This window comes from Pinus tabuliformis, chromosome 6 (genome assembly GCF_031772625.1).
Source record: "Pinus tabuliformis cultivar Carrire ecotype Pingquan chromosome 6, CPIR1, whole genome shotgun sequence".
NCBI classification, from domain to species: Eukaryota; Viridiplantae; Streptophyta; class Pinopsida; order Pinales; family Pinaceae; genus Pinus; species Pinus tabuliformis.
The window spans coordinates 833,589,750-833,661,838 of NC_142292.1; the positions used below are offsets into that span (position 1 = coordinate 833,589,750).

General features: G+C 36.3%; 3 protein-coding genes and 1 pseudogene across 4 annotated transcripts; all 4 read left to right on the forward strand.

Moving 5' to 3' along the window:
• The first annotated feature begins 12,452 nt into the window (after window positions 1-12,452).
• On the forward strand, window positions 12,453-14,029 carry LOC149261438 (uncharacterized). Its single transcript, XM_089369217.1, has 2 exons — window positions 12,453-12,462; window positions 12,951-14,029. The coding sequence occupies exons 1-2, from the start codon at window positions 12,453-12,455 to the stop codon at window positions 14,027-14,029; spliced, it is 1,089 nt and encodes a 362-aa protein (XP_089225343.1).
• Window positions 14,030-14,080: 51 nt separating this feature from the next.
• On the forward strand, window positions 14,081-15,186 carry LOC149261439 (uncharacterized). The gene is made up of 3 exons (XM_089369222.1): window positions 14,081-14,242; window positions 14,363-14,743; window positions 15,136-15,186. The coding sequence occupies exons 1-3, from the start codon at window positions 14,081-14,083 to the stop codon at window positions 15,184-15,186; spliced, it is 594 nt and encodes a 197-aa protein (XP_089225348.1).
• A 4,121-nt stretch (window positions 15,187-19,307) lies between these two features.
• Window positions 19,308-24,450, forward strand: LOC149261440 (uncharacterized). Its single transcript, XM_089369232.1, has 4 exons — window positions 19,308-20,702; window positions 20,958-21,186; window positions 22,183-23,705; window positions 24,391-24,450. The coding sequence occupies exons 1-4, from the start codon at window positions 19,308-19,310 to the stop codon at window positions 24,448-24,450; spliced, it is 3,207 nt and encodes a 1,068-aa protein (XP_089225358.1).
• A 23,438-nt stretch (window positions 24,451-47,888) lies between these two features.
• Window positions 47,889-58,339, forward strand: LOC149261441 (beta-glucosidase 13-like; annotated as a pseudogene). The gene is made up of 14 exons (XR_016248451.1): window positions 47,889-48,301; window positions 48,384-48,450; window positions 48,572-48,630; window positions 48,736-48,811; window positions 48,914-48,994; window positions 49,163-49,250; window positions 49,363-49,615; window positions 49,720-49,835; window positions 50,184-50,210; window positions 56,365-56,570; window positions 56,745-56,776; window positions 57,561-57,663; window positions 57,759-57,867; window positions 57,968-58,339. The product of XR_016248451.1 is annotated as a beta-glucosidase 13-like (transcript).
• Window positions 58,340-72,089: the final 13,750 nt, after the last annotated feature.

Sequence of the window (72,089 nt, forward strand, 5' to 3'; positions counted from 1 at the left end):
GACATAAATTATTGACATAGATGGTCAAACGTTTATTTAACTCTCGTGTTGTAAACATCTTAAACGTACTTCTCTTTTACCTGGTGTTTACTTTTTTAAAGTTGGTATAAAATTATATTAAGTTATGAAGCCATCGAAATATTTTATTTATGACTAAGACTGTGTGGAAAATTATCATCCACATTGCGTTGTCATATCAACACCAAATTTAGTGACCGTTATTAATCATGCTTTTAATTAAAACTAACTAAACATGCATATTCATTTTTGTTTTTTGATTAGGCTTTTAATTAAAACTAACTAAACATGCATATTCATTTTTGTTTCTTGATCATGCTTTTAATTAAAACTAGCTAAACATGCATATTCCTTTTTGTTTTTCATGATATTGACATTGCTTTTCTATATAGAGAATATTTTAATTGTATTTTAATACCTGGACATGTATCAATTCCATGTTGCACATGGAGTGAATCACAAATCCCCCTCATACTGATTTGTCTAAAGTGCCTCTCAACTCAATCAAACATTGTTGTATATTGATGTGAACTTTATCTAATATGTCCATTATTGGACAATGCTCTTTGTTGTTCACTCATCATCTTTTTTCACATGCAACATATATTGTGAAATACATTGGGATTTTCTCTTTTCCATTGATACATGGAGCCTCTCATGAATTTATAAATGAAATTTTGGCAGCAATTAATGAAAGATGGGTAGGAGAAAATTTATGGCTTTGGGAATTCTTATAAGTGAGTAAATTTTCAATAGGTTCATTGTTTATGACTTTAAGTTGATTAGAAATATCAATTCCAACATTTGTGCTTTTGGTTGTCTCGGCTACTTAATTAGAAATATTCAAAAACAAATTAAATAATTTATAATATGAAATTATCATTAAATGTGTTATTCAAGTCATAGTGCATAATTTGTGTCTTGTAGGTTTTGGCTCTTAATTCGGTATATTTTTCAATCAAATTTTATATAAATCCAACAAGGATTTGTTGAATCACAAGTTTTAGTTATGTAGTCTACATAACCTAAGTGGCTCGAGCTTTTTTAGCTATGTAGTATAAGTTTAAAAAATGCATTTTAAACAATAAAAAGTCACAATCTTAAGAAAAATGGCATTGCTAGATTTTTCCTATAAAAATCCAAAACATGGGATAGTTAGAGTGTGCCAACTCACAGTCCATTGCAATTATGGAAAAATACATAAAAATTCGATTTGTCCTTCTATCTCAAATAATGATATTTGATTTTCCTATGAACGTTCATTTAGCATTTTCTTAACAAAATTTCATTTGATGATATACTAAAGTATTATAATTAACTAGAATTAAGTAATCTTAGTTATGTTCATCTACTACATTGTTACAATGAAATGGCTTGCAAACAATTTGTTGTGAATTGGGGTTCAAGACCTTACGAAAGGAATTCGAGGCATCGAACAATGTTTTCAAGGATACAAAATTATCTCTTATGTTGGACAATCACTAGAGCTATTTTTCGTACAAATACATTTCCAATGGTGCAATAAATTCCTGAATCAAAGTGTATGCAAAATTTATCACACCTAGAGGTTGACCTTTATGTTTTGACCACCATGATTTGATAGGATAACACATCAGCCCCCATCATCCATGGAAACGGGGCTAGGAATGTGATCATGATGAAGAAGAATCTAGAAGAGTGTATATTATAGCTATAGTTAAGAGTTGAAGGAGTCAAACTTACCATCTAGGAGGCTATCGAGTTGTGTTATAACTAGGACACTAGTAGGAAAGGAGATTCCATTCTATTTGAGTGCCTTTTGTTCCATAGATGAGTGGGGTAGCCAAGAGTTGATAGGGAGAGAACAAATAGAGATGGTTCGTGCACTATAGAAACACACAGGCCGATAGACCAAAGTTCCTTGTACTTTCATCCATTTGAATTCAAAGAAAGAGAGAGAAAAAACATCCACCACTTCTAGTTGTGTTTTCTCTCGAAAAGGTTTCCTCGGTAATATATTGTGCTATTATGGTTGTGAGTAATTTTACTTTCATATGTTCTCCATTTTCTACATTTTCAAACTTAATCAACCTATAATTCTAAGGAAAATAAACCTCATATTATAGATTTTAGATTTTGAGTGTAAATTTATCAAATCTGTTTGGACGAATTGTCTACTAGAGTATCCATGGAATTTTATGGATCAGGAGGGGTTGGAGGAGGATTGTAGTTCAAATGTCGTGCTCATGATTTCATGCCTTACAATTTGAGAGATCATGGATTTGGGATAAATTTCAATATATTAGTATAAAACTAAGATCTGCTTTATCTAGTCACTAAGTCAGGGAAGGAGCCATTAGGGGCTTCTTAGATTTGAATTAATGGTTCCTCTAAATTTGTACAAGTAGTATTAAAAGATTACAATCAAGTGGTCGAAAGGTGGAATGCAAATCTTCGTAAATAATATGCTTGTACAATGTTGGTGATAGGAAATTTTCATGGTCAATTGTGGAAGACCTTCAAGAAGCCAACGTATGATATCAAATACCATTATCCTCGGGCAGATGAGTGAAACAAGGTTCGTTTTAAGGGGTAATTAGAAATACAACATTGTATGGAAGCATCACAAGAAAAGCATGACTTCGTCCCGAGGGACACTCTCGCACCAATTCATCTCATTGAGTAATAGGCGAGATACAACTTACCAATAAAGGATCACAACCATCCCAATGTAAAGAAAGTTTTAGCCTTGTGAACATGACATTCCACTTATGATCCTCAGGGAATTTCTTCCTTTGACACCGTAACTCTTCGGGCCAATGTTTATTGACACTATGATTTTTTCATCTTAGGGATTATTCAATTAGGATAAATTGTCTTTTTTTCCTATTTTTAAAGGATTTTTGTAGATTAGTATAGTAGACATGTCTCTTCACATAGGAAGATATCACCATTATAGCCATTATTTGCCTATAATGTTTTCACTAATATATGATTGAAAGTATTGAAATTAGTTTTCAATATATCTTGTGTACATTTTGGAATATTATGGTGTCCTTCATCTCCTTATCAAACTAATGTGGAACAATGGTATCGAAACAATATGGTCTCTACTATTTTTTTATTGTTATTTTCTATGATGATGTTAGGGTATATACACCTAGGCCCTGAGACAAATGAGTCTTCAAAAGAAATTCTTCACCGGCTATATGGCCCCAGACAACAGGTGAAAAACAACATGTGAGGTGGGATATTTTATCAGTTTTTTCATCTAGGAATCCATCTAGACATAAGGTAGATGATGCATCATTTCATCGTGATCCTTCAACAACTCCTATAAATGATGGGATAATATTTTCTGAGCATTCCTTTAAGGGGAGTGAAAAATTTCAAGGTATATGTTAGTTCTAATACCCTTAAATTTGAAGAAAAAGTAGATGAAAACTATTTGAAAATATTGTTAGACGAAGAAAAGGGTTATTTTCCTTATTCGTAACATTTTCAATAGGGAAAATATTACATTTAAACTAATAAAGTGTCCTTCCCACGCCAATCACTATTTGGATTTTCACTCACTATATTCCACTTAGGTAATCTTTACCAAAATTTTAGATTTGGATTGTTGAATCGCCACCTTTATTGCATAAATGGATTGATCACCTTTGAAAACCCCCACTAAATGTGGATCATGAAATTTTAAGATTCGAAATTTTCAAAATCCAGAGTGATTATTTTCATAATTAAGGTGAAAATTAATTGTTTTGCTTCCGATTTTTCTAAGTTACTGAAAGTGGTGCAATTCGTATCACAACTAGACTACAAACGCACACACACACACACAAACACACATGTGCACGCATAAACACACACACGCACACACAAACACACAAACACACACAAAGTTTTACAAAGACTTATTATTTGCATTATAGACCCAAGGAAATGGAGAGAAACGTTTTTGCATTGGTTGATTTAGATACAAAATTTATAGTATAGTATAATATAATATAATATACATGCACACAAATATATATGCATTTCCAAGGAAATCATTGCAGGAGTTCCTCTTTGCCTTGGAATATGTGGATGGTGGGTAGCTCAACCACCATCCACAATAGTGGTTAGTAAGCTAGCCATACACAAGAACAAACTTGTTATCATAGTCTAATGAACCTCACTCAAGGGGACTCTAAGTGGGAACTTAATTATGTATGTATATATGTAATTCTCCAGTGATAATCTTAAAAGAAAACTCAAGTGATTCTTTCCAATATCTATGGATGACATCCCTTGTAAACATTATTAGTGTAGATAGTGAGCCTTCTTCAAGGGGATTTGAATGGGGAACATGATGTGTCACATACCTCCTTGACCCAATGTTAATAACCACCTACTATGCTCCCATCTCTATTATTTAACTTTGATTAAATTTATATTCAATAGTTGTCACATGCATCAGTATCCAATCATCTCATAAATAAAGATAACACATGAAATTATATTCATATGCTTAGAGATTCGACAACATAAAGAGTAAGGAGCCAACATACATAACATCCCATGCAATTGAATCAAACTGGAGTAGCTGAAAGAATGTCACTTGGAAAATCAAGCACCGCAACCCAACCTAGAACCGACTTCCTCTAGTTCACCGATGAGCCGAGAGTTCTTGCCATGGATAAATTGCCTCTTGTTGATCTCTTCAATGGGTATTTAGTACCCTCTTTCACGATATGGTTTCCTTTAGCGGCGTCCCGCTTTTATGGATCTTGTTATCCATTCACCCAGGCTTTTCCCATAAATTCTCGCCTTTCTCTCCCGCGAGGCTTTTCCTCATAAAAGCCTTCCTTTCTCTTCTGCAAGGCTTTTATGTTTTTCTTAAACTTAACATCTTTCTCCAGCTAAGTAACTTAATGGATCTTTATCTCCCAATCCATTAAGCTTATCTAGAATTGGATCTAGAAGTCTTATCATGAAAGGAATATCCATTCCCATTCACCAATGGGATTTCATTTGGCAAGGATCTCATCTCTTGGTGTCTTGTTTTCCAAGTGGTTAAATTATCTTTATTTATTTAATAAAAAAGTATTTATTTTCATTGTTACACCTCAGACCTAGCTTTTTTGTTACAACTCAGTCTTAGCTTAGGTCCGGCATGATAGCAACAGAGTGTTACATACAACGGAGGGGTGTTACATGATGGCACAAAGCTTGCCAATTTCCTGATGACATTGATAATAACTTGATGAGATTAATTGTTTGGATGTATGTATTTTCATGAATATGTTAAATTTGTTTTAGGATCCACGCACACATAAATGTATCAAGCCATACCCCATTTGTTCTTGCTTATAATGAGTAAGATGACTAAGGAGTGGGATTTCTCTCTCCAATACCTATTTGATTCTTTTTATGGAAATATAAGGGAATTTACATTTCCTTATAAAAATTAGGGAGAAAGATGTTGGTGCTGGTTACAGGTATGGAAAATAGATTCCCCTTTATAAAACTACATGTATTGTGGTTATTTCCAATAAATAAGTTCTAGACCCAGTATAATTTTCAGAGGCAATCTTTCTATGGACCTAGAATGTATATCTTATGTAATGATTGCTATTATTAAATTAAAAAAAAAATGTAGGTTTAATGATTATGTCTTCCTCTCCCTCCTCAATCTCTGTCTATCTCCTTCTTCTTCTTCCCCTATTCCCCTCTTTCTATTTCACCGTCCTCCTACAAGTTTTAAAATTTCCAAAGTTATGTAATGCATATAGATTCTTAGGAAAATAGAAATTAAATAATAGTGCACACACTCTAAGCACACTAAGAATCACTGTGGAAACCCTTTGCCGAGAATGCCAACAAAACATAAGGCCACACCTCTCTATTTTTCAATGTAGTAAATTCACCATTTTATTTGCAAAAGATCCATAAAAGGAGGATGAAACTAATTATATCATAGTGTCCCAAATCCCCATGAGGAAAAACTCAAAAAATAAAAAGAATTTAAGTATAAGAGCTAAGTTGGTGATGATATAATGGGCCACAGGGAGTGTAGTTGCCACATCAACTATCCAAGACCATAACTTTATCATGTGAAGTTTGTTTTTGGGTTCTATTTATCTTCACGGAGACATATTAATAATATCTATAGCAAGGGAGAACACAGACTAGACGATTCCTTCAAATTCTACCCCGATTGCAATGAAAATATTAGAATTGTTGTTTATGACTTGAAAGATGTGCCAAAAGTTCAAGGATGAAATTTATTTGTAAATATGGATATAAGGTAAAATATGATTTTGAGATGGTGGAAATATCAAATGATTATTCCTTAAACTCCTCTTGATTTTTTACTATTCCTCCTTCATATTATTTTCTTTCTACGCATCCTTCCTTCTCCTCTTCTATCTCTTGCTTTTCTACTCATCCTTTCTTGCCCTGTTCTTTTATTATCCCCCTCTTACTATTGGTTGTCCCCTCTTTCCTACTCCCTGCCATCATCTTTTTCTCTCCCCCCTCTTCCACTTCGTCACTTCTTCCTCTTCCTATTTTCCCCAAATTATCCTTCACTTTTTCTCGATTTCTCCTTACGCTTCATCTCCTTCTAATCCCTCCATTCCCTTTCTACTCATCTTCTTTTTTCTACTCCCATTTTGAGATTCCTCCTTGCTTCACTTATTTTTTGATATCCCGTTCTTCCTCTTCCTCTTCCCTCCTTTACCTTTCTTCCTCGTGTTCTTCCCCACCTTCTTCCCCCTTCTTCCTTCCTTTGATTTTGTCTTCCTCTTTCTCCTTCACTTCTACATTCTGTTCCCTCACTTTCCTCTTGTCTTGACCCCTCTACTATTTTTTCCCTCTTTCCTCCTTTCTCCGCGTCCTTGAGAATTGAATAAATCGCAAGGTTATGTTTTTCCACGTCATCCTATTTTCCCTTCTCTTCCTCTTCTCTTCCTCCTCAATTTATACTCAACCTATTTCGAGAGTCCTCTTTCCTCCTATTTTTCTTTGATCTCCACTCCTTTCTCCTCCTCTCCCCCTTCACCATCTTCTCATCCGTCCTTCCTTCTTTCTATGTTTCATATTCTTCTTTCTCCTTATGTTCCATATTACCTTCGTCACTTCCCTCTTGTATTCTCTTCTCCCCCCTCCATTTCATCTCCTCCCTCCTTTCCCAATTTCCTTGAGAATGGAATATTACCCAAGGCTATATCTCCTCCTACTCCTACCTTTCCATCTTACTTCCCCTTCGTTTACTCCTCCTTTTCTACCTCTCCTGTTTTTAGATTCCTCCTTCCTCCTCCTCTTCTACTTCTTATTCTCTTCTTTCTCCTTCTCCTCCCCTTCTCCCACCTCCTTCTCACTTCTTTAGGTTTTTCTTCCCCTTTCTCCTTCTCTTCCATATTCCATTCCCTCACTTCCCTCTTCTCTTCCATTCTTTCCTCACTTCCTTTAGAATTGCAGAACATCCAACGCTATGCCTTTTCATAAGGCTGAGTTATATTTTGAAGGTAATAATGTTGGAACAAAGATCTATCTTGAATATATTTGTGTATTGTGGATTGTGTTACTTGTTGTAGTTTATTTTGAATATTTCATTCCCAAGTCCCTAATTATGTACTTCATTCTTTGCCAAGTCCCTAATTATTTACTTCCATGGTTATAGATATGAATTCAAGTGGATTTGAATCTAGAGGTCGTGATAATGAAAACAAGAGAAAGGGTAGGGAAATATAATAAGGGAAAAGAATTTGTTGTAGACACCAAGGTAGGAAAAAAAAAAGGTGAATAATGATCACCTATGAGATATATTTTTTTATTCACAAGTGTGGAATCACTATAAATGAAAATCCTTCGAATTTACAATGAAGAATTAAAATATGCCTCCAAGAATGTTTATAAAACAATTATGGAATATTACAACCCTTGTATGAGGTGATCAAGTGTTTTCTAAAACTTGTATATACTTAGACTTAATCATATATTGATTGTGATATGAGTGAGAACGAGGGTTTATAAGGTGAGGAGGGAATTGGCACCAGTTCAACCAAGTTATGATGTTAGATTCATTTCTTTACTTTAAGTGTGTGTATATATATTTTTATTCAATGTTGTAGACGAAGTCAAAATTTCCCCTGTGGTGGTGGCTTACTAGTGGTAGGGTATTAGTTATTTACAAGTGTTAGATGGTTATTTTATTATTTGATAAAATATGTCTTCATTTTCAGTATGTATGTTTGGTTTTTTTTGGCTCACATCGTGTGAAATTGACGGTGGTGGCTTACTAGTGGTAGGGTTTTAGTTATTTACAAGTGTTACATGGTTATTTTATTATTTGATAAAATATGTCTTCATTTTCAGCATCTATGTTTGGTTTTTTTTGGTTCACATGGTGTGAAATTGATTGACTGTTAGTGTGTTCAAATTTCAAAATTGCATTTACGAATACATATTTTTTTTCTCTCATGGTAACGTGAGAAATCACTTACCAACTAGTCATATAATTGTGTGGGTATGCTAATTCATATATGAACCTTTAAAAGTAAATAACTAAGTTAGCATCAACAAAGTTAGATCCTTTATAAAATTTTACAATTTTGAATTAAAAAACTTTAGAAAGATCAAAGTTTGATGTCATATATTTTATATATATGATAAGGCCTCTATTTGCATAATATGAATATCATAACATAAATTTGGATCCTAAACCTATCTATTTGTTAAATATTAAGCGTTTTCCCGCAAATATCTCAAAGTTGGTCATTTTTGACATTTTACCACACACCATTTTGATTATTATAACAAATATCTATCTTTAATTTGTTACCCTTGAAAATTTTGAAATTTTCACTGAGATTTTACGATATTATTGTTCCCAAAGACACCTTTTACAATCAGTGGAGATGTGTAGTTCTTTCCATTCTCAACATTGAGTGGACAATTGGCTCTACAACTAGCATGGGGTAAACATGTTTACATGTCTGCTTAGTATGTTGAATTTATATTAATATATCCAATTAAATTGATAAACATTTACATCTGTTTAAATTAATATAAAGCCCAAGGGAGATGTTGTAGTATCCTTAAAAAGTTAAAAGTAATAAAAATAATAAAATTCAAATTTGTTACATTGTGATTTTGTTTTTATTAATAAAATTACTAATAACATTTTATATAAAAAATGGAAGAGGGTAGATGGCCTAAAGTTGTCTTTAATGACAGATTGTGCAACAGAAAAAAAATACTTATGCACCATAATAACAAATGGTTTAGTAAATGGGGTTGCTTGAGGCGTGTCCCATAAACACCAAAGAGATAAAACCTTTTGTTATGCAAAAGTTCCACAAGCTTACTTTGGATAAGGAGCTAGGAAGAAAGAAAAAGTACTATATTGAAGTGTTTAATCCCACTCATAGTAATCAACCAAAAGCATACATAGAGGCCAATATCTCTTGGAAAACCAAAATTCTTATTGCTAAGCTAAGGACTAATTCTCATCAACTCCGTTGTGAAAAAGTTCCACAAGCGTACTTTGGATAAGGAGCTAGGAAGAAAGAAAAAGTACGATATTGAAGTGTTTAATCCCACTCATAGTCATCAACCAAAAGCATACATAGAGGTCAATATCTCTTGGAGACCCAAAATTCTTATTGCTAAGTTAAGGACTAATTCTCATCAACTCCGTTGTGAAAAAGGGCGCTGGAAAAGGCTAAAATAAGTGTCGGAGGAAAGAGTATGCATTTTTTATTCTTTTGTAAAAGTGGAAACAGAGAAGCGTTTCATTTTAGAATTTGAGGCCTTCAAAGACAACCAGGAAAATTATGCAGATATGCTGACAGCTAGCTCTTGGGATAATCTATTTAGTGAGGGGTTTGTCGAGAAGTTGGGAGCATTTATTTTGAAGCTTTCACAGAAAAAGGGTGGAATACATCAAGCAGATGATGAAGAATTATGTCCCATAGGCTATCTTTAGCCTCCTTTCTTCTTTCTATCTATACATATTACATTAAAAGTAGAAGTAAAAACAATAAGTTAACATCTATTTTACCTTATAAAATATAATATTGATTATGTAACCATATTTAAAATTACACATAAACTTACAATATAACAGTATCTTTAACCATGGATATTCATGTCCACTTTGCCATAGATGTTATTAACTTTTAAATAGGCTTTGTTACAATAACATGGGCCAATACCATGGCTCATCAATACAATATGCTAAAAAACCATCTCTCAGTCACACTCAAAATATTTTATAAATGTTTTATTTGAATTTAATTTTAGAATATTTTTTTATTAAATTAAAAATATATATATTATAATTACTTTTGAGATATATCTACACCTCTATCAATGAAAATATATAAGATATAAATAGTAGCTATAAATTAAGATCTATTTCACCATATAAATTAAAATAATAATTTTGTAACCATATTTAAGTTTCATAAACAAGCACAAAAACACTTAATACTTTCAATATAACCAGATTTTTAACCTTGGATATTTACCACCGCTTTACCGTGGATATTTTAACCATACCGTACTGTGGACCAATAGGATGGCTCGTCCATACCACATGCCAGAAACCCATCCCTCATTTCACAATCAAAATAATACTTACAATTAACAAGAATTTTCACCATGAATACTCACCCCACTTTACCATGGATATTATTAACCACACCATACCATGGTCCATCAATACCACATGCCCAAAATGCATCTCTCATATCACAATCAAAATATTTTATAAATGAAAAGTTCAAATTAATTTTATTACGTTTTTGGGCCAAGAGACACTCTCCATCCTAGTATGGAAGTGTTGTTGTAATGTCCAATTATATTATGTTATGCTCGAATTAAATAACAATAAAAAACAAACTTATCAATTAAAATATTTTGACTTAGTGAAATTATATAAAAATTAAAATTAAACTAAAAAAATAAAATTAATAATTAAAACTATCTAGATCCATCTTAACTTCGGGAGGGGTCAAATTTTTGCAGTTGCAAACCTTTCTTCAAGTTTTGCACTGATCCCTCATCCAGATTTAAGATGGATCTAGAGTGGTACTAGATCATTGCATAATGAAGATATCATATTAATGTTTTTCATATGCACTAGTAGGACGCTTGGGAAACTAGACTAGTCGAATTGAAAAGATGATGATTTAGTCCACTGAAAATTTCTAAGTTTAAAATAAAAACGTATAAAAGAATGTTTGCTTCATCCCCTTAAGCCTAAATTATCTACTATAGGTGAATTCTTATCTATCTAGAATTCAAAAACATGAAAATCATATCAACATATGATGAAGAAAACAACTCCTCAATAGGGGAATCCAACTAAATTGTGGGAGGTGGATTGATGTCTTCCTTAGAGTCCAAGACCTCTAAATTTGCCAATTTCTTGGACAACTTTGTCACTTTAGTATCCGATTTCCTCTTGCTCCTCCAATATTTCCACAAGAACTTTCCCCATTATTTTCCTTAAATGGTAGTAGATGTCCATTATTTGCATGTATTCCTTGTATCTAAAATCAAATTTCCCACCTACTCCAAAACACCTTCATTGGAGAAGAATCTAGGTTTTATTCTAGTTGCTCTCTGTACATTTACTATCGTTTTGCATATCTGGAGCAACATTTCTATGATGGATTCTATTTGAATTCTTCGTTGCACTCTAAGCTTTGGAGCTAGAGGCTCTCAAGATGTTGTGTGTACCTCTCCTGTTTCAGAATCCTCTACCTTTTGTCATGGTGAAGGTCAAGATGAAGAGCAGCCCAAAGGATAAAACGAGTCCAACATAACGGAAGGAGGAAGAGAGAGTGGAAGGAAAACAAAGAAAGCCTTACCATGTCGAGTCTTTTGCTTCCAGAAGCAAAGTCTTGGAAAGATATGATCGATTCGAGAGGCTGAAATAAGACTTGAAAGGGAACTTGAGAGATGAAGGGGAAAAGGATACAAGAGAATGAAAAGGATCTACTTGTGTGGAACTGGGCCAACATAAGTAACGCTTATTGGATTCAATAAACACATATGATAGACACAACAAGGATTCAAAGAACCACCTTGAAGAAGGAGAGATTTAGAGGATCCATGAACAAAAGGCTGACACAAAACAAAACATAGCAAGGCCCAGGAAATTCCTTTGTGGTGCCATGATAGGGGCGGGGCAAGAGTGCTGAATGGAATCGATTGAAAAGGATAGCATGCGCAGATTTATAAAGACAAACTAAGTGACATGTTGAAAGGAAAGATTAAATCTAGAAGGAGAAATGAGAGAATGTAGCACAAGCATTCTTTCATAGACACATTGAGAAAGGGGACGACATCCTCATTATTACTGTGCGAGGTGAAGCTACAGTTCAGATCTTCTTTTTGGAGACAGATCTTATTAATGATAAGACCATATTAAAGGTGACAAATTTCTTTTGAAGTGTAAAATGTCCTTAGGTAACATATATTTTGAAAAAAATTTAGTTAAAAAAGCTACAATATTTTTGATGGGATTGAAATATCACATGATAAAAGCTTGATAACAAAAATAATTAAATATAAACAAGATTACTGTTAGGTACAGGTTTAACAGAACCCTTTAGGGTTTAACAGAAGCGGGAAAACCATTGACTGGGCGAACCGGTAGCAGGACCTATCAATCGGCAGATAGGTGTATTAATGAACCTCGGATTGGGGGCAGAGTGAATCTACGGAGGATTGTCCGCACGACATCACAAGTGACCGCCAAGGGCCTGAGGAGTGACCACGTGACTGAGTGTCCACGTCACCGAAGGGCTGGGCCATCAAAAGTGGTATCAGAGCAGGTTTTGAGTAAAAGAAAATGGAGGTTGGCAGAAGAGGAAGAGGAAGAGGAAGAGTCCGGAGGGTAGCAGAAGAGGGACTCCGTGAGGAGATCCGTGTCTTGCGAGAATGATTGGAAGCAGTAGAAGCTGGGGGAAGAAGAAACCCAGCAGATGACAGTGATGAAGATGTGGCAGAACCAGAGGATGAATTGGAGGGGGTGACACCAGAATTCAGACTGTTGAAGTCGGTTTTGCTGTCAAGTCATAAACCAAAACATGAGCTGTCAACTTATGACGGAAGTCTGTCCGCAGACGTGTTGTTGGATTGGCTAAGTGAAGTCAACAAATATTTCGAATTCGAGGAAACCAGTGAGGATAAACAGGTGAAGTTCGCCGCCACCAAGCTGAAAGGACATGCGTCCTTGTGGTGGGACAGCATTCAGGCGGAGAGGAGGAGGCTTAACAAACAGCCTATAAAGAAATGGTCCCGAATGGAGGCCAAACTGAAGGAAAAATTCCTGCCAAAGGATTACCAGATTATGCTGTACAGGCAGGTACAGAACTTGAAACAAAGGGGAATGACTGTTAAAGAATTTACAGAGGAGTTCTATAAGTTGAATTTACGAGCAGGATATGTGGAAGACACCCCGGAGAAAACAACGAGATTTGTGAATGGCTTGAGGGGGGAAATCTTGGATGAAATTGGTATCCTTTCACCCCGGACATTGGAAGAAGCCTATCAGTTTGCGCTGAAGGCAGAAGAAAAAATTAACCGGAAGCAGAATGCCAGGAGAGGAGGTGGAACTAGCAGGGGGAAGGGTAAAGTGTTTGGAAGAGGCCGAGGTACAGGTTCAAGTGAAGAAGGCAGCAGCTCTAAGTCTGCTGGAACAGCAGAAAAGGACAATAGCACCAGAGGAGGACGACCCCCTCAGCGTGGGCGAGGGAATGGTCGGGGCAGGGGAGCTGTACAGTGCTATCGCTGCCACAAATGGGGACACAAGTCGTATGAATGTCCTGAAGGTGAACCAGCAGGCGGAAGAGGAGCTTATGTTGCTCAGCTAGAGGAGGCTGAAGCAACACCTCAGGAAGCAGAAAATGCACCAGAGACAGGTGAAGCTTTGGTGTTGAATAAAGTGCTGTTGAAACCAACAAAGGAGGTTGCAGAACCAGGTCAACGAAAAGCTTTGTTCTGCACGGTCTGCAAGTCACAGGGTAAATGATGTAAACTGATCATTGACAGTGGGAGTACCGACAATTTAGTGGCTGTGGAAATGGTAGAAAAGCTGGGATTAAAAAAATTAAAGCACCCTACTCCTTACAAAGTGTCATGGCTGCAGAAAGGACGTCAGCTGTTAGTTGACGAACAATTTGAGGTGGAATTTCAGATTGGTAAGTACAAGGATAAGATCCTTTGTGATGTCATGCCAATGGATGTCTGTCACCTACTGTTGGGACGACCTTGGCAGTTTGATAGAAGTGCAGTTCATGACGGGAAAACGAATTGCTATAAGTTTGTTAAAGATGGGATCAAGCACACGCTTGTACCCATCAAGGAGGAAAATACAGCAGAAGCCAGTGGAGTGAAGGCATTGCTGTTGGGCGGAAAGGAGTTTGTGAAACAGATTGAGGACAGCGAAATCAATTTTGCTGTCATAAGGAGACCAAAGACAGTGGTATTACATACGCAGATATCAGATTTGCCTGAAGAAGTTCAGAAGTTGCTGCAAGAATTTGGGGACATTGTGGTGGATGACCTTCCCAATGAATTACCACCAAGGAGGGGTATTAGTCACTGTATTGACTTTATACCAGGGGCAAGCTTGCCAAATAAGGCTGCTTACCGTATGAGTCCCAAAGACCATGAGGAAATTAGGAAGCAAGTTCAGGAATTACTTGATAAAGGGTTGATTCGAGAAAGTATGAGCCCTTGTGCAGTACCGACCGTTTTGGCTCCAAAGAAGGGAGGAGAATGGCGAATGTGCACAGACTCCAGAGCCATAAACAAGATTACTGTTAGGTACAGGTTTCCCTTGCCAAGGATGGACGATATGATGGATTGTTTGAGCGGGGCAGCCTATTTCTCGAAAATTAACCTGAAGAGTGGATATCACCAGATTCGAATTCGAGAAGGTGACGAGTGGAAGACAGCTTTCAAGACAAACGAAGGCTTATATGAGTGGCTGGTGATGCCATTTGGATTGAGCAACGCTCCCAGCACATTCATGCGCTTGATGAATGAGGTATTGAAGGAATTTAATGGGAAGTTTGTGATAGTTTACCTGGACGATATTTTGATTTTTAGCAGGACTAAAGAGGAGCATTTCAGGCATTTGCAGAGTGTGTTGAGGAAGCTGCAGCAAAACAAGCTGCTGATTAATCTGAAAAAGTGTACCTTTTTTCAGCGAGAATTAGTGTATTTGGGATTTGTCATTGCAGAAAATGAATTAAAAATGGATCCGGAAAAGGTGGCAGCTATAGTTAGCTGGCCTTCTCCGAAAAGTTTATTTGAAGTCCGAAGTTTCCATGGACTAGCCAGTTTTTACAGGAAGTTTATCAGAAATTTCAGCGAGATTTGCGCACCTATGTTGGATACGATCAAGAAGGTAAATCAGCCTTTTCACTGGACTGAAGCAGCAGAAAGTAGTTTTCAAATTTTGAAAAAGAAGATTACTGAAAGACCGATATTGAGGTTGCCTGACTTCAACAAACCTTTTCAAGTTCGTTGCGATGCCAGTGGGACAGCCATTGGGGCAGTCCTTAGTCAGGAGGACAGACCGGTTGCTTTCTTCAGTGAAAAGCTAAACGAGAGTAGGCAGAAATACTCAACCTACGACAAAGAATTTTACGCAATCATACAAGCCTTGAAGCATTGGCGGCATTATTTGCTAGGAAATGAGTTTGTGTTATTTACAGATAATTCTGCGTTGCAGTACATTATGCAGCAGCATAAATTGAATCACAAACATGCAGCTTGGGTGGAGTATCTACAGAATTTTACGTTCGTACTAAAGCACATTAGTGGGCAAGCGAACAAGGTGGCAGATGCGCTGAGTAGAAGAACGTTGCTTCTACAGGAAAGCACAATGCAAGTCTTGGGTTTTGAGCATTTGAAGGAGCTGTATCAGACTGATACCGAATTTAGGGAGGCATATGAAGCTTGCCAAAACCCTCTGTTAAGGAATAACAGCAAGTGGCTAGACTATAATCTACAAGAAGGGCTGTTGTTTAAAGGAGGACAGCTGTGTATACCCAACTGTTCTTTGTGGGAAAATATAATACAGGAGAAACACAGTGGAGGACTGGCTGGACACTTTGGTATCGACAAGACGATTGCTCAGGTACAACATTTCTATTTCTGACTGAAACTGCAGCGAGATGTGCAGAGGTACGTGAGTAGATGCAAAGTTTGTCAGCTAGCAAAGGGTCACAGTCAAAACACTGGTCTTTATTTGCCATTGCCGATTCCGAGTTGACCATGGGATTCAGTGAGCATGGACTTCGTTCTGGGTTTGCCGAAGACACAACGAGGCTTCGATTCAGTAATGGTTGTAGTTGACCGATTTTCCAAAATGGCACATTTTGTACCTTGCAAGAAAACTAGCGACGCTACTTATATAGCACATCTTTTCTTTACTGAAATCGTTCGGTTGCATGGACTCCCGAAATCCATTATCTCTGACAGGGATGTAAAGTTTACTGGTCACTTTTGGAGAACTCTGTGGAAAAAGTTGAATACTCAATTGCAGTTCAGCTCCGCTTATCATCCGCAGACTGATGGTCAAACGGAGGTAGTAAACAGAAGCCTAGGGAACTTACTTCGAAGTTTAACAGGAGAAAATTCCCGGACGTGGGACCGTGTACTTGCTCAAGCAGAGTTCGCATACAACGATTCACCTAACCGCAGCACCGGTTACAGTCCGTTCCAGATTTTGTACGGCATGCATCCGCGAGGAGTGCATGAATTACGGGATTTGGGGAAACTCGAGAAACAGAGCGCTGATGGGGAAGAATTCGCTCAAGCGATGAGCAATTTGCACGAACAGGTCAAGCTGAAGTTGCAGGACAACAGTCAGAAGTATAAACAACGAGCTGACACAAAGCGTCGGGAAGTTCAGTTTAATGTTGGGGATGAAGTCCTTGCGTATTTACGTAAGGAGAGATTTCCGAAGCTGGAGTACAACAAATTAAAATTCAAGAAGATCAGTCCCTGCAAAATCATCCGCAAATTTTCTGCGAACGCTTATGAGATACAGTTGCCACCTGGGATTGGTATTTCTCCCATTTTTAACGTGGCAGATCTGTTTCCCTATGTCGCTGATTCAGAGAATGATGCAGCAGCAACAACGCCATGGAACACCAGCTATGGAGAAGATTCTTGGACGAGACAGTTGCCAACGGCACCACCCCTTGAGATCGAAAGAATTCTGGATACACAGGTAGCTAGACGCACACGCAGGAAGGAGTATCTGCGGTATTTAGTCAAGTGGCAGAACCGTCCAATAGAGGACAGTTCTTGGCTCAACGCAACGCAGATAAAAAAAGCGGGCTATTCTGTTGACGACCTCATGGAACGGAGCCATGACTTTTTACCACCCCGGGAGCCTGATGCAGGAGCATCCAGCTCCGAGGAGACATATGACCGTTGACTGACTCACGGGAGAACAGAAACAAGACAAAGACTCCAGGATTGGGTGGACAGGTCACCAAGTTGGTTGTTGTCTTTCTTTAATTATTGTTTGTTTCCTTTTATTTCAGAACATTTTAAATTACAAGTTGTTTAAGCTTAGGAAAGGAAAACTGTTTAGTTAAATTTTGTTAAAAGAAACCAAATGACAGTTACAGGATTCAGGTAGAACAGTTCAATAAGCAGTTATGCTTCCATGTAATTTAAAAAGAAAAAAAAGAATGTAACAGGGACTTCTTCCCCCTCGTGAAAGAGAGAAATAGATAACTTGACCAAGAAACCCTCTGTAACAGAACTAATGTAATTTTGACAGAGATAATCTATTGTTGACATTTTGCCACATATTGCACACAAGTATTTACTGTGTATTTGCTGTATTTTAAAAGCGAATTGAAATAGAAAGAGTCTGACTGTAACTAGAATTTAAAGAACGTTACAGGTATCAAATCAAGATCACAACTGTATTGCACAGAACCCATACGCCAAGCACGAAGAGTAACGCGGCCACATATTACCAACATACGAGCTTGCAGAAGCTTACAAGAAAAAGGTACCGAACAAGACAACTCTGTTTCCATTTATTTATTTAAAATGTCGCATAACCATTGCACACAGAAAGGAGCTCGCTGACAAGAGTTAAGATTAAGAAACATTACAGTATCATGTAATAAAACCCGTCATCGCCGTAACACATAAATTACTAAACCCTTGCTATATAAGAAATGTTGGACGCCTTCCTAGGACTGAGGCTGTAGCTTGACGCAAAAGGGCAAAGAACAGAGACTACAAACGCCGGAAAAAGGCATGGCCGAACCCAAAACAAACTAAGCAAGGAGACACCAAAACCTACAGCCTTATCGAGCAATTTACAGACATATTGAAGCAGGAGTAAACCCTACCCGGTTGCAAGGGGAACCAGGGTCGAAAGGAGTCGAAGGTTGCACAAACCGAAACCCTCGTGCGCGAGCCATCTGGTCAACCTGCACATAGAAGCAAAGTAAGGTTAGTCCGAGACTGGAACCCTGAATCATCATCGAAGTCAGAAGGTTAAAGAACAACGAAGATGCAAGTGTAAAGGCACCAGAAAACTCACCAACAAGTCGACAGAAGGCTACTGAGACAGAAACCAATCCCATAACTGAGAATGCACAGAAACTGTAAGTGACTGTAAGAGGAAACCAAAGCAGAGTAAATCATAGAGCGATAATTTACCTTCGAGGGCGGGTAAGAGTTCGGAAGAGCGGCAGCATCAGGGTCGCAGACATCTGTACAGGACCATAGCTCAGTAACAGGAAACGAAAACAACCTTACAGAGACCTCATGAAGACATAAATTACTTACCATGAACCACAGAAAGGAACAACTGAGCCATACAGGTCCACACACCCCAACAAACAGCAACGAAGGCAGAGGAACAACATTTCACCAGTAACGGTGGCCATCGACAGAGCATAGTGTCCATTGAATTGACGGAAGAGCAACCCAGGTTCGAGTTCGAGAGCAGCGCCATAGGAACGCGGAGTGAGAAACCGTAGAGGTGACAGGGTGTGAAATGAATCGAGCATAACCCTTTAGGGTTTAACAGAAGCGGGAAAACCATTGACTGGGCGAACCGGTAGCAGGACCTATCAACCGGCAGATAGGTGTATTAATGAACCTCGGATTGGGGGCAGAGTGAATCTACGGAGGATTGTCCGCACGACATCGCAAGTGACCGCCGAGGGCCTGAGGAGTGACCACGTGACTGAGTGTCCATGTCACCGAAGGGCTGGGCCATCAAAAGTGGTATCAGAGCAAGTTTTGAGTAAAAGAAAATGGAGGTTGGCAGAAGAGGAAGAGGAAGAGGAAGAGTTCGGAGGGTAGCAGAAGAGGGAATCTGTGAGGAGATCTGTGTCTTGCGAGAACGATTGGAAGCAGTAGAAGCTGGGGGAAGAAGAAACCCAGCAGATGACAGTGATGAGGATGTGGCAGAACCAGAGGATGAATTGGAGGGGGTGACACCAGAATTCAGACTGTTGAAGTCGGTTTTGCTGTCAAGTCATAAGCCAAAACATGAGCTGTCAACTTATGACGGAAGTCTGTCCGCAGACGTGTTGTTGGATTGGCTAAGTGAAGTCAACAAATATTTCGAATTCGAGGAAACCAGTGAGGATAAACAGGTGAAGTTCGCCGCCACCAAGCTGAAAGGACATGCGTCCTTGTGGTGGGACAACATTCAGGCAGAGAGGAGGAGGCTTAACAAACAGCCTATAAAGAAATGGTCCCGAATGGAGGCCAAACTGAAGGAAAAATTCCTGCCGAAGGATTACCAGATTATGCTGTACAGGCAGGTACAGAACTTGAAACAAAGGGGAATGACTGTTAAAGAATTTACAGAGGAGTTCTATAAGTTGAATTTACGAGCAGGATATGTGGAAGACACCCCGGAGAAAACAGCCAGATTTGTGAATGGCTTGAGGGGGGAAATCTTGGATGAAATTGGTATCCTTTCACCCCGGACATTGGAAGAAGCCTATCAGTTTGCGCTGAAGGCAGAAGAAAAAATTAACCGGAAGCAGAATGCCAGGAGAGGAGGTGGAACTGGCAGGGGGAAGGGTAAAGTGTTTGGAAGAGGCCGAGGTACAGGTTCAAGTGAAGAAGGCAGCAGCTCTAAGTCTGTTGGAACAGCAGAAAAGGACAATAGCACCAGAGGAGGACGACCCCCTCAGCGTGGGCGAGGGAATGGTCGGGGCAGGGGAGCTGTCCAGTGCTATCGCTGCCACAAATGGGGACACAAGTCGTATGAATGTCCTGAAGGTGAACCAGCAGGCGGAAGAGGAGCTTATGTTGCTCAGCCAGAGGATGCTGAAGCAACACCTCAGGAAGCAGAAAATGCACCAGAGACAGGTGAAGCTTTGGTGTTGAATAAAGTGCTGTTGAAACCAGCAAAGGAGGTTGCAGAACCAGGTCAACGAAAAGCTTTGTTCCGCACGGTCTGCAAGTCACAGGGTAAATGCTGTAAACTGATCATTGACAGTGGGAGTACCGACAATTTAGTGGCTGTGGAAATGGTAGAAAAGCTGGGATTAAAAAAATTAAAGCACCCTACTCCTTACAAAGTGTCATGGCTGCAGAAAGGACATCAGCTGTTAGTTGACGAACAATGTGAGGTGGAATTTCAGATTGGTAAGTACAAGGATAAGATCCTTTGTGATGTCATGCCAATGGATGTCTGTCACCTACTGTTGGGACGACCTTGGCAGTTTGATAGAAGTGCAGTTCATGATGGGAAAACGAATTGCTATAAGTTTGTTAAAGATGGGATCAAGCACACGCTTGTACCCATCAAGGAGGAAAATACAGTAGAAGCCAGTGGAGTGAAGGCATTGCTATTGGGCGGAAAGGAGTTTGTGAAACAGATTGAGGACAGCGAAATCAATTTTGTTGTCATAAGGAGACCAAAGACAGTGGTATTACATATGCAGATATCAGATTTGCCTGAAGAAGTTCAGAAGTTGCTGCAAGAATTTGGGGACATTGTGGTGGATGACCTTCCCAATGAATTACCACCAAGGAGGGGTATTAGTCACTGTATTGACTTTATACCAGGGGCAAGCTTGCCAAATAAGGCTGCTTACCGTATGAGTCCCAAAGACCATGAGGAAATTAGGAAGCAAGTTCAGGAATTACTTGATAAAGGGTTGATTCGAGAAAGTATGAGCCCTTGTGCAGTACCGACCGTTTTGGCTCCAAAGAAGGGAGGAGAATGGCGAATGTGCACAGACTCCAGAGCCATAAACAAGATTACTGTTAGGTACAGGTTTCCCTTGCCAAGGATGGACGATATGATGGATTGTTTGAGCGGGGCAGCCTATTTCTCGAAAATTGACCTGAAGAGTGGATATCACCAGATTCGAATTCGAGAAGGCGACGAGTGGAAGACAGCTTTCAAGACAAACGAAGGCTTATATGAGTGGCTGGTGATGCCATTTGGATTGAGCAACGCTCCCAGCACATTCATGCGCTTGATGAATGAGGTATTGAAGGAATTTAATGGGAAGTTTGTGATAGTTTACCTGGACGATATTTTGATTTTTAGCAGGACTAAAGAGGAGCATTTCAGGCATTTGCAGAGTGTGTTGAGGAAGCTGCAGCAAAACAAGCTGCTGATTAATCTGAAAAAGTGTACCTTTTTTCAGAGAGAATTAATGTATTTGGGATTTGTCATTGCAGAAAATGAATTAAAAATGGATCTGGAAAAGGTGGCAGCTATAGTTAGCTGGCCTTCTCCGAAAAGTTTATTTGAAGTCCGAAGTTTCCATGGACTAGCCAGTTTGTACAGGAAGTTTATCAGAAATTTCAGCGAGATTTGTGCACCTATGTTGGATACAATCAAGAAGGTAAATCAGCCTTTTCACTGGACTGAAGCAGCAGAAAGTAGTTTTCAAATGTTGAAAAAGAAGATTACTGAAAGACCGATATTGAGGTCGCCTGACTTCAACAAACCTTTTCAAGTTCGTTGCAATGCCAGTGGGACAGCCATTGGGGCAGTCCTTAGTCAAGAGGACAGACCAGTTGCTTTCTTCAGTGAAAAGCTAAATGAGAGTAGGCAGAAATACTCAACCTACGATAAAGAATTTTACGCAATCATACAAGCCTTGAAGCATTGGCGGCATTATTTGCTAGGAAATGAGTTTGTGTTATTTACAGATAATTCTGCGTTGCAGTACATTATGCAGCAGCATAAATTGAATCACAAACATGCAGCTTGGGTGGAGTATCTGCAGAATTTTACGTTCGTACTAAAGCACATTAGTGGGCAAGCGAACAAGGTGGCAGATGCGCTGAGTAGAAGAACGTTGCTTCTACAGGAAAGCACAATGCAAGTCTTGGGTTTTGAGCATTTGAAGGAGCTGTATCAGACTGATACCGAATTTAGGGAGGCATATGAAGCTTGCCAAAACCCTCTGTTAAGGAATAACAGCAAGTGGCTAGACTATAATCTACAAGAAGGGCTGCTGTTTAAAGGAGGACAGCTGTGTATACCCAACTGTTCTATGCGGGAAAATATAATACAGGAGAAACACAGTGGAGGACTGGCTGGACACTTTGGTATCGACAAGACGATTGCTCAGGTACAGCATTTCTATTTCTGGCCGAAACTGCAGCGAGATGTGCAGAGGTACGTGAGTAGATGCAAAGTTTGTCAGCTAGCAAAGGGTCACAGTCAAAACACTGGTCTTTATTTGCCATTGCCGATTCCGAGTCGACCATGGGATTCAGTGAGCATGGACTTCGTTCTGGGTTTGCCGAAGACACAACGAGGCTTCGATTCAGTAATGGTTGTAGTTGACCGATTTTCCAAAATGGTACATTTTGTACCTTGCAAGAAAACCAGCGACGCTACTTATATAGCACATCTTTTCTTTACTCAAATCGTTCGGTTGCATGGACTCCCGAAATCCATTATCTCTGACAGGGATGTAAAGTTTACTGGTCACTTTTGGAGAACTTTGTGGAAAAAGTTGAATACTCAATTGCAGTTCAGCTCCGCTTATCATCCGCAGACTGATGGTCAAACGGAGGTAGTAAACAGAAGCCTAGGGAACTTACTTCGAAGTTTAACAGGAGAAAATTCCCGGACGTGGGACTGTGTACTTGCTCAAGCAGAGTTCGCATACAACGATTCACCTAACCGCAACACCGGTTACAGTCCGTTCCAGATTTTGTACGGCATGCATCCGCGAGGAGTGCATGAATTACGGGATTTGGGGAAACTCGAGAAACGGAGCGCTGATGGGGAAGAATTCGCTCAAGCGATGAGCAATTTGCACGAACAGGTCAAGCTGAAGTTGCAGGACAGCAGTCAGAAGTATAAACAACGAGCTGACACAAAGCGTCGGGAAGTTCAGTTTAATGTTGGGGATGAAGTCCTTGCGTATTTACGTAAGGAGAGATTTCCGAAGCGGGAGTACAACAAATTAAAATTCAAGAAGATCGGTCCCTGCAAAATCATCCGCAAATTTTCTGCGAACGCTTATGAGATACAGTTGCCACCTGGGATTGGTATTTCTCCCATTTTTAACGTGGCAGATCTGTTTCCCTATGTCGCTGATTCGGAGAATGATGCAGCAGCAACAGTGCCACGGAACATCAGCTATGGAGAAGATTCTTGGACGAGACAATTGCCAAAGGCACCACCCCTTGAGATCGAAAGGATTCTGGATACACAGGTAGCTAGACGCACACGCAGGAAGGAGTATCTGCGGTATTTGGTCAAGTGGCGGAACCGTCCAATAGAGGACAGTTCTTGGCTCAACGCAACGCAGATAACTAAAGCGGGCTATTCTGTTGACGACCTCATGGAACGGAGCCATGACTTTTTACCACCCCGGAAGCCTGATGCAGGAGCATCCAGCTCCGAGGAGACGAATGACTATTGACTGACTCACGGGAGAACAGAAACAAGACAGAGGCTCCAGGATTGGGTGGACAGGCCACCAAGTTGGTTGTTGTCTTTCTTTAATTATTGTTTGTTTTCTTTTATTTCATAACACTTCAAATTACAAGTTGTTTAAGCTTAGGAAAGGAAAACTGTTTAGTTAAATTTTGTTAAAGGTAACTAAGTGACAGTTAGGATTCAGGTAGAACAGTTTGATAATTAGTTACGCTTCCATGTAATTTAAAAAGAAAAAGAAGAATGTAACAGGGACTTCTTCCCCCTCGTGAAAGAGAGAAATAGATAACTTGACCAAGAAACCCTCTGTAACAGAACTAATGTAATTTTGACAGAGATAATCTATTGCTGACATTTTGCCACATATTGCACACAAGTATTTACTGTGTATTTGCTATATTTTAAAAGCGAATTGAAATAGAAAGAGTCTGACTGTAACTAGAATTTAAAGAACGTTACAGGTATCAAATCAAGATCACAACTGTATTGCACAGAACCCATACGCCAAGCACGAAGAGTAACGCGGCCACATATTACCAACATACAAGCTTGCAGAAGCTTACAAGAAAAAGGTACCGAACAAGACAACTCTGTTTCCATTTATTTATTTAAAATATCGCATAACCATTGCACACAGAAAGGAGCTAGCTGACAAGAGTTAAGATTAAGAAACATTACAGTATCATGTAATAAACCCCGTCATCGCCGTAACACATAAATTACTAAACCCTTGCTATACAAGAAATGTTGGACGCCTTCCTAGGACTGAGGCTGTAGCTTGACGCAAAAGGGCAAAGAACAGAGACTACAAACGCCGGAAAAAGGCACGGCCGAACCCAAAACAAACTAAGCAAGGAGACACCAAAACCTACAGCCTTATCGAGCAATTTACAGACATATTGGAGCAGGAGTAAACCCTACTCGGTTGCAAGGGGAACCAGGGTCGAAAGGAGTCGAAGGTTGCACAAACCGAAACCCTCGTGCGCGAGCCATCTGGTCAACCTGCACATAGAAGCAAAGTAAGGTTAGTCCGAGACTGGAACCCTGAATCATCATCGAAGTCAGAAGGTTAAAGAACAACGAAGATGCAAGTGTAAAGGCACCAGAAAACTCACCAACAAGTCGACAGAAGGCTGCTGAGACAGAAACCAATCCCATAACTGAGAATGCACAGAAACTGTAAGTGACTGTAAGAGGAAACCAAAGCAGAGTAAATCATAGAGCGATAATTTACCTTCGAGGGCGGGTAAGAGTTCGGAAGAGCGGCAGCATCAGGGTCGCAGACATCTGTACAGGACCATAGCTCAGTAACAGGAAACGAAAACAACCTTACAGAGACCTCATGAAGACATAAATTACTTACCATGAACCACAGAAAGGAACAATTGAGCCATACAGGTCCACACACCCCAACAAACAGCAACGAAGGCAGAGGAACAACATTTCACCAGTAACGGTGGCCATCGACAGAGCATAGTGTCCATTGAATTGACGGAAGAGCAACCCAGGTTCGAGTTCGAGAGCAGTGCCATAGGAACATGGAGTGAGAAACCGTAGAGGTGACAGGGTGTGAAAAGAATCGAGCATAACCCTTTAGGGTTTAACAGAAGCGGGAAAACCATTGACTGGGCGAACCGGTAGCAGGACCTATCAACCGGTAGATAGGTGTATTAATGAACCTCGGATTGGGGGCAGAGTGAATCTACGGAGGATTGTCCGCACGACATCGCAAGTGACCGCCAAGGGCCTAAGGAGTGACCACGTGACTGAGTGTCCACGTCACCGAAGGGCTGGGCCATCACCACTTGAGTAGGATTGCTCTATATCAACTTTAATTCTTTCTAATTAATAGTTTCTTTCTACTTTATCAAATGAATATGAGAGAGATTTAGGCCCTCAATAGAATATCCCAACATCTATATTGATTTAAATATTTCAATTCAAATGTTTGAACATGCACAGGTTTGTGTGTTTGTATTTATTCAATGGAGATTGATTTCAACAATAGAGGTTTGTAGTGAAATGATGGCAATATAAACATGTTTAGAAGAGATGACACATATGAGAAATATTTCATCTCCTTAATACAATTAAGTGAAAAAAGTTTTATCAAATACTTTTTCAATTAAGTTTTCAACAGTTTCTTTGTTTCCCAAATCTAGCAAAGTGCATGGTATGCCACACTAGATGTAAAAGTTCTTAAATATCATTGTTATAGATTCATCTTAACCACATATCTAGCATGCACCAAGAAGGGCAAAATCTCTTCATGTGAGAACTTCTTTAAGAGTGCACAATCTGATTTAAAAAAAATGGCATCCCTCTCATCCCTTCGTAGATCCCAATGAATATACAGTGGTTCTCTATCTCCATATATATATATATATATATATATATATATATATATATACAATGTGTAAATTTTCATTGTTAAATAGTCCAAAATTCCTTTGCTCAATATGATGAGAAAATTTTCATACATATATATAGGGGAAAAAGGGCCAAAATGTTAAATAGTGAGACTACTTCAACCATTTTAACCATAAAAACTTTCTTTTCTTTTTTTTCAAATTCTTTATATGATGGATGCACAATTTATTTTCAAAACAATATTGATATATACATATTTGACATGTACTCATTGAGATTTCTAAATTAAAATGATTTTTTTTGTTATTAATATATATTTGAGTATAAGTTAATATTACTTAATCTTGTTGTATATATTTTATTGAACACCCACATTGAAAACTTTTCTTATTGGAATATTTTTAAATCTTACATATTACTTTTATTTTGAGAAATAAATTAATTACCAATCTCCCTTTTATTATTCTTATAAAGAAGTACTTGATATTTTTTATTTAATTTTCTATTTTCTATTACTTTTTTTCTTCGCACATTGAACGTTTTATTATAAACTAATTAGAATATTTGATTTTGACATAGATGGTCAAATGTTTATTTAACTCTCGTGTTGTAATATTTTGAAAATTATAACGTTTAAACATCTTAAACGTACTTCTCTTTTACCTCGTGTTTACTTTTTTAAAGTTGGTATAAAATTATATTAAGTTATGAAGACATCGAAATATTTTATTTATGACTAAGACTGTGTGGAAAATTATCATCCACATTGCGTTGTCATATCAACACCAAATTTAGTGACCATTATTAATCATGCTTTTAATTAAAACTAACTAAACATGCATATTCATTTTTGTTTTTTGATCAAGCTTTTAATTAAAACTAACTAAACATGCATATTCATTTTTGTTTCTTGATCATGCTTTTAATTAAAACTAGCTAAACATGCATGTTCCTTTTTGTTTTTTATGATACTGACATTGCTTTTCTATATAGAGAATATTTTAATTGTATTTTAATACCTGGACATGTATCAATTCCATGTTGCACATGGAGTGAATCACAAATCCCCCTCATACTGATTTGTCTAAAGTGCCTCTCAACTCAATCAAACATTGTTGTATATTGATGTGAATTTTATCTAATATGTCCATTATTGGACAACGCACTTTGTTGTCCACTCATCATCTTTTTTCACATGCAACATATATTGTGAAATACGTTGGGATTTTCTCTTTGCCATTGATACATGGAGCCTCTCATGAATTTATAAATGACATTTTGGCAGCAATTAATGAAAGATGGGTAGGAGAAAATTTATGGCTTTGGGAATTCTTATAAGTGAGTAAATTTTCAATAGGTTCATTGTTTATGACTTTAAGTTGATTAGAAATATCAATTCCAACATTTGTGCTTTTGGTTGTCTCGGCTACTTAATTAGAAATATTCAAAAACAAATTAAATAATTTATAATATAAAATTATCATTAAATGTGTTATTCAAGTCATAGTGCATAATTTGTGTCTTGTAGGTTTTGGCTCTTAGTTCGGTATATTCTTCAATCAAATTTTATATAAATCCAACAAGGATTTGTTGAATCACAAGTTTTAGTTATGTAGTCTACATAACCTAAGTGGCTCGAGCTTTTTTAGCTATGTAGTATAAGTTTAAAAAATGCATTTTAAACAATAAAAAGTCACAATCTTAAGAAAAATGGCATTGCTAGATTTTGCCTATAAAAATCCAAAACATGTGATAGTTAGAGTGTGCCAACTCACAGTCCATTGCAATTATGGAGAAATACATAAAAATTCGATTTGTCCTTCTATCTCAAATAATGATATTTGATTTTCCTATGAACGTTCATTTACCATTTTCCTAACAAAATTTCATTTGATGATATACTAAATTATTATAATTAACTAGAAATAAGTAATCTTAGTTATGTTCACTCTACTACATTGTTACAATGAAATGGCTTAAAAACAATTTGTTGTGAACAGTCATTTGTAAGTTTTCGATTAATTCTCATACCAGGAACTAAAAAAAATTAAGTAGATATATAAGAGGATGTTGGGAGGGATAAGGAGATCTAGAATAGATCGTTATATTATTTGTCATCCACATTGATGCTTTTAGAGCAGAAAAAGTGGAGGAATCAACTCAGAGGACCATTTTTCCTAGTGGGTCCTAGTTTGGTGAATTGGGGTCCAAGACCTTTCGAAAGGAATTCGAGGCATCGAACAATGTTTTCAAGGATACAAAATTATCGCTTAAGTTCGACAATCACTAGAGCTATTTTTCACACAAATACCTTTCCAATGGTGCAATACATTCCTCAATCAAAGTGTATGCAAAATTTATCCCACCTAGAGGTTGAGCTTTATGTTTTGACCACCATGATTTGATAGGATAACACATCAGCCCCCATCATCCATGGAAACGGGGCTAGGAATGTGATCATCATGAAGAAGAATCTAGAAGAGTGTATATTATAGCTATAGTTAAGAGTTGAAGGAGACAAACTTACCATCTAGGAGGCTATCGAGTTGTGTTATAACTGGGACACTTGGAGGAAAGGAGATTCCATTCTATTTGAGTGCATTTTGTTCCATAGATGGGTGGGGTAGCCAAGAGTTGATAGGGAGAGAACAAATAGAGATGGTTCGTGCACTATAGAAACACACAGGCTGATAGACCAAAGCTCCTTGTACTTGCATCCATTTGAATTCAAAGAAAGAGAGAGAAAACACATCCACCACTTCTAGTTGTGTTTTCTCTGGAAAAGGTTTCCTCGGTAATATATTGTGCTATTATGGTTGTGAGTAATTTTACTTTCATATGTTCTCTATTTTCTACATTTTCAAACTTAATCAACCTATAATTCTAAGGAAAATAACCCTCATATTATAGATTTTAGATTTTGAGTGTAAATTTATCAAATCTGTTAGGACGAATTGTGTACTAGAGTATCCATGGAATTTTATGGATCAGGAGGGGTTGGAGGAGGATTGTAGTTCAAAGGCCATGCTCATGATTTCATGCCTTACAATTAGAGAGATCATGGAGTTGGGATAAATCTCAATATATTAGTATAAAACTAAGGTATGCTTTATCTAGTCACTAACTCAGGGAAGGAGCCATTAGGGGCTTCTTAGATTTGAATTAATGGTTCCTCTAAATTTGTACAAGTAGTATTAAAAGATTACAATCAAGTGGTCGAAAGGTGGAATGCAAATCTTCGTAAATAATGTGCCTGTACAATGTTCGTGATAGGAAATTTTCATGGTCAATTGTGGAAGACCTTCGAGAAGCCAACGTATGATATCAAATACCATTATCCTCGGGCGGATGAGTGCAACAAGGTTCCTTTTAAGGGGTGATTAGAAATACAACATTGTATGGAAGCATCACAAGAAAAGCATGACTTCATCCCGAAGGACATGCTCGAGGATTTCCACTGTGCTCACACTTATGGAACAACAATTAGCATATCAAAGAAGAAACAAATACTTGAAATGTCTTTTCATGTTTTTGAAAATTCGAACTTCGTCGTATAAAAAAATTATAGTAAGAAATATCCCGATAACCGAGATAAATAAGAGAGGAGGATGAAAATTGATTATGCCTAAGACAAAGGAAAGAAAAAAAAGCGAGTAATGATGGAGGATGATCTGGTTGCAGGAATTTGGGTATTGCATCTCCTCAGAAATGGTACTGAGTATTTCTATATTTTATTAGGGCTATATTGTTATTTTCTTTAGATAATTTCATTTCTTGATTTACCTATTGAATTCACCCCACAACATCATAACATTATTCAGTTTTACCACATTATTCCACAAGATATGCAATTATATAGAAAGAACAATATCATCGTCATTGCAGCGGAACATAAAGGAATAATAGAAGAAAAGCATTCGCACATAGAGACAACATGATTGGTCGGAGACCAAGGCAAAACCATTTCAAATTCTTCTTCTTATTAGATTGCCATTGAATGTTTCAATAAAGAGAGTAAAATGACCCATATCTTTAACCGCAAAACTATCTAGCAAGATCAACTAAACAACATCCAAGAGATGAACCAAACAATGCTAATAATCAAAACCTTGAATCAGAAGCATGTGATTAACCATCAAACTCTACAGCCAATAGACGAAATCTTTGGTCAACTGTAAAACTCAAAGCCTACTTTCCAATCCCACAGAGAGAGTGATGTTCGTGCGGCTAAAAGCCTTCAACCGCACGAATGAGCCTGCGTGCCTGTAGTTGCAACTGAAATTTCATGAAGTATGCCTGCGGCTGGAAACTAGAACCCTAAACACACGTGCGAGCTTCAGACCCTGCAATCTCGGGCCTGTACGAACGAATCTCCACGACCCACCCTTATAACTGTTCAAGCCAACCCCAAATGAAGAAGAATGATCATGATGATGATGTTGAAATGAGGGTCACTGGAATCGTATTTATAGCCATCCATGGGTGTCCAATTTCTCTTTTTGTCGACCTGTCCTCATTAGGGTTATTTTGAGGTCTAAAATAGGCTTCCTAAGGAAATTATAAAATAATAGTGGAAGTGATAAAATAAGATTAGATTACATCATCAAATTTTAGAGGGAAAAAAGAAAGAAATAATTTTGAACTCGTATTTTCAACTTATCTCCCTATGGGGTTACTCAAATTTTCCGTGACAATATTCGTTGGATGCAGAATTTGACTCTTCATCCAAGGAGTACCCATCTTACATACTTTCAATGGACGCAACTACACATAAAATGAGAAATATATGAAAAACGTGATTGCAATCACGTTTTTTCATGTATTTTTCATATTTTGTGTAGCAGGGTCCATCTAAAATATGAAACATGGGTACTCCAATTTTACATCCAACGAGTACTCGCGCTCGAAGTTTGAGTAAAAACTTAGGGAGATAAGTTGAAAAAGTAGTTTTATTATTTATTATTTTCTAATCTTTTTATTTTTTTACTCCAAAAATGGTGAATCACCCCCCATGGTTGACATCATCATCTTGAATCCAATTGGCTCTTATAAAATTTATTTTGGTTGTACATTTTTCTTTGGAGGCCCATTTTAGACCTCAAAATTCCCCTAATGTTTGTTCACATGTGGGCTTTAATTCAGAATAACACTTTCCCTTGTCTAAATTGAGCGCTTCAATAGTCAAAATCGGTCCTCTCGAAAAGAGGAATCTCATCCCATGGTTGGAATTGATCAATAGGCTTCCAAATTAACACTCCCTCCCAGCGAGGGAGAAATTCCAACTGCATCACATAATCATCGCAAGTATCATGTCATCAAATCATGTCCTATTTCAATTAACTCGTCATCAGCTATCATCACTTCTCAGCTCCGCTCATGTCTTCTTATCTATTGATTGTCCCCGCTCATATGCTTAACATTATAGAATCTAAAAGAAGAATAATTCAACGTTAGAGGGGAGCTTAGTCTACGACCCTCAATCCATTGTGGAGCCACTCCGACCACCCGAAATCAATGCCAGTGGGGTTCCAAATGCTACTACCCAGGAAACATTAGAGAGCGTATCGCTAGGGAGCCCAGCTCAACTTGGAGCCACATCAGGGAGTACATCTCAATCAAGAATCCAACAACAATGAGGAGGTCCTATGGGACACTCTCACCTCATGTCTATGACAGTGGGGAAGGTCGTATGGGACACTGTCGTACCAATTCATCTCATTGAGTAATAGGCAAGATACAACTTACCAATAAAGGATCACAACCATCCCAATGTAAAGAAAGTTCTAGCCTTGTGAAAATGACATTCCACTTATGATCCTCAGGGAATTTCTTCCTTTGACACTGTAACTCTTCAGGCCAATGTTTATTGATACTATGATTTTTTCATCATAGGGATTACGCAATTAGGATAAATTGTCGTTTTTGCCTATTTTTAAAGGATTTTTGTAGATTAGTATAGTAGACATGTCTCTTCACATAGGAAGATATCACCATTATAGCCATTATTTTCCTATAATATTTTCACTAATATATGAGTAAAAGTATTGAAATTAGTTTTCAATGTATCTTGTGTACATTTTGGAATATTATGGTGTCTTTCATCTCCTTACCAAACTAATGTGGAACAATGGTATCGAAACAATATGGTCTCTACTATTTTTTTATTGTTATTTTCTATGATGATCTTAGGTTATATACACCTAGGCCCTGAGAAAAATGAGTCTTCAAAAGAAATTCTTCACCGGCTATATGGCCCCAGACAACAGGTGAAAAAAACATGTGAGGTGGGATATTTTATCAGTTTGTTCATCTAGGAATCCATCTAGACATAAGGTAGATGATGCATCATTTCATCGTGATCCTTCAACAACTCCCATAAATGATGGGATAATATTTTTTGAGCATTCCTTTAAGGGGAGTGAAAAATTTCAAGGTATATGTTAGTCCTAATACCCTTAACTTTGAAGAAAAAGTAGATGAAAACTATTTGAAAATATTGTTAGACGAAGAAAAGGGTTATTTTCCTTATGCGTAACATTTTCGATAGGGAAAATATTGCATTTAAACTAATAAAGTGTCCTTCCCACGCCAATCACTATTTGGATTTTCACTCACCATATTCCACTTAGGTAATCTTTACTAAAATTTTAGATTTGGATTGTTGAATCGCTACCTTTAATGCATAAATGGATTGATCACCTTTGAAAACCCCCACTAAATGTGGATGATGAAATTTTAAGATTCAAAATTTTCAAAATACAAAGTGATTATTTTCATAATTAAGGTGAAAAGTAATTGTTTTGCTTCTGATTTTTCTAAGTTACTGAAAGTGGTGCAATTCGTAGCACAACTAGACTACAAACACACACACACACACGCACACAGACGTGTGCACGCATAAACACACACACGCACACAGACGTGTGCACGCATAAACACACACACGCACACACAAACACACACAAAATTTTACAAAGATTTATTATTTGCATTGTAGACCCAAGGACATGGAGAGGTGGGAGGTGGATTGATGTCTTCCTTAGAGTCGAAGAACTCTAAATTTGCCAATTTCTTGGACAACTTTGTCACTTTAGTATCCGATTTCCTCTTGCTCCTCCAATATTTCCACAAGAACTTTCCCCATTATTTTCCTTAAATGGTAGTATATGTCCATGATTTGCATGTAGTCCTTGTATCTAAAATCAAATTTCCCACCTACTCCAAAACACCTTCATTGGAGAAGAATCTAGGTTTTATTCCTGTTGCTCTCTGTACATTTACTATTTCGTTTTGCATATCTGGAGCAACATTTCTATGAGGGATTCTATTTGAATTCTTCGTTGCACTCTAAGATTTGGAGCTAGAGGCTCTCAAGATGTTGTGTGTACCTCTCCTGTTTCAGAATCCTCTACCTTTTGTCATGGTGAAGGTCAAAATGAAGAGCAGCCCAAATGATAAAACGAGTCCAACATAACGGAAGGAGGAAGAGAGAGTGGAAGGAAAACAAAGAAAGCCTTACCATGTCGAGTCTTTTGCTTCTAGAAGCAAAGTCTTGGAAAGATATGATCGATTCGAGACTTGAAAAGGAACTTGAGAGATGAAGGGGAAAAGGATACAAGAGAATGAAAAGGATCTACTTGTGTCGAATTGGGCCAACATAAGTAACGCTTATTGGATTCGATAAACACCTATGATAGACACAACAAGGATTCAAAGAACCACCTTGAAGAAGGAGAGATTTAGAGGATCCCTGAACAAAAGGCTGACACAAAACAAAACATAGCAAGGCCCGGGAAATTCCTTTGTGGTGCCATGATAGGGGCAGGGCGAGAGTGCTGAATGGAATCGATTGAAAAGGATAACATGCGCAGACTTATAAAGACAAACTAAGTGACATGTTGAAAGGAAAGATTAAATCTAGAAGGAGAAATGAGAGAATGTAGCACAATCATTCTTTCATGGACACATTGAGAAAGGGGACGACATCCTCATTATTATCGTGCGAGGTGAAGCTACAGTTCAGATCTTCTTTTTGGAGACCGATCTTATTAATGATAAGACCATATTAAAGGTGAAAAATTTCTTTTGAAGTGTAAAATGTCCTAAGGTAACATATATTTTGAAAAAAAATTAGTTAACAAAGCTACAATATTTTTGATGGGATTGAAATATTACAGGATAAAAGCTTGATAACAAAAATAATTAAATATAAATTATAAATAAAATATTTTAATGAGCATGGTAAATAAAATAATTTTCTATATAAATAAATAAAGTTGTAATATTCAGAATTAAAATAAATCTATAAAACTTGGTAATTTCAATCAAATAAATGTAATATGTTAAAAATTCCAAAATGTTATTGGAATTATAAGAACGAACGTTTTTTCTTTCCTCCACAATGCACCACCCACACATGTTAAAAATGTTGACGTGCTGCGAAGTCGTATATTGCCAAAATATTATTGTATCAACGTGTTCATATTAATAAGGTTACTCAGATGGGTGAAGCAGAAAAGTTTCGTACTTGTATATTTGGAAGGATAAACAAATAATCGTTGGTGAAAAGAAGAAGGCGTGGTTCTGGTAAAAACGTTTGGGTACTTGGATTTTGGATTTTGGTACTAATATTTATTTGTGCGTGCGTGCATGATGGTGATTTATGGCATATCTAATATTTTCATCATGATATTCATACTTGTTTGTTTGTGCGTGTGATAGATGGAGATATGGTTCCACGGTAGACTGCTGTCTCTCATTCTAATAAATACATGTGCCGTTTTGTCCGATCAATTGTATTTGTATTTCAGTTTTGTGCCATTTTGTCGATAGATTATTCAAACGGTCCGGTCCATCTGTTGTGTCATGTATGTCGTGATATATATATATATATAATTATTCAAACCTTCTATGGTTTATCTGTTGCCTCGTAATAATATATATTTATTCAAACCGTGTGTTTTCTGTTGCAGTGGATCATTCAAACGGTCTTTCTGTTGTTGTACTAGTTGTTTAAGGAGTTGTTTATAATGCGACTTTTTGAAGATTCCGGTGATGGAATCCGGCGGAAGAAGTTGAGGTTAAATCTTTATTTGTTGCAGTAAAAATGGGTTTTTAATTGCATATTTGGATTCAGCACCATGAAAAACCCCTGGGACGCTTTGACTGTGCAGAAACTAGCTATCAAACTTGCGATTCCAATAAATTGCTGCCGGATTTTGACCGGAAAAACCCACCGGAAAAGCTTCCAAAAAGTCGCATTATAGACAACTGCGTTGTTTAAACCTCATCCTTCTTATGTCCGTGACCGTGGGAGGTAACGACGACGACTCGCGCATGCAAGCTGTGCTGTGAAATGGCGCCCCCGCTTTTATATATATTTTTTTGCAGTGGAATGGTGCCAGTCAATGCCAACCTCCTTGTAGATATATATATTTGCAGTGGAATGGCGCTTCTGATATATATATATATATATATATATATATTTGAAGAAGTTGAAGTGGAATATTGGCTGTGAGTGCCTCTGACCAAGTCAACGTCAATCAATCCACGTTATATTAACGTGGATTGATTGACGTTGACTTGGTCAGAGGCACTCACAGCCAATATTCCACTTCAACTTCTTCAAATATATATATATCTATATATATATATATATATATATATATATATATATATATATATATATATATATATATATATATATATATAGATATATGTTTGAAGTGGAATAATGGCGCCTCTAACCACATCAACGCCAACTAGAATTGAAAAATCCTTACAAGATCAATCCTGCGCGGTGTTTTCTTGATCAGAAACGTCTTCCAGGCCACTATAAATTGCGATCGCAATTCAATTGAAAGCAAAACCCCCTTCCATTATTTCAATTAACTCGTCATCAGCTATCATCACTTCTCAGCTCCGCTCATGTCTTCTTATCTATTTATTTTCCCGCTCATATGCTTAACATTATAGAATCTAAAAGAAGAATAATTCAACGTTAGAGGGGAGCTTAGGCTACGACCCTCAATCCATCGAGGAGCCACTTCTACTACCCAAAATCAATGCCAACGGGGTTCCAAATGCTACTGCCCAGGAAACATTAGAGAGCGTATTGCTAGGGAGCCCAGCTCAACCTGGAGCCACATCAGGGAGTACATCTCAATCAGGAATCCAACAACAACGAGGAGGTCCTACGGGACACTCTCACCTCATGTCTATGACAGTGGGGAAGGTCGTGTGGGACACTCTCGCACCAATTCATCTCATTGAGTAATACGCGAGATACAACTTACCAATAAAGGATCACAACCATCCCAATGTAAAGAAAGTTTTAGCCTTATGAAAATGACATTCCACTTATGATCCTCAGGGAATTTCTTCCTTTGACACCATAACTCTTCAGGCCAATGTTTATTGATACTATGATTTTTTCATCTTAGGGATTATGCAATTAGGATAAATTGTTGTTTTTGCCTATTTCTAAAGGATTTTTGTAGATTGGTATAGTAGACATGTCTCTTCACATAGGAAGATATCACCTTTATAGCCATTATTTGCCTATAATATTTTCACTAATATATGAGTAAAAGTATTGAAATTAGTTTTCAATATATATTGTGTACATTTTGGAATATTATGGTGTCTTTCATCTCCTTATCAAACTAATGTGGAACAATGGTATCGAAACAACATGGTCTCTACTATTTTTTTATCGTTATTTTCTATGATGATGTTAGGGTATATACACCTTGGCCCTGAGACAAATGAGTCTTCAAAAGAAATTCTTCATCGGCTATATGGCCCCAGACAATAGGTGAAAAAGAACATGTGAGGTGGGATATTTTATCAGTTTGTTCATCTAGGAATCCATATAGACATAAGGTAGATGATGCATCATTTCATCGTGATCCTTCAACAACTCCCATAAATGATGGGATAATATTTTTTGAGCATTCCTTTAAGGGGAGCGAAAAATTTCAAGGTATATGTTAGTTCTAATACGCTTAACTTTGAAGAAAAAGTAGATGAAAACTATTTGAAAATATTGTTAGACGAAGAAAAGGGTTATTTTCCTTATTCGTAACATTTTCAATAGGGAAAATATTACATTTAAACTAATAAAGTGTCCTTCCCACGCCAATCACTATTTGGATTTTCACTCACCATATTCCACTTAGGTAATCTTTACTAAAATTTTAGATTTGGATTGTTGAATCGCTACCTTTAATGCATAAATGGATTGATCACCTTTGAAAACCCCCACTAAATGTGGATCATGAAATTTTAAGATTCGAAATTTTCAAAATCCAAAGTGATTATTTTCATAATTAAGGTGAAAAGTAATTGTTTTGCTTCCGATTTTTCTGAGTTACTGAAAGTGGTGCAATTCGTATCACAACTAGACTACAAACACACACACACACACACACAGACGTGTGCACGCATAAACACACACACGCACACACAAACACACACAAAGTTTTACAAAGATTTATTATTTGCATTGTAGACCCAAGGACATGGAGACAAACGTTTTTGCATTGGTTGATTTAGATACAAAATTTATAGTATAGTATAATATAATATAATATACATGCACACAAATATATATGCATTTCCAAGGAAATCATTGCAGGAGTTACTCTTTGCCTTGGAATATGCGGATGGTGGGTAGCTCAACCACCATCCACAATAGTGGTTAGTAAGCTAGCCATACACAAGAACAAACTTGTTATCATAGTCTAATGAACCTCACTCAAGGGGACTCTAATTGGGAACTTACTTATGTATGTATATATGTAATTCTCCAGTGATAATCTTAAAAGAAAACTCAAGTGATGGTTTCCAATATCTATGGATGACATCCCTTGTAAACATTATTAGTGTAGATAGTGAGCCTTCTTCAAGGGGATTTGAATGGGGAACATGATGTGTCACATACCTCCTTGACCCAATGTTAATAACCACCTACTATGCTCCCATCTCTATTATTTAACTTTGATTAAATTTATATTCAATAGTTGTCACATGCATCAGAATTCAATCATCTCATAAATAAAGATAACACATGAAATTATACTCATATGCTTAGAGATTCGACAACATAAAGAGTAAGGAGCCAACATACATAACATCCCATGCAATTGAATCAAACTGGAGTAGCTGAAAGAATGTCACTTGGAAAATCAAGCACCGCAACCCAACCTAGAACTGACTTCCTCTAGTTCACCCCTGAGCCGAGAGTTCTTGCCATGGATAAATTGCCTCTTGTTGATCTCTTTAATGGGTATTTAATACCCTCTTTCATGATATGGTTTCCTTTAGCGACGTCCCGCTTTTATGGATCTTTTTATCCATTAGCCAGGCATTTCCCATAAAATCTCGCCTTTCTCTCCCACGAGGCTTTTCCTCATAAAAGCTTGCCTTTCTCTTCCGCAAGGCTTTTATGTTTTTCTTAAACTTAACATCTTTCTCCAGCTAAGTAACTTAATGGATATTTATCTCCCAATCCATTAAGCTTATCTAGAATTGGATCTAGAAGTCTTATCATGAAAGAATTATCCATTCCCATTCACCAATGGGATTTCATTTGGCAAGAATCTCATCTCTTGGTGTCTTGTTTTCCAAGTGGTTAAATTATCTTTATTTATTTAATGAAAAAGTATTTATTTTCATTGTTACACCTCAGACCTAGCTTTTTTGTTACAACTCAGTCTTAGCTTAGGTCTGGCATGATAGCAACAGAGTGTTACATACAACGAAGGGGTGTTACATGATGGCACAAAGCTTGCCAATTTCCTGATGACATTGATAATAACTTGATGAGATTAATTGTTGGGATGTACGTATTTTCATGAATATGTTAAATTTGTTTTAGGATCCACGCACACATAAATGTATCAAGCCATACCCCATTTTTTCTTGCTTATAATGAGTAAGATGACTAAGGAGTGGGATTTCTCTCTCCAATACCTGTTTGATTCTTTTTATGGAAATATAAGGGAATTTACATTTCCTTATAAAAATTATGGAGAAATATGTTGGTGGTGGTTACAGGTATGGAAAATAGATTCCCCTTTATAATACTCCATGTATTGTGGTTATTTCCAATAAATAAGATCTAGACCCAGTATAATTTTCAGAGGCAATCTTTCTATGGACCTAGAATGTATATCTTATGTAATGATTGCTATTGTTAAATTTAAAAAAAAAATGTAGGTTTAATGATTATGCCTTCCTCTCCCTCCTCAATCTCTGTCTATCTCCTTCTTCTTCTTCCCCTATTGCCCTCTTTCTATTTCACCGTCCTCCTACAAGTTTTAAAATTTCCAAAGTTATGTAATGCATATAGATTCCTAGGAAAATAGAAATTAAATAATAGTGCACACACTCTAAGCACACTAAGAATCACTGTGGAAACCCTTTGCCGAGAATGCCCACAAAACATAAGGCCACACCTCTCTATTTTTCAATGTAGTAAATTCACCATTTTATTTGCAAAAGATCCATAAAAGGAGGATGAAACTAAATTATATCATAGTGTCCCAAATCCCCATCAGGAAAAACTCGAAAAATAAAAAGAATATAAGTATAAGAGCTAAGTTGGTGATGATATAATGGGCCACAGGGAGTGTAGTTGCCACATCAACTATCCAAGACCATAACTTTATCATATGAAGTTTGTTTTTGGGTTCTATTTATCTTCTTGGAAACATCTTAATAATATCTATAGCAAGGGAGAACACAGACTAGACGATTCCTTCAAATTCTACCCCGATTGCAATGAAAATATGAGAATTGTTGTTTATGACTTGAAAGATGTACCAAAAGTTCAAGGATGAAATTTATTTGTAAATATGGATATAAGGTAAAATATGATTTTGAGATGGTGGATATATCAAATGATTATTCCTTAAACTCCTCTTGATTTTTTACTACTCCTCCTTCATATTATTTCCTTCCTACCCATCCTTCCTTCTCCTCTTCTATCTCTTGCATTTCTACTCATCCTTTCTCGCCCTGTTCTTTAATTATCCCCCTATTCCTATTGGTTGTCCCCTCTTTCCTACTCCCTGCCATCATCTTTTTCTCTTCCCCCTCTTCCACTTCCTCACTTCTTCCTCTTCCTATTTTCCCCAAATTATCCTTCACTTTTTCTCGGTTCCTCCTTACGCTTCATCTCCTTCTAATCCCTCCATTCCCTTTCTATTCATCTTCTTTTTTCTACTCCCATTTTGAGATTCCTCCTTGCTTCACTTCTTTTTTGATATCCCATTCTTCCTCTTCCTCTTCCATCCTTTATCTTTTTTCCTCGTGTTCTTCCCCACCTTCTTCCCCCTTCTTCCTTCCTTCGATTTCCTCTTCCTCTTTCTCCTTCACTTCTACATTATGTTCCTTGACTTTCCTCTTGTCTTGACTCCTCTACTATTTTTTCCCTCTTTCCTCCTTTTTCCGCTTCCTTGATAATTGAATAAATCCCAAGGTTATGTTTTTCCACGTCCTCCTATTTTCCCTTCTCTTCCTCTTCTCTTCCTCCTCAATTTATACTCAACCTATTTCGAGAGTCCTCTTTCCTCCTATTTTTCTTTGAATTCCCCTCCTTTTTCCTCCTCCCCCCCTTCACCATCTTCTCATCCATCCTTCTTTTTAAGTTTCATATTCTTCTTTCTCCTTATCTTCCATATTACCTTCGTCACTTCCCTCTTGTATTCTCTTCTCCCCCCTCCATTTCATCTCCTCCCTCCTTTCCCAATTTCCTTGAGAATGGAATATTACCAAAGGCTATATCTCCTCCTACTCCTACCTTTCCCTCTTACTTCCCCTTCGTTTACTCCTCCTTTCCTACTTCTCCTGTTTTTAGATTCCCCCTTCCTCCTCTTCTTCTACTTCTTATTCTCTTCTTTCTCCTTCTCCTCCCCTTCTCCCCCCTCCTTCTCTCTTCTTTAGGTTTTTCTTCCCCTTTCCCCTTCTCTTCCATATTACATTCCCTCACTTCCCTCTTCTCTTCCATTCTTTCCTCACTTCCTTTAGAATTGCAGAACATCCAACGCTATGCCTTTTCATATGGCTGAGTTATATTTTGAAGGTAATAATGTTGGAACAAAGATCTATCTTGAATATATTTGTGTATTGTGGATTGTGTTACTTGTTGTAGTTTATTTTGAATATTGCATTCCCAGGTCCCTAATTATGTACTTTATTCTTTGCCAAGTCCCTAAATATTTACTTCCATGGTTCTAGATATGAATTCATGCAGATTTGAATCTAGAGGTCGTGATAATGAAAACAAGAGAAAGGGTAGGGAAAAAAATTTGTTGTAGACACCAAGGAAGGAAAAACGAAAGGTGAATAATGGTCACCTATGAGATATATTTTTTTATTCACAAGTGTGGAATCACTATAAATGAAAATCCTTCGAATTTACAATGAAGAATTAAAATATGCCTCCAAGAATGTTTATAAAACAATTATGGAATATTACAACCCTTGTATGAGGTGATTAAGTGTTTTCTAAAACTTGTATATACTTAGACTTAATCATATATTGATTGCGATATGAGTGAGAACGAGGGTTTATAAGGTGAGGAGGGAATTGGCACTAGTTCAACCAAGTTGTGATGTTAGATTCATTTCTTTACTTTAAGTGTGTGTATAAATATTTTTATTCAATGTTGTAGACAAAGTCAAAATTTCCCCTGTGGTGGTGGCTTACTAGTGGTAGGGTATTAGTTATTTGCAAGTGTTACATGGTTATTTTATTATTTGATAAAATATGTCTTCATTTTCAGTATGTATGTTTGGCTTTTTTTGGCTCACATGGTGTGAAATTGACGGTGGTGGCTTACTAGTGGTAGGGTTTTAGTTATTTACAAGTGTTACATGGTTATTTTATTATTTTGTAAAATATGTCTTCATTTTCAGCATCTATATTTGGTTTTTTTGGCTCACATGGTGTGAAATTGATTGAATGTTAGTGTGTTCAAATTTCAAAATTGCATTTATGAATACATATTTTTTTTCTCTCATGGTAACGTGAGAAATCACTTACCAACTAGTCATATAATTGTGTGGGTATGCTAATTCATATATGAACCTTTAAAAGTAAATAACTAAGTTAGCATCAACAAAGTTAGATCCTTTATAAAATTTTACAATTTTGAATTAAAAAACTTTAGAAAGATCAAAGTTTGATGTCATATATTATATATATATGATAAGGCCTCTATTTGCATAATATGAATATCATAACATAAATTTGGATCCTAAACCTATCTATTGATTAAATATTAAGCGTTTTCCCGCAAATATCTCAAAGTTGGACATTTTTGACATTTTACCACACACCATTTTGATTGTTATAACAAATATCTATCTTTAATTTGTTACACTTGAAAATTTTGAAATTTTCACTGAGATTTTATGATATTATTGTTCCCAAAGACACTTTTTACAATGAGTGGAGATGTGTAGTTCTTTCCATTCTCAACATTGAGTGGCCAATTGGCTCTACAACCAGCATGGGGTAAACATGTTTACATGTCTGATTAGTATGTTGAATTTATATTAATATGTCCAATTAAATTGATAAACATTTACATCTATTTAAATTAATATAGAGCCCAAGGGAGATGTTGTAGTATCCTTAAAAAATTAAAAGTAATAAAAATAATAAAATTCAAATTTGTTACATTGTGATTTTGTTTTTATTAATAAAATTACTAATAACATTTTATATTAAAAATGGAGGAGGGTAGATGGCCTAAAGTTGTCTTTAATGACAGATTGTGCAAGAGAAAAAAATACTTATGCACCAAAATGACAAATGGTTTAGTAAATGGGGTAGTTTCTTGAGGCGTGTCCCATAAACAACAAAGAGATAAAATCTTTTGTTATGGAAAAGTTCCACAAGCGTACTTTGGATAAGGAGCTAGGAAGAAAGAAAAAGTACTATATTGAAGTGTTTAATCCCACTCATAGTCATCAACCAAAAGCATACATAGAGGCCAATATCTCTTGGAAAGCCAAAATTCTTATTGCTAAGCTAAGGACTAATTCTCATCAACTCCGTTGTGAAAAAGTTCCACAAGCGTACTTTGGATAACGAGCTAGGAAGAAAGAAAAAGTACGATATTGAAGTGTTTAATCCCACTCATAGTCATCAACCAAAAGCATACATAGAGGTCAATATCTCTTGGAGACCCAAAATTCTTATTGCTAAGTTAAGGACTAATTCTCATCAACTCCGTTGTGAAAAAGGGCACTGGAAAAGGCCAAAATAAATGTCAGAGGAAAGAGTATGCATTTTTTGTTCTTCTGTAAAAGTGGAAACAGAGAAGCGTTTCATTTTAGAATTTGAGGCCTTCAAAGACAACAGGGAAAATTATGCAGATATGCTGGCAGCTAGCTCTTGTGATAATCTATTTAGTGAGGGGTTTGTCGAGAAGTTGGGAGCATTTATTTTGAAGCTTTCATAGAAAAAGGATCGAATACATCAAGCCGATGAAGAAGAATTATGTCCCATAGGCTATCTTTAGCCTCCTTTCTTCTTTCTTTCTATACATATTACATTAAAATATAGAAGTAACAACAATAAGTTAACATCTATTTTACCTTATAAAATATAATATTGATTATGTAACCATATTCAAATTTTCACATAAACTTACAATATAACAGTATCTTTAACCATGGATATTCACGTCCACTTTGCCATAGATGTTATTAACTTTTAAATAGGCTTTGTTACAATAACATGGGCCAATACCATGTCTCATCAATACAATATGCTAAAAAACCATCTCTCAGTCATACTCAAAATATTTTATAAATGTTTTATTTGAATTTAATTTTATAATATTTTTCTATTAAATTTAAAAAATATATATTATAATTACTTTTGAGATATATCTACACCTCTATCAACGAAAATATATAAGATATAAATAGTAGCTATAAATTAAGATCTATTTCACCATATAAATTAAAATAATAATTTTGTAACCAAATTTAAGTTTCATAAACAAGCACAAAAAAACTTAATACTTTCAATATAACCAGATTTTTAACCTTGGATATTCACCACCGCTTTACCATGGATATTTTAACCATACCGTACTGTGGGCCAATAGGATGGCTCATCCATACCACATGCCAAAAAACCATCCCTCATTTCACAATCAAAATAATACTTAGAGTTAACAACACTTTTCACCATGAATACTCACCCCACTTTACCATGGATATTATTAACCACACCATACCATGGGCCAATACCATGGTCCATCAATAGCACATGCCCAAAATGCATCTCTCATATCACAATCAAAATATTTTATAAATGAAAAGTTTAAATTAATTTTATTACGTTTTTGGGCCAAGAGACACTCTCCATCCTAGTATGGAAGTGTTGTTGTAATGTCCAATTATATTATGTTATGCTCGAATTAAATAACAATAAAAAACAAACTTATTAATTAAAATATTTTGGCTCAGTGAAATTATATAAAAATTAAAATTAAACTAAAAACATAAAATTAATAATTAAAACTATCTAGATCCATCTTAACTTCTGGAGGGATCAAATTTGTGTAGTTGCAAACCTTTCTTCAAGTTTTGCACTGATCCCTCATCTGGATTTAAGATGGATCTAGAGTGGTACTAGATCATTTCATAATGAAGATATCATATTAATGTTTTTCATATGCACTAGTAGGACACTTAACTTCCGGAGGGATCAAATTTCTGCAGTTGCAAACCTTTCTTAAAGTTTTGCACTGATCCCTCATCCGGATTTAAGATGGATCTAGAGTGGTACTAGATCATTTCATAATGAAGATATCATATTAATGTTTTTCATTTGCACTAGTAGGACACTTGGGAAACTAGACTAGTCGAATTGAAAAAATGATGATTTAGTCCACTGAAAATTTCAAAGTTTAAAATAAAAACATATAAAAGAATGTTTGCTTGATCCCCTTAAGCCTAAATTATCTACTATAGGTGAATTCTTATCTATCTAGAATTCAAAAACATGAAAATCATATCAACATATGATGAAGAAAACGACTCCTCGATAGGGGAATCCAACTAAATTGTGGGAGGTGGATTGATGTCTTCCTTAGAGTCGAAGAACTCTAAATTTGCCAATTTCTTGGACAACTTTGTCACTTTAGTATCCGATTTCCTCTTGCTCCTCCAATATTTCCACAAGAAATCTCCCCATTATTTTCCTTAAATGGTAGTAGATGTCCATTATTTGCATGTATTCCTTGTATCTAAAATCAAATTTCCCACCTACTCCAAAACACCTTCATTGGAGAAGAATCTAGGTTTTATTCCAGTTGCTCTCTGTACATTTACTATTTCGTTTTGCATATCTGGAGCAACATTTGTATGATGGATTCTATTTGAATTCTTCGTTGCACTCTAAGCTTTGGAGCTAGAGGCTCTCAAGATGTTGTGTGTACCTCTCCTGTTTCAGAATCCTCTACCTTTGTCATGGTGAAGGTCAAAATGAAGAGCAGCCCAAAGGATAAAACGAGTCCAACATAAAGGAAGGAGGAAGAGAGAGTGGAAGGAAAATAAAGAAAGCCTTACCATGTTGAGTCTTTTGCTTCCAGAAGCAAAGTCTTGGAAAGATATGATCGATTCGAGAGGCTGAAATAAGACTTGAAAGGGAACTTGAGAGACGAAGGGGAAAAGGATACAAGAGAATGAAAAGGATCTACTAGTGTCGAACTGGTCCAACATAAGTAACGCTTATTGGATTCAATAAACACATATGATAGACACAACAAGGATTCAAAGAACCACCTTGAAGAAGGAGAGATTTAGAGGATCCCTGAACAAAAGTCTAACACAAAACAAAACATAGCAAGGCCCAGGAAATTCCTTTGTGGTGCCATGATAGGGGCAGGGCGAGAGTGCTGAATGGAATCGTTTGAAAAGGATAGCATGTGCAGATTTATAAAGGCAAACTAAGTGACATGTTGAAAGGAAAGATTAAATCTAGAAGGAGAAATGAGAAAATGTAGCACAAGCATTCTTTCATGGACACATTGAGAAAGGGGACGACATCCTCATTATTACCGCGCAAGGTGAAGCTACAGTTCATATCTTCTTTTTGGAGACCGATCTTTAATGATAAGACCATATTAAAGGCGAAAAATTTCTTTTGAAGTGTAAAATATCCTTATGTAACATATATTTTGAAAAAAAATTAGTAAAAAAAGCTACAATATTTTTTATGGGATTGAAATATCACATGATAAAAGCTTGATAACAAAAATAGTTAAATATAAATTATAAATAAAATATTTTAATGAGCATGGCAACTAAAATAATTTTCTATATAAATAAATAAATTTGTAATATTCAGGATTAAAATAAATCTATAAAACTTGGTAATTTCAATCAAATAAATGTAATATGTTAAAAATTCCAAAATGTTATTGGAATTATAAGAACGAACGTTTTTTCTTTCCTCCACAATGCACCACCCACCCATGTTAAAAATGTTGACGGGCTGCGAAGTCGTATATTGCCAAAATATTATTGTATCAACGTGTTCATATTAATAAGGTTACTCAGATGGGTGAAGCAGAAAAGTTTCGTACTTGTATATTTGGAAGGATAAACAAATAATCGTTGGTGAAAAGAAGAAGGCGTGGTTCTGGTAAAAACATTTGGGTACTTGGATTTTGGATTTTGGTACTAATATTTATTTGTGCGTGCGTGCATGATGGTGATTTATGGCATATCTAATATTTTCATTATGATATTCATACTTGTTTGTTTGTGCATGTGATAGATGGAGATATGGTTCCACGGTAGACTGCTGTCTCTCATTCTAATAAATACATGTGCCGTTTTGTCCGATCAATTGTATTTGTATTTCAGTTTTGCGCCATTTTGTCGATAGATTATTCAAACGGTATATAGTTTTGCGCCGTTTTGTCCGATCGCTCATTTAACGTATTTCTATTTGTCGATAGATTATTCAAACGGTCCGGTCCATCTGTTGTGTCATGTATGTCATGATATATATATAATTATTCAAACCGTCTATGGTCTATCTGTTGCGTCGTAATAATATATATTTATTCAAACCGTGTGTTTTCTGTTGCAGTGGATCATTCAAACGGTCTTTCTGTTGTTGTAGTAGTCGTTTAAACCTCGTCCTTCTTATGTCCGTGACCGTGGGAGGTAACGATGACAACTCGCACGTGCAAGCTGTGCTGTAAAATGGCGCCCTCGCTTTTATATATATATATTTTTGCAGTGGAATGGCGCCAGTCAACGCCAACCTCCTTGTAGATATATATATTTGCAGTGGAATGGCACTTCTGATATATATATATATATATATATATATATATATATATATATATATATATATATCTATATTTGAAGAAGTTGAAGTGGCATGGCGCTTCTGATATATATATATTTGAAGAAGTTGAAGTGCAATGTTGGCTGTGAGTGCCTCTGACCAAGTCAACGTCAATCAATCCACGTTATATATAGATATATGTTTGAAGTGGAATAATGGCGCCTCTAACCACGTCAACGCCAACCAGAATTGAAAAATCCTTACAAGATCAATCCTGCGCGGTGTTTTCTTGATCAGAAACGTCTTCCAGGCCACTATAAATTGCGATCGCAATTCAATTGAAAGCAAAACCCCCTTCCATAATTCCATTCCGCCAAACTGTAAGTCGGGATCGCAATTCGCTTCAAGGCAAAAGCACTGCTTTGGCTTCCCATTCCACGAAACTATAAATTCGCATCTCGATTCAATAATTTAACGGAAAATGCCTGGCTATACATTGGGATCGTCGTGATTCAATTGAAAGCCAGATGGCTAAAATTCAGGGTCTATGCATATGTTTGCTTTCACTTTATCTTCTCATGATCGTAGTTGCAGGAACTTCTCCACATCTCGGTAGAAGCAACTTCCCCAAAGGCTTCAAATTTGGTGCCGGGTCATCTACTTATCAGGTTCAAGTCCCTGCCCATTCACTGCATTATTATTGTTTGTTTTCCTAGTCTTAACAAATTATGACTGAAACTGATTTCATAGGACGAAGGAGCTGCCCGCGAGGGCGGGAAAGGACTCAGCATTTGGGATACATTCTCCCACATTCAAGGTAATTATGAGTCCACACATAGATTGATATAGCTAGCTAGCTACACCGTCGTTGTTAATATGAATAGGGGCTTCCATCTCGCTGTTTTGTTTATTTGTTGTTATTGAACGTTAACTTGCAGGTAAAATTGAAGATGGAAAGGATGGTGATGTTGCAGTAGATCAATACCACCGCTATAAGGTACTTGGCCGTTTTCATGCACTATGTGTTTTCAACTTCTTCATTTTTTAGTGTAGTTGTAGTAACTCTGTAATGTAATATTGTAATCTACATGCATGCATTCAGGAAGATGTTCAGCATCTCAAATACATGGGAATGGACCTGTATCGTTTATCTATTTCCTGGTCACGCATATTTCCCAGTAAGTTGAATCAATACACATAACTGACTCAACAATGGATGGATTGTTTCTGTGATAATTGGCTTTGGCTGGACTCTTATTTCCATGATTAAATGTCTTCAGAAGGATCACCAGGACACGGATGAGTCAATGAAGAGGGGATCGCTTATTACAATAATCTCATCAACGAGCTGCCCAAGAATGGTATAATCATTTGCCCGCCGCGCGTTGAGTAGAGCTCTATTTTGCACACGCACGCACGTGTATTTATATATATATATATATATATATATAGATATATATATATCTATTTTTCACGCACACGCACGTGTATAAACATGCATGCTCATGTTCATGTTCATTTTCACGTAGGTATGGAGCCTTTCGTGACACTGTATCATTGGGACATGCCGCAAGCTCTGGAGGACGAGTACGGGGGATTCCGTAGTAAAAGAGTCGTGTAAGATTCACTCTCATAATTCTCAGCGTTAGGTAATTCACTCCTCTAAAACATATAAACATCGTGCCTGTTTCTGTTTCTGTTTCTGACGTGATATACTTTCTTGTCTCAGGGAGGATTTTGGCGTGTTCGCAGAAGAATGTTTCCGAGCTTTCGGAGACCGTGTGAAGTATTGGACAACTATAAACGAACCGCTCACCTTTTCATTATATGGCTACGATCTAGGGCTTCACACACCTGGTCGCTGTTCGCCCGGATTTGGAAACTGTACAGCGGGGAACTCTGCAACAGAGCCATACATAGTAACCCATAATATGCTTCTAGCACATGGTGCCGCCGTAAAACTATATAGAACTAAATACCAGGTGAGGTTATGTTCTGTTTTAAATATAACAATTAAAATTCAATAACAAGACATACGTATCGTCTCTTGAATATTTAGACTCAAATGTCGGAAAATAAACTGCAGGGGAAGCAGAAGGGTTCCATAGGCATAGCACTTGTGGTGAACTGGATGGTGCCATACTCAAACTCTTTGCTCGATCAAGAGGCTACTCAGAGAGCAATCGACTTCAGAATAGGATGGTATGTACACACGTGTTACCTTTAATGTGACATGGGCCTGAGCACATATATCAAAATGAAAATCCATAGAATTAATTTTGTAATGTTTCTGATGAATAATTTCAAATTAAATTTTGAGATGCAAAACATTTTGTGCTTTTGAGGCGCATTAGGATTCATCCCTAAAAGATGCAGTCTCCCCCGGCCTAACTCTAAGTTCGGCCTTTTACGATGGATTTATATTGAACCTTGAAGTTTTGTTATTAGCACGGATATATATTGAACACATTTTGTGCGATGCCGCTTTTCCTTCCGCCACATGCATGTCTACTCGAGATGTGAAGTGTAATTTTTCCTGTCGAATTACAGGTTTCTGGATCCACTGACGTCGGCGAAGTACCTGTTGGAATGATAATTTAAACTGCCGTGGAGCGACAGCAACCACAACGTTCTGTTTCCACAAAATCTCCATTTGAGTTCCCTGCGATGCGATCAAGTCGCAGATCGCATATCGCACATTTCCTTGTCAACCTTCACTACGTCCCTTCGATTGTCTGCAATTGCAATTTCGCGATGCGATCTGATCGCATATCGCAAATCGCATGAATCAACGGTTATGGAAGCGGCGACACATCTTTTCTCTTCCGCCGATGCGATGGTGCAATGTTGCGATGCGACCTGTGCCATCGCAGATCGCGCCTTCTGCCCTGTTGATCTCAGTCGTCCATACATTTTGATCCAACGGCCATTATTTGTTCTGGCTTATTCACGCCACCGCCATTGCTGTCTTTTCGCCATTTATCCATTTGTGTTCCCAAAGGAAGAGGAAGATCAGATCCAGCTCCTGCACATTGAATGCTCAGCTACAACATTTAATAAATAGCATGGCCGAGAACAAGAAGGACGCGCCACGTGCAGGTGCATTAAAAAGATTATGGGTTTCTTACAGTAGAGCTGGCCGCAGAGCATTTATTAGTTATAAGCTTCCACACAACCGACTCAAGAGGCACAAGAAAAACGTATGTAAGATATTTTTGTGTTGTTCATTATATATAAAAATGCAAGGGCAAACACAGCAGTGTGTAGAATTAAAAAAAAAAGAGTTTTGTGATTTCTGAAACGCACAGCAGTGCTGAGATAGTGAAATTAGTTTCTGAAACTGAAGCGTTCCTGATGTAATCCCTCTGAGTAGAGGAAGACTATTTTGTAACAGTTTCTTTTTTTTTGTTATGATTAAGATCCTGTATTAAAAATAGAGCGTTGTTCTCTATGCAATTTCTTTTTGTGTTTGAAATCAACAGAAATTTCCATCATGGTATCAGAGCTAGTCTAGGCACTCAGTGAGTCAAAAACAGAGTTTGTTTTTCACTGTAGGAGCTGTAAGAAGCTTATTGAGCAGATTTTCTCCAGCAGAGAAAGTTTTTTGCTTGTTTTTATTTATACAGTCAGTATCTCTTCTTTATTTATACAGGTTAAGATGGCAGATGCTGGAACTGGTTTGACAAATTCCCAACTGCCACAGTTTAATGGGAAAAATCATAGTTATTGGTCCATAACAATGAAAGCATTGTTTGCTTCTCAAGAAATATGGGAGCTGGTTAAAACTGGCTATGCTGAACCTGCAGATGCAACAACATTGGCTGTTTTGACAGTAGCAGAAAGAGACCAGTTGAAGAGCGATAGGAAGAAGGATGCCAAAGCCCTCTTTTTTCTCTTCCAATCAGTACATGAAAGTGTTTTTCCACGGATAGCAGCAACAACAAAATCCAAGGAGGCATGGGATATTCTCAAAACTACCTATCAAGGCATGGAGAATGTGAAGACTGCAAAGTTGCAGATGTTGAGGAGAGACTTTGAAACACTCAGCATGAAGGAATCTGATACAATAAATTCATTCTTCACTCAGGTTATTGGGTTGATAACCCGGATAAGATCTCATGGTGAGATTCTTTAAGAAAGAAGGATTGTAGAGAAGATCTTGAGAAGTTTACCCTCAAGGTTTGAAGCTATTGTGGTAGCAATAGAAGAAACAAAGGATCTCTCACAGTTCACAGTAGATGAACTGAGTGCTTCTCTTATGTCTCATGAACACAGACTGAGCAGAGGAACAGATTCCTCTTTTGAGCAAGCATTCAAGACTCAAATTTTTTTTGGCCAAGAAAAAGGTCGAGGCAGAGAAAATAACATAGGTCGTGGAAAAAGCGAAAACAAAGGCAGAAATAATCCTGCAAGCACAAGCGGAAGGAGCTGCAATCAGAACCAAAATGAAGGTTCAAGCAAACAGCAAGCTCATGGACAAAGGTATGACAAATCCCAAGTCCAATGTCATTATTGTAAGAAATATGGGCACTACGCCAATGAATGTAGGAAAAAACAAAATGACATGAATAGTAGGCAGAATGCTAATTTTGCAAATGAAGAAGATAAGAATCCAAAGATTGTGTTGTTAACATGTAACATTGCACAAGACAAACAAGAAGATTTTTGGTTCTTAGACTCAGGTTGTAGTAATCACATGACTGGAAATATTGCAATGTTTGCCAATCTGGATGAAAATGTGAAATCTAAGGTAACAATAGGAACTGATAGTAAGATATTTGTCAAGGGTAAGGGTAGAGTCAGTATCCAAGCAAGAAATGGAGAACAGATGATTGTACCAGAGGTATACTATGTACCTGGTCTGAAATGTAATCTTTTGAGCATTAGACAACTCATTAACAAAGGTTACAATGTGTTCTTCAAAGATGATATGTGTACAATTAGAGACATACCTCCAAGTAAGAAGATCATTGCACAGGTGTAGATGACCAGCAATAGAATGTTTCCTCTCAAACTCAGGGTAGATTTGAAGGAAGGAAGAACTATTGCAGCTGTAACACAAGAAGTCTTTCAGGAACAAGTGAAAGATGAGAATTGGTTGTGGCACTTGAGATTTGGACATCTCAATTTCGGAGGCTTGAATCTGTTGCACAGAAAGGGAATGGTAAAGGGATTGCCATTGATCGAGAAACCGGACAACCTTTGTGAAGGCTGCATCTTGGGCAAGCAACACAAAGAAAGCTTTTCAACAGGAAAGAGTATAAGGGCAAAAGCACCCTTGGAAATTGTTCACTCTGATGTGTGTGGACCGATGCAAATACCATCATTTGCCAGAAATAAATATGTTTTAACTTTCATTGATGATTACACCAGAAAGACATGGGTGTATATGCTGAAACAGAAGAGTGAAGTGTTTGAGAAATTCCGCCACTTCAAAACTCTTGTTGAGAAGCAGTGTGGGCATTATATAAAAGTGCTTAGAACAGATAGAGGAGGAGAGTACATCTCCAAAGACTTTCTGCGTTTTTGCAGAGAGAATGGCATACAAAAGCAGTTCATCGCGAGGTATACACCTCAGCAAAACGGTGTTACTGAAAGGAAGAATAGGACCATTCTTGACATGGTCAGAAGTATGCTGAAGGAAAAACACTTGCCGCATGAGTATTGGGCAGAAGTTGTTACTTGCACAGTTTACATCTTGAATAGATGCCCAACTAAAGCTGTCATGAACAAAATACCAGAAGAAGCATGGAGTGGTCAAAAGCAAATTGTCACTCACATGAGAGTATTCGGTTGTGTAGCATATGCACATGTATTGGATCAGCTAAGGAAGAAGCTTAACAGTAAGGGGGAGAAGTGTGTCTTTATTGGCTATTATGATGAGTCAAAAGCATACAAACTTTATAATCCATCCACCAAGAAATTGATAGTAAGCAGAGATGTGCAGTTCATTGAAGATGAAGCTTGGGATGGAAGCTTAGAGAAGACAGTGAATGTGAAGACAATTGTGTCTCACGAAGAAGAAGAGGAAGGGACAGCAGCAAATAATCCTTCCTTGGTGGCTCCTCCTCCACCACAACAAACCACACCACAAGCTGGAATTCGAACAGCCTTGAGAAGTCAAGGAAGTGCTTCTCCAAGCACACCACAGGGATCAGAAATACCCTCAAGTTCGGATGGAACTCCAAGCACACCAAGAAGACCAAGATTCAGAAATCTGAATGAGATTTATGAACAAGGAGAGGTAAGTAACAATACCGATCGGAATTCATTATTCGCTTTGTATTGTCATGTTGATAACCCAGTTCATTTTGAAGATAGATAAATGGATTAAAGCAATGAATGAAGAAATTGGTGCAATTGAGAAGAGTAAAACATGGGAGTTAGTGGACCTCCCTGAAGGCAAAGATGCCATTGGAGTTAAGTGGGTCTATAAGACCAAAAGCAATGCTGAAGGCAAGATTGACAGGGACAAAGCAAGACTTGTTGTGAAAGGCTACAAGAAGCAACAAGGCAAAGACTATGATGAAACCTTTGCACAAGTAGCAAGGATGGAAACAGTCAGAACAGTGTTGTCTATTGCGGCACAACACAAATGGAAGATTTATCAGATGGATGTTAAATCTGCATTCCTCAATGGGGTGTTAAAAGAAGAGGTTTATGTTGAACAACCTCCACGCTATGAAGTTGAAGGCCAAGAGCATAAAGTTTGCAAACTGAAGAAGGCTCTTTATGGGCTGAAGCAAGTTCCAAGAGCATGGTACAACAGAATAGATGCTTATCTGATTGAGAATGGGTTTGATAAGTGTGATGGTGAACCCACACTCTACATAAAGGAGAATGACGGTAAGATTCTTATTGTTGTTTTATATGTAGATGATTTGATTTTTACTAGCAATGATGCTTCTCTCATTGTTGATTTTAAAGCAGTCATGAAAAGGGAATTTGAAATGACTGACTTGTGTTTCTTAAGATATTTTCTTGGAATTGAAGTAGACCAAAGTGAAAATGGTGTTTTCATTTCTCAAGTTAAATATGTAGAAGCAGTGTTGAAGAGATTTAACATGCAGAACAGTAACGCAGCTGTGACTCCAACTGTAATGGGGTTGAAATTGACCAAAGAAGAAAGCAGCAAGGATTTTAATAAAAAATTGTACAAAAGCATAGTTGGCAGCCTTATGTACTTGACTGCAACTAGGCCGGACATTATGCACGTTGTGAGTTTAATCTCCAGATTTATGGAAGACCGAAAGAGACTCATTGGCAGGCAGCCAAGAGGATTCTAAGGTATGTAAATGGAATGAAGGGGTTTGGTATTTTATACTCCTCTTCTGAAAGTTTCATGTTAACAGGTTACACTGACAGTGATTGGGCTGGAAGTGTTGATGATAGGGAAGCACATCGGGATATGTGTTTCATATGGGATCAGGAGCCATCTCATGAGCTTCCAAGAAGCAACCAGTTGTGTCTTTGTCAACAGCGGAGGTAGAGTATGTGGCAGCAACAGCAGCAGCATGCCAAGCAGTGTGGCTGAGAAGAGTTCTCAGAGATTTGTGTCATGAACAAGAAAATGGCACAACCATTTACTGTGACAATAGCTCGGCAATAGCATTGTCTAAAAACTCTGTTTTTCATAAAAGGACAAAGCACATAGACACCAAATTTCACTTCATACGTGAATTGGTTAACAATGGTGAGATTGTTTTGCAGCACTGCAGAACAGAGGATCAGTTAGCTGACATCTTGACAAAACCATTGGGAAAGAAAAGTTTTGATCATTTCAGGAAATGCCTGGGTATGCAGAAAAACCCAGCAGTTGAAATTAAAGGGGAGTGTTGTAATGATAATTTAAATTGTCGTGGAGCGACAACGACTGTAGCGTTCTGTTTCTAGAAAACCTCCATTTGAGTTCCCTGCGATGCAATCAAGTCACAGATCGCATATCGCACATTTCCTTGTCAACCTTCACTACGTCCCTTCGATCGTCTGCGATTGCGATTTCACGATGTGATCTGATCGCATATCGCAAATCGCATAATTCAACGGTTATGGAAGCGGCGGCACATCTTTTCTCTTCCGCCGATGTGATGGTGCAATGTTGCGATGCGACTTGTACCATCGCAGATTGCGCCTTCTGCCCTGTTGATCTCAGCCGTCCATACATTCTGATCCAACGGCCATTATTTGTTCTGGTTTATTCACGCCACCGCCATTGTTGTTTTTTCACCATTTACCCATTTGTGTTCCCAAAGGAAGAGGAAAATCAGATCCAGCTCCTGCACATTGAATGCTCAGCTACAGCATTTAATAAACAGCATGGTCAAGAACAAGAAGGACGTGCCACGTACAGGTGCATTAAAAAGATTATGGGTTTCTTACAGCAAAGCTGGTTGCAGAGCATTTATTAGTTATAAGCTTCCACACAACCGACTCAAGAGGCACAAGCAAAACGTATGTAAGATATTTTTGTGTTGTTCATTATATATAAAAATGCAAGGGCAGACACAGCAGTGTGTAGAATTAAAAAAAGAGAGAGTTTTGTGATTTCTGAAACGCACAGCAGTGCTGAGATAGTGAAATTAGTTTCTGGAACTGAAGCGTTCCTGATGTAATCCCTGAGTAGAGGAAGACTATTTTGTAACAGTTTCTTTTTTTTGTTATGATTAAGATCCTGTATTAAAAACAGAGCGTTGTTCTCTGTGTAATTTCTTTTTGTGTTTGAAATCAACAGAAATTTCCATCGGTACCTTGACTCTATGCGAAGCTTGGTGGGAGCACGCTTGCCAATATTCAGCAGTGAAAAGGCCAAAGATCTAAAAGGCTCATTCGACTTTCTTGGTTTTAATTATTACTCAACTGACTTTACCATCCACAATTCCACTCCACAAAATCCCTTGGACACTGACTACGTTCTGGACGCCCGGGCTAATATATCATGTAAGATTAATATCATGTACTGCTGCTTTAAACACTTAATTTCTTGGCAAAGTAGACAATCAAGTTCGAAAACATCAAGTGACTCATGGTATTTTAATTGGTATTTGATTCTTCTATGATGCAATATTGCATATATATTTTTTGGTATTAAAACTTCCTTGTTTGGTGCTTCAGATGAAGTAAACAGAGTTTACATCGGATCCGATGTAAGTGAACATTACAGATTTTATTTTTTTTCTATATAATAAGCTTTAATGAACGACACAACTTTAAGTTGATAAGCTTTAATGAAGCACAAGTTACACTCACTACTTTTAAGTTAATAATATATCTACCCGTATGCGGTTTGCAGGAAGGTGTGAGCTCTTTTAGGTCTTATCCTCCTGGATTAAGGGATGTTAATAACTATACGAAGCACCGCTATAACAATCCTCCCATATACATCACTGAGACAGGTACGCGACAATGTTTCAATTCCGAGTTGTCAATAATATCTTCGCTAAAAAACATGGATCTGATCATTACGCACAACAACATGAATTTTGAATAGGGTACGCTGATTTCGACAATGGCACAACCCCGCTCGAAGAAGCATTGCATGATTCGAGGCAAGTGGAGTACCATTCTCAACATGTATCATACCTACTTGAAGCCATAAGGTGCGTGCAACATATACACGTATTTGTTGTAATTTGAGTTTGCCATGTGGAGTGCGAGTTATTGACCAGGGCTTTTTAATTTTGATAAAAGTATTTGTTGTAATTTGAGTTTGCCATGTGGAGTGCGAGTTATTGACCAGGGCTTTTTAATTTTGATAAAATGAATTGCAGGGAGGGAGCGGATGTGCGAGGTTATGTGGTTTGGTCGCTTCTGGACAACTTTGAGTGGGCGAGTGGATATGACAACTTTAAGTTAATAAGCTTTAATGAAGCACAAGTTACACTCACTACTTTTAAGTTAATAATATATCTCCCCGTTTGCGGTTTGCAGGAAGGTGTGAGCTCTTTTAGGTCTTATCCTGCTGGATTAAGGGATGTGATCAACTATACGAAGCACCGCTATAACAATCCTCCCATATACATCACTGAGACAGGTACGCGACAATGTTTCAATTCTGGGTTGTCAATAATATCTTCGCTAAAAAACATGGATCTGATCATTACGCACAACAACATGAATTTTGAATAGGGTACGCTGATTTCGACAATGGCACAACCCCGCTGGAAGAAGCATTGCGTGATTCGAGGTGAGTGGAGTACCATTCTCAACATCTATCATACCTACTTGAAGCCATAAGGTGCGTGCAACATATACACGTATTTGTTGTTATTTGAGTTTGCCATGTGGAGTGCGAGTTATTGACCAGGGCTTTTTAATTTTGATAAAATGAATTGCAGGGAGGGAGCGGATGTGCGAGGTTATGTGGTTTGGTCGCTTCTGGACAACTTTGAGTGGGCGAGTGGATATGACTATCGATTTGGTTTATATTATATTGATTACAACGACAACTTAAAGCGATATGCCAGGGAATCTGCCCATTGGTTTAGAAACCTCCTCAAATCATAGAACGAACAAGATTCTGCCCATTCGTTTTACAAACCTCCTCAATTCATTTTAATTCAATTCATTTATGTGTAATGTAATGCCCCACTAGTGGATATAGGTATCTCAGCATATTGTGGATGTTTTCACTTTGCTGGAGTCCTTTGTAAATACTATTTTCGCTCACCATTACTATTTAATCATATTGCCACTGTTTTCCTTAACCATTATTATTATTTAATCAATTGCAACTGTTTTTTTTGGTTAATTATTATTATTATTTAATAAATTGTATTGACAACTGTTTGTGGAAATGTTTTGAGCCATTCAAATGGAAATTTGTTGTTATTAAGTTTATGTAAATTGTGTATATTATTTTTATTAAAAATTTTGTTCTTAAATTTCTAATATGTATTTTCATAGAGGTAATTTTCTTTTATAATTATAATTGAATTAATTTTTATAAAAGAAAAAGTTTGAAATTAAATTTATATTATGTCTATTTTTTTTTTCCTCTTTTTTTATAAATGAAATATTTGAAATCAAATCTATACTATGTTTATTTTTCTTTTCAAAACAACAATTCTAAGTTTCACGTCATTTATGGTAATTTTATTGTTTTTTTTTGTGTAAAAGGTTCTAAATTAAAACCATTTCATGGCTTTCTATATAAAAAGTTGTAAATTAATTCATATAAAATTATTACATTACTTTCATTAAATTATGTATTTGAATAAATGATATAAGAATAAATATAGCTCATATTACTTTTAAACAACTTCTATAATTTCAATTCCAAAACAGCTAAAATATTTATAAGTGGAATCACATTGTTTATTATATGTAAATATGTTTTTTAGATGACATGTATATATTTATAAAATAACAAATAAATAAATAATCTGCAAAATTTTAAGTTTAGTAAACTTAATTTCCACCAAAAGTAAATAATATAACAATTACATTACTCTATATTGTATATAAGTTAACTTACCATTTCATAATATTACTTTCTTATAATATAGTTAAATTATTATAATTTTGGATTACAATTTTCACAAACTTAATTTATACAATTAATAAAAATGTGAAATCTAGATTTAAAATTTCAAAACAAGAAAATTGATTATTATCCAATTAATATCTCATTATCTCAAAGCTAAATAAGAGGTAGAAACCATATATTAATTGTGCCAAAAGATAATTTGTACAACTGGTATCAGGCTAAATGTATGTTTCCTTTTTCTGTTATTGGACAAAGAAAAAATCCCATGTTGGGAAAAATAAACGATTTCAATGGCCACTTGAGTAGGGTTGCTCTATATCAACTTTAATTCTTTCTAATTAATAGTTTTTTTCTACTTTATCAAATGAATATGAGAGAGATTTAGGCCCTCAATAGAATATCCCAACATCTATATTGATTTAAATATTTCAATTCAAATGTTTGAACATGAACAGGTTTGTGTGTTTGTATTTATTCAATGGAGATTCATTTCAACAATAGAGGTTTGTAGTCAAATGATGGCAATATAAACATGTTTAGAAGAGATGACACATATGAGAAATATTTCATCTCCTTAATACAATTAAGTGAAAAAAAAACTTTTATCAAATACTTTTTCAATTAGGTTTTCAACAGTTTCTTTGTTTCCCAAATCTAGCAAAGTGCATGGTATGCCACACTAGATGTAAAAGTTCTTAAATATCATTGTTATAGATTCATCTTAACCACATATCTAGCATGCACCAAGAAGGGCCAAATCTCTTCATGTGAGAACTTCTTTAAGAGTGCAAAATCTGATTTAAAAAAATGGCATCCCCCTCATCCCTTCATAGATCCCAATGAATATACAGTGGTTCTCTATCTCCATATATATATACAATGTGTAAATTTTCATTGTTTAAAATGTATTTTTGAATGCTATATGGAGTACATAACTGAAACTTGACTTGTAAGTCCAAAATTCCTTTGCTCAATATGATGAGAAAATTGCCATACATATATATAGGGGAAAATGGGCCAAAATGTTAAATAGTGAGACTACTTCAACCATTTTAACCATAAAAACTTTCTTTTCTTTTTTTTCAAATTCTTTATATGATGGATGCACAATTTATTTTTAAAACAATATTGATATATACATATTTGACATGTAAATTAAATTGATTTTTTTTCTGTTATTAATATATATTTGAGTATAAGTTAATATTACTTAATCTTGTTGTATATATTTTATTGAACACCTTTTGTTATTGGAATATTTTTAAATCTTACATATTACTTTTATTTTGAGAAATAAATTAATTACCAATCTCCCTTTTATTATTCTTATTACGAAGTACTTGATATTTTTTATTTAATTTTCAATTTTCAATTACTTTTTTCTTTGCACATTGAATATTTTATTATAAACTAATTAGAAGATTCGATTTTGACATAAGTTATAGACATAGATGGTCAAATGTTTATTTAACTCTCGTGTTGTAATATTTTGAAAATTATAACGTTTAAACATCTTAAACGTACTTATCTTTTACCTCGTGTTTACATTTTAAAGTTGATATAAAATTATATTAAGTTATGAAGACATCGAAATATTTTATTTATGACTAAGACTGTGTGGAAAATTATCATCCACATTGGTTTTTAATATCAACAACAAATTTAGTGACCATTATTAATCATGATTTTAATTAAAACTAACTAAACATGCATATTCATTTTTGTTTTTTGATCACGCTTTTTATTAAAACTAACTAAACATGCATATTCATTTTTGTTTCTTGATAATGCTTTTAATTAAAACTAACTAAACATGCATATTCCTTTTTGTTTTTTATGATATCGAAATTGCTTTTCTATATAGAGAATATTTTAATTGTATTTTAATACCTGGACATGTATCAATTCCATGTTGCACATGGAGTGAATCACAAATCCCCCTCATACTGATTTGTATAAAGTGCCTCTCAACTCAATCAAACATTGTTGTATATTGATGTGAATTTTATCTAATATGTCCATTATTGGACAATGCTCTTTGTTGTTCACTCATCATCCTTTTTCACATGCAACATATATTGTGAAATACATTGGGATTTTCTCTTTGCCATTGATACATGGAGCCTCTCATGAATTTATAAATGACATTTTGGCAGCAACTAATGAAAGATGGGTAGGAGAAAATTTAAGACTTTGGGAATTCTTATAAGTGAGTAAATTTTCAATAGGTTCATTGTTTATGACTTTAAGCTGATTAGAAATATCAATTCCAACATTTGTGCTTTTGGTTGTCTCGGCTACTTCATTAGAAATATTCAAAACCAAGTTAAATAATTTATAATATGAAATTATCACTAAATGTGTTATTCAAGTCATAGTGCATAATTTGTGTCTTGTAGGTTTTGGCTCTTAATTCAGTATATTCTTCAATCAAATTTTATATAAATCCAACAAGGATTTGTTGAATCACAAGTTTTAGTTATGTAGTCTACATAACCTAAGTGGCTTGAGCTTTATTAGCTATGTAGTATAAGTTTAAAAAATGCATTTTAAATAATAAAAAGTCACAATCTTAAGAAAAATGGCATTGCTAGATTTTGCCTATAAAAATCCAAAACATGGGATAGTTAGAGTGTGCCAACTCACAGTCCATTGTAATTATGGAGAAATACATAAAAATTCGATTTGTCCTTCTATCTCAAATAATGATATTTGATTTTCCTATGAACGTTCATTTAGCATTTTCCTAACAAAATTTCATTTGATGATATACTAAAGTATTATAATTAACTAGAATTAAGTAATCTTAGTTATGTTCACTCTACTACATTGTTACAATGAAATGGCTTGCAAACAATTTGTTGTGAATAATCATTTGTAAGTTTTCGATTAATTCTCATATCAAGAACTAAAAAAAATTATGTAGATATATAAGAGGATGTTGGGAGGGAGAAGGAGATCTAGAATAGATCGTTATATTATTTGTCATCCACATTGATGCTTTTAGAGCAGAAAAGGTGGAGGAATAAACTCAGAGGACCATTTTTCCTAGTGGGTCCTAGTTTGGTGAATTGGGGTCCAAGACCTTCCGAAAGGAATTCGAGGCATCGAACAATGTTTTCAAGGATACAAAATTATCACTTAAGTTAGACAATCACTAGAGCTATTTTTCACACAAATACCTTTCCAATGGTGCAATACATTCCTCAATCAAAATGTATGCAAAATTTATCCCACCTAGAGGTTGACTTTATGTTTTGACCACCATGATTTGATAGGATAACACATCAGCCCCCATCATCCATGGAAACGGGGCTAGGAATGTTATCATGATGAAGAAGAATCTAGAAGAGTGTATATTATAGCTATAGTTAAGAGTTGAAGGAGTCAAACTTACCATCTAGGAGGCTATCGAGTTGTTTTATAACTAGGACACTAGGAGGAAAGGAGATTCCATTCTATTTGATTGCATTTTGTTCCATAGATGAGTGGGGTAGCCAAGAGTTGATAGGGAGAGAACAAATAGAGATGGTTCGTGCACTATAGAAACACACAGGACGATAGACCAAAGTTCCTTGTACTTGCATCCATTTGAATTCAAAGAAAGAGAGAGAAAAAACATCCACCACTTCCAGTTGTGTTTTCTCTCGAAAAGGTTTCCTCGGTAATATATTGTGCTATTATGGTTGTGAGTAATTTTACTTTCATATGTTCTCTATTTTCTACATTTTCAAACTTAATCAACCTATTATTCTAAGGAAAATAACCCTCATATTATAGATTTTAGATTTTGAGTGTAAATTTACCAAATCTGTTAGCACGAATTGTCTACTAGAGTATCCATGGAATTTTATGGATCAGGAGGGGTTGGAGGAGGATTGTAGTTCAAATGCCATGCTCATGATTTCATGCCTTACAATTAGAGAGATCATGGAGTTGGGATAAATTTCAATATATTAGTATAAAACTAAGGTTTGCTTTATCTAGTCACTAACTCAGGGAAGGAGCCATTAGGGGCTTCTTAGATTTGAATTAATGGTTCCTCTAAATTTTACAAGTAGTATCAAAAGATTACAATCAAGTGGTCGAAAGGTGGAATGCAAATCTTCGTAAATAATATGCTTGTACAATGTTGGTGATAGGAAATTTTCATGGTCAATTGTGGAAGACCTTCGAGAAGCCAATGTATGATATCAAATACTATTATCCTCGGGCGGATGAGTGCAACAAGGTTTTTTTAAGGGGTGATTAGAAATACAACATTGTATGGAAGCATCACAAGAAAAGCATGACTTAATCCCGAAGGACATGCTGGAGGATTTCCACTGTGCTCACACTTATGGAATAACAATTAACATATCAAAGAAGAAACAAATACTTGAAATGTCTTTTCATGTTTTTGAAAATTCGAACTTCGTCGTATAAAAAAATTATAGTTAGAAATATCCCGATAACTGAGATAAATAAAAGAGGAGGATGAAAATTGATTTAGCCTAAGACAAAGGAAAGAATAAAAAGCGAGTAATGATGGAGGATGATTTGGTTGCAGGAATTTGGGTATTGCATCTCCACAGAAATGGTACTGAGTATTTCTATATTTTATTAGGGCTATATTGTTATTTTCTTTAGATAATTTCATTTCTTGATTTACATATTGAATTCACCCCACAACATCATAACATTATTCAGTTTTACCACATTATTCAACAAGATATGAAATTATATAGAAAGAACAATATAATCGTCATTGCAGCAGAACATAAAGGAATAATAGAAGAAAAGCATTCGCACATAGAGACAACATGATTGGTCGGAGACCAAGGCAAAACCCTTTCAAATTCTTCTTCTTATTGGATTGCCATTGAATGTTTCAATAAAGAGAGTAAAATGACCCATATCTTTAACCGCAAAACTATCCAGCAAGATCAACTAAACAACATCCAAGAGATGAACCAAACAATGATAATAATGAAAAACTTGAATCAGAAGCATGTGATTAACCATCAAACTCTACAGCCAACAAACGAAATCTTTGGTCAACTGTAAAACTCAAAACCTAGTTTCCAACCACACAGAGAGAGTGATGTTTGTGCGGCTAAAAGCCTTCAACCGCACGAATGAGCCTGCGTGCCTATAGTTGCAACTGAACTTTCATGAAGTATGCCTGTGGCTGGAAACCAGAACCCTAAATACATGTGTGAGCTTCAGACCCTGCAATCTCGGGCCTGTACGAACGAATCTCCATGACCCAACCTTATAACTGTTCAAGCGAACCCCAAATGAAGAAGAATGATCATGATGATGTTGTTGAAATGAGGGTCACTGGAATCGTATTTATAGCCATCCATGAGTGTCCAATTTCTCTTTTTGTCGACCTGTCCTCATTAGGGTTATTTTGAGGTCTAAAATAGGCTTCCTAAGGAAATTATAAAATAATAGTGGAAGTGATAAAATAAGATTAGATTACATCATCAAATTTTAGAGGGAAAAAAGAAAAAAATAATTTTCAACTCGTATTTTCAACTTATCTCCCTGTGGGGTTACTCAAATTTTGCGTGACAATATTCGTTGGATGCAGAATTTGACTCTTCATCCAAGGAGTACCCATCTTACATACTTTCAATGGACCCAACTACACATAAAATGAGAAATATATGAAAAACGTGATTACAATCACGTTTTTTAATGTATTTTTCATATTTTGTGTAGCAGGGTCCATCTAAAATATGAAACATGGGTACTCCAATTTTACATCCAACGCATACTCGCACTTGAAGTTTGAGTAAAAACTTAGGGAGATAAGTTGAAAAAGTAGTTTTATTATTTATTACTTTTTAATCTTTTTTTTTTTTACTCCAAAAATGGTGAATCACCCCCCATGATTGACATCATCATCTTGAATCCAATTGGCTCTTATAAAATTTATTTTGGTTGTACATTTTTCTTTGGAGGCCCATTTTAAACCTCAAAATTCCCCTAATGTTTGTTCACATGTGGGCTTTAATTCAGAATAACACTTTCCCTTGTCTAAATTGAGTGCTTCAATAGTCAAAATCGGTCCTCTCGAAAAGAGGAATCTCATCCCATGGTTGGAATTTATCACTAGACTTCCAAATTAACATTGCCTCCCAGCTAGGGAGAAATTACAACTGCATCACATAATCATCGCAAGCATCCTGTCATCAAATCATGTCCTATTTCAATTAACTCGTCATCAGCTATCATCACTTCTCAGCTCCGCTCATGTCTTCTTATCTATTGATTGTCCCCGCTCATATGCTTAACATTATAGAATCTAAAAGAAGAATAATTCAATGTTAGAGGGGAGCTTAGGCTACGACCCTCAATCCATCGGGGAGCCACTTCTTCCACCCGAAATCAATGCCAGCGGGGTTCCAAATGCTACTGCCCAGGAAACATTAGAGAGCGTATCGCTAGGGAGCCCAGCTCAACCTGGAGCCACATCAGGGAGTACATCTCAATCAGGAATCCAACAACAATGAGGAGGTCCTACGGGACACTCTCACCTCATGTCTATGAGAGTGGGGAAGGTCGTATGGGACACTCTCGCACCAATTCATCTCATTGAGTAATAGGTGAGATACAACTTACCAATAAAGGATCACAACCATCCCAATGTAAATAAAGTTTTAGCCTTGTGAAAATGACATTCCACTTATGATCCTCAGGGAATTTCTTCCTTTGACACCATAACTCTTCGGGCCAATGTTTATTGATACTATGATTTTTTCATCTTAGGGATTATGCAATTAGGATAAATTGTCGTTTTTGCCTATTTTTAAAGGCTTTTTGTAGATTAGTATAGTAGACATGTCTCTTCACATAGGAAGATATCACCATTATAGCCGTTATTTGCCTATAATATTTTCACTAATATATGAGTAAAAGTATTGAAATTAGTTTTCAATATATCTTGTGTACATTTTGGAATATTATGGTGTCTTTCATCTCCTTATCAAACTAATGTGGAACAATGGTATCGAAACAATATGGTCTCTACTATTTTTTTATCGTTATTTTCTATGATGATGTTAGGGTATATACACCTAGGCCCTGAGACAAATGAGTCTTCAGAAGAAATTCTTCATCGGCTATATGGCCCCAGACAACAGGTGAAAAAAAACATGTGAGGTGGGATATTTTATCAATTTGTTCATCTAGGAATCCATCTAGACATAAGGTAGATGATGCATCATTTCATTGTGATCCTTCAACAACTCCCATAAATGATGGGATAATATTTTTTGAGCATTCCTTTAAGGGGAGTGAAAATTTTCAAGGTATATGTTAGTTCTAATACCCTTAACTTTGAAGAAAAAGTAGATGAAAACTATTTGAAAATATTGTTAGACGAAGAAAAGGGTTATTTTCCTTATTCGTAACATTTTCAATAGGGAAAATATTACATTTAAACTAATAAAGTGTCCTTCCCACACAAATCACTATTTGGATTCTCACTCACCATATTCCACTTAGGTAATCTTTACCAAAATTTTAGATTTGGATTGTTGAATCACTACCTTTAATGCATAAATGGATTGATCACCTTTGAAAACCCCCACTAAATGTGGATCATGAAATTTTAAGATTCGAAATTTTCAAAATCCTAAGTGATTATTTTCATAATTAAGGTGAAAAGAAATTGTTTTGCTTCTGATTTTTTTGAGTTACTGAAAGTGGTGCAATTCATATCACAACTAGACTACAACACACACACACACACACGCGCGTACACACACACACACACATACACATGTGTGTGCGCATAAACACACACACACACACACGTGTGTGTGCGCATAAACACACACACATACACACACAAAGTTGTACAAAGATTTATTATTTGCATTGTAGATCCAAGGACATGGAGAGAAACGACTTTTCATTGGTTGATTTAGACACAAAATTTATAGTATAGTATAATATAATATAATATACATGCACACAAATATATATGCATGTACAAGGAAATCATTGTAGGAGTTCCTCTTCGCCTTGGAATATATGGATGATGGGTAGCTCAACCACCATCCACAATAGTGGTTAGTAAGCTAGCGATACACAACAACAAACTTGTTATCATAGTCTAATGAACCTCACTCAAGGGGACTCTGATTGGGAACTTGCTTATGTATGTATATATGTAATTCTCTAGCAATAATCTTAAAAGAAAACTCAAGTGATGCTTTCCAATATCTATGGATGACATCCCTTGTAAACATTATTAGTGTAGATAGTGAGCCTTCTTCAAGGGGATTTGAACGGGGAACATGATGTGTCACATGCCTCCTTGACCCAATGTTAATAACCACCTACTATGCTCCCATCTCTATTATTTAACTTTGATTAAATTTATATTCAATAGTTGTCACATGCATCAATATTCAATCATCTCATAAATAAAGATAACACATGAAATTATACTCATATGCTTAGATATTCGACAACATAAAGAGTAAGGAGCCAACATACATAACATCCCATGCAATTGAATCAAACTAGAGTCGCTGAAAGAATGTCACTTCGAAATTCGACAACATAAAGAGTAAGGAGCCAACATACATAACATCCCATGCAATTGAATCAAACTAGAGTCGCTGAAAGAATTTCACTTGAAAAATCGAGCACCGCAACCCAACCTAGAACTGACTTCCTCTAGTTCAACCCTGAGCCGAGAGTTCTTGTCATGGAAAAATTGCCTCTTGTTGATCTCTTCCATGGGTATTTAGTACCCTCTTTCACGATATGGTTTCTTTTATCGGCATCCCGCTTTTATGGATCTTTTTATCCATTCGCCCAGGCTTTTCCCATAAAATCTTGCCTTTCTCTCCCGCGAGGTTGTTCCTCATAAAAGCTTGCCTTTCTCTTCCGCAAGGCTTTTATGTGTTTCTTAAACTTAACATCTTTCTCCAACTAAGTAACTTAATGGATATTTATCTCCCAATCCATTAAGCTTATCTAGAATTGGATCTAGAAGTCTTATCATGAAAGGATTATCCATTCCCATTCACCAATGGGATTTCATTTGGCAAGGATCTCATCTCTTGGTGTCTTGTTTTCCAAGTGGTTAAATTATCTTTATTTATTTAATAAAAAAGTATTTATTTTCATTGTTACACCTCAGACCTAGCTTTTTTGTTACAACTCAGTCTTAGCTTAGGTCCGGCATGATAGCAACGGAGTGTTACATACAACAGAGGGGTTTTACATGATGGCACAAAGCTTGCCAATTTCCTGGTGACATTGATAATAACTTGATGACATTAATCGTTGGGATGTATGCATTTTCATGAATATGTTAAATTTGTTTTAGGATCCATGCACACATAAATGTATCAAGCCAGACCCCATTTGTTCTTGCTTATAATTAGTAAGATGACTAAGGAGTGGGATTTCTCTCTCCAATACCTATTTGATCCTTTTTATGGAAATATAAGGGAATTTACATTTCCTTATAAAAAATAGGAGAAAGATGTTGGTGCTGGTTACAGGTATGGAAAATAGATTCCCCTTTATAATACTGCATGTATTGTGGTTATTTCCAATAAATAAGATCTAAACCCAGTATAATTTTCAGAGGCAAGCTTTCAATGGACCTAGAATGTGTATCTCATGTAATGATTGCTACTAATAAATTAAAAAAAATTGTAGGTTTAATGATTATGTCTTCCTCTCCCTCTTTAATCTCTCTCTATCTCCTTCTTCTTCTTCCCCTAGTCCCCTCTTTCTATTTCACCCTCCTCCTACAAGTTTTAAAATTTCCAAAGTTATGTAATGCATATAGATTCTTAGGAAAATAGAAATTAAATAATAGTGCACACACTCTAAGCACACTAAGAATCACCGTGGAAACAATTTGCCGATAATGCCAACAAAACATAAGGCCACACCTCTCTATTTTTCATTATAGTAAATTCACCATTTTATTTGCAAAAGATCCATAAAAGGAGGATGAAACTAAATTATATCATAGTGTCCCAAATCCCCATGAGGAAAAACTCTGAAAATAAAAAGAATATAAGTATAAGAGCTAAGTTGGTGATGATATAATGGGCCACAGGGAGTGTAGTTGCCACATCAACTATCCAAGACCATAAATTTATCATATGAAGTTTGTTTTTGGGTTCTATTTATCTTCTTGGAAACATCTTAATAATATTTATAGAAAGGGAGAACACAGACTAGAGGATTCCTTCAAATTCTACCCCGATTGCAATGAAAATATTAGAAATGTTGTTTATGACTTGAAAGATGTGCCAAAAGTTCAAGGATGAAATTTATTTGTAAATATGGATGCAAGGTAAAATATGATTTTGAGATGGTGGAAATATCAAATGATTATTCCTTAAACTCCTCTTGATTTTTTACTACTCCTCCTTCATATTATTTCCTTTCTACCCATCCTTCCTTCTCCTCTTCTATCTCTTGCTTTTCTACTCATCCTTTCTCGCCCCGTTCTTTTATTATCACCCTCTTCCTATTGGTTGTCCCCTCTTTCCTACTCTCTACCATCATCTTTTTCTCTTCCCCCTCTTCCACTTCGTCACTTCTTCCTCTTCCTATTTTCCCCAAATTATCCTTCACTTTTTCTTGATTCCTCCTTACACTTCATCTCCTTCTAATCCCTCCATTCCCTTTCTATTCATCCTCTTTTTCTACTCCCATTTTGAGATTCCTCCTTGCTTCACTTCTTTTTTGATATCCCATTCTTCCTCTTCCTCTTCCCTCCTTTATCTTTTTTCCTCGTGTTCTTCCCCACCTTCTTCCCCCTTCTTCCTTCCTTCGATTTCGTCTTCCTCTTTCTCCTTCACTTCTACATTCCGTTCCCTCACTTTCCTCTTGTCTTGTCTCCTCTACTATTTTTTCCCTCTTTCCTCCTTTCTCCGCTTCCTTGAGAATTGAATAAATCCCAAGGTTATGGTTTTCCACTTCCTCCTATTTTCCCTTCTCTTCCTCTTCTCTTCCTCCTCAATTTATACTCAACCTATTTCGAGAGTCCTCTTTCCTCTTATTTTTCTTTGATCTCCCCTCCTTTCTCCTCCTCCCCCTCTTCATCATCTTCTCATCCATCCTTCCTTCTTTTTAAGTTTCATCTTCTTCTTTCTCCTTATCTTCCATATTACCTTCGTCACTTCCCTCTTGTATTCCCTTCTCCCCCCTCCATTTCATCTCCTCCCTCCTTTCCCAATTTCCTTGAGAATGGAATATTACCCAAGGCTATATCTCCTTCTACTCCTACCTTTCCCTCTTACCTCCCCTTCGTTTACTCCTCTTTTTCTACTTCTCCTATTTTTAGATTCCTCCTTCTTCCTCTTCTTCTACTTCTTATTCTCTTCTTTCTCCTTCTCCTCCCCTTCTCCCCCCTCCTTCTCTCTTCTTTAGGTTTTTCTTCCCTTTCTCCTTCTCTTCCATATGCAATTCCCTCACTTCCCTCTTCTCTTACATTCTTTCCTCACTTCCTTTAGAATTGCAGAACATCCAACGCTATGCCTTTTCATATGGTTCAGTTATATTTTGAAGGTAATAATGTTGGAACAAATATCTATCTTGAATATATTTGTGTATTGTGGATTGTGTTACTTGTTGTAGTTTGTTTTGAATATTTCATTCCCAGGTCCCTAATTATGTACTTTATTCTTTGCCAAGTCCCTAATTATTTACTTCCATCGTTATAGATATGAATTCAAGCGGATTTGAATCTAGAGGTCGTGATAATGAAAACAAGAGAAAGGGTAGGGAAAAATAATAAGGGAAAGAAATTGTTGTAGACACCAAGGAAGGAAAAACAAAAGGTGAATAATGATCACCTATGAGATATATTTTTTTATTCACAAGTGTGGAATCACTATAAATGAAATTCCTTCGAATTTACAATGAAGAATTAAAATATGCCTCCAAGAATGATTATAAAACAATTATGGAATATTACAACCCTTGTATGAGGTGATTAAGTGTTTTTTAAAACTTGTATATACTTAGACTTAATCATATATTGATTGTGATATGAGTGAGAATGAGGGTTTATAAGGTGAGGAGGGAATTGGCACCAGTTCAACCAAGTTATGATGTTAGATTCATTTCTTTACTTTAAGTGTGTGTATATATATTTTTATTCAATGTTGTAGACAAAGTCAAAATTTCCCCTGTGGTGGTGGCTTACTAGTGGTAGGGTATTAGTTATTTACAAGTGTTACATGGTTATTTTATTATTTGATAAAATATGTTTTCATTTTCAGTATGTATGTTTGGTTTTTTTTGGCTCACATGGTGTGAAATTGACGGTGGTGGCTTACTAGTGGTAGGGGTTTAGTTATTTACAAGTGTTACATGGTTATTTTATTATTTGCTAAAATATGTCTTCATTTTCAGCATCTATGTTTGGTTTTTTTTTGGCTCACATGGTGTGAAATTGATTGAATGTTAGTGTGTTCAAATTTCAAAATTTCATTTATGAATACATATTTTGTTTCTCTCATGGTAACGTGAGAAATCACTTACCAACTAGTCATATAATTGTGTGGGTATGCTAATTCATATATGAACCTTTAAAAGTAAATAACTAAGTTAGCATCAACAAAGTTAGATCCTTTATAAAATTTTACAATTTTGAATCAAAAAACTTTAGAAAGATCAAAGTTTGATGTCATATATTTTATATATGATATGGCCTCTATTTGCATAATATGAATATCATAACATAAATCTGGATCCTAAACCTATATATTAAGGAAACCTCTATTTGCATAATATGAATATCATAACTTAAATTTGGATCCTAAACCTATCTATTGACGAAATATTAAGCGCAAATATCTCCAAGTTGGACATTTTTGTTGGACACTTTTTTGACATGATTTACAATCAGTGGAGATGTGTAATTATTTCCATTCTCAACATTGAGTGGACAATCGGCTCTACAACCAACATAGGGTAAACACATTTACATG

What these genes read in the sequence shown, in the direction of transcription:
- LOC149261439 (XM_089369222.1), top strand. Translation starts at nt 14,081, where the DNA reads ATGGTAGAAAAGCTGGGATTAAAAAAATTAAAGCACCCTACTCCTTAC. An exon ending in GTGATGTCATGCCAATGGAT is followed by an intron (nt 14,243 to 14,362) that starts GTCTGTCACCTA and finishes GTACCCATCAAG; the next exon opens with GAGGAAAATACAGCAGAAGC. An exon ending in AAAGTATGAGCCCTTGTGCA is followed by an intron (nt 14,744 to 15,135) that starts GTACCGACCGTT and finishes GGAGCATTTCAG; the next exon opens with GCATTTGCAGAGTGTGTTGA.
- LOC149261440 (XM_089369232.1), top strand. Translation starts at nt 19,308, where the DNA reads ATGGAGGTTGGCAGAAGAGGAAGAGGAAGAGGAAGAGTTCGGAGGGTA. An exon ending in GTGATGTCATGCCAATGGAT is followed by an intron (nt 20,703 to 20,957) that starts GTCTGTCACCTA and finishes TTACATATGCAG; the next exon opens with ATATCAGATTTGCCTGAAGA. An exon ending in AAAGGATTCTGGATACACAG is followed by an intron (nt 23,706 to 24,390) that starts GTAGCTAGACGC and finishes AGAACGTTACAG; the next exon opens with GTATCAAATCAAGATCACAA.